The sequence below is a fragment of the Gymnoscopelus microlampas genome (assembly GCF_963454915.1).
Source record: "Gymnoscopelus microlampas genome assembly, chromosome: 11".
Taxonomy (NCBI): domain Eukaryota; kingdom Metazoa; phylum Chordata; class Actinopteri; order Myctophiformes; family Myctophidae; genus Gymnoscopelus; species Gymnoscopelus microlampas.
Window position 1 is genome coordinate 18451978 of NC_139948.1, and position 60980 is coordinate 18512957.

The window sequence follows — 60980 nt, forward strand, 5'->3', positions numbered from 1 at the left end:
TGAGGAGCAGCTGGCTGAAGTTGTGGTTGATCCCAACCCCAACTCTAGAGCTGAAGCTGTGGTAAATAAGCCAATTCTTCTCTTACTCATTAATACTCTTAATGATGTCAATTTTTTTTTTAAATTATTATTAAAAGATAAATTGCACTGTACACAGCTGTTGTACCTCCTTGTAAGATTTCCAGCTTCGCTAGACATGTTGAGGAATGGTCAGACACAAGATCTTAGTTTAGGGTTGTCCGATATTGGCTTTTTTACCGATAACCGATATACCGATATTGTCCAACTCTTAATTACCGATACCGATATCAACCGATACCGATATATGCGGGGATTATTGTGATTAGGGTAAGCTCAAATTTCATATCACACACACCATATACAGTAAGAACTCCTGTAACTTATTTATAAAGCAAATAGCAAGTTTTTCAAAAACCGATACCGATATTTTCCCGATATCAATTTTTATGCTAATATCGGGAGGCCGATAAAATCGGACATCCCTATCTTAGTTTACTGTTGTTTTATTTCGTTCATTTGGCTGCCGGTACATAGCTACCACGATCAAAGCTAGAGTGGAAGAAGCATCTTCAATGTTAGCATGATAAAAAATACAATGTTTTTGTAAAACTGTAATGTCTGTAGATGTCTATCTTACAGGACATATAAAGTTCACACAATTATAATGAGGCGACTCCACAAGTTCTCAATCACACCTATCTGATTGCCTCAATATATGTCGCCTCAATCACATCGGGGTCACTCGTCGGAGGTAGGCATGTCTTTCTGCATAATTACATAGTTATAATCGTTTCCATATTGAAAAAAAAACCATTTTGAAATATTAAAAAAGTAAAAATAGCAAGTTAACAGAGTTAACAGAAGATCAGCTATTTCTGCTATTCTTACATGTATACAATTATTAAATATGTCAATAATGTATTTGTATATCTAAATTATTTTTCATATCTGTGCAATTCTTGATTAAAATTGCAATCTTGACAGCTGCCTTTGGTAAGAGTGGAGCAGGCATAGGAGCACTGGTGGCGTGTGTCGTGCTGACGGCAGGATTTGCTGTTGCTGGGGCAGTTTACCGCCACAGGCAGTTGGTGAGTGAATTCAATAATTTTATTATTGATTATGGCGGAGGAAACCATGCAAGGCACCAACCTGCTCATCGGGAGCAATTAGGGGTTCAGCGTCTTGCTCAAGGACACTTCGACACTAACTCTAGGGGAGCGCCCCAGCCCGGGATCGAACTGGGAACCTTGCGGTTTTCCAGTTCACTCTACCCGGCCACTCTACCCCTGAGCCACTGCCGCCCCGTGAGTTATCCCATTAAGACCGGGAAAGCATCTGTGTCATTTTAGATTTTAGCGTTGGCTATTCAAAATGAGCAGATATACAAGCTCACAGCGCGCCACTTTGTGCCACGCTGCAAGCTTGTACGTCTGCTATTTTTCCAAAAGTAGAATCATTTTGAATTACGAAAACGTATGAGAACTACTGATTTAGAAGGCATTTGTAGAATCTGCCTCAGGTCTTAATGGGTTATTATCAAGAAGGACAATGAGCCCTTCATCACTTCACCGTCCGTAAATCGAGAACGCAGCCGAGGGAATAGTGAACGGCGCCTTAAGTAGGGATGGAGCTCGTTAATTTTTATTGATAATGAGCACCTTATCGAACCTGCTTATCGAACCGAGCTTTTATCGAGCCCACTATCGATCTTTTTCTATTATTAAGAAAAAAGACGTGAGGCGAAAAATTCTGAACAGAACCGGTATCTTTTTTTATTGGCCAGTTGTGACAGTGAGTTTGTGGCTGACCACTATCTAAAATTAAATGAAGATGACAAAAGTAAAAAATATTTTTGCCTATCATTAAAACAACCATTCATATAATGTGCAATAAGTGTTAAATGGCTTTATATTATGAATAGTACTGTAATAATTACTATAAAATCTCCATGTCTCTTCAACTTTTTATAAACAAAAAATGCATAGTTATTTTTTCTATTCTTTTTTCTTTGTTTTAACCAAAATATATCACGTGCACTACATTTTACTAGGGCATTCAAATACAGTACTTTTCTAACAGACAGAAGGCAAGTGACCTTTTTACTTTTGGAAAATAATATTGAAGAAACGGTTAATGTGTGTACTGTCACTTTAAAAGCGCAATGTATACTTCATCGTACGACGGTGTCACGCACCAAACATGGCCGATCTCCAAGCTCACACTGCGTCTGTTCGCACCACGTTGTGAGCTTGTAGATCTGCCATTTTCGGCAACGATAGACTGAGGGACGGACAGCGCTGTTTGGCACAACTTGCAGCTATCAATACACTTTTAGACCAACATGTTTGTGCCAGCGTGGGTGATTAGATTTATTTCTTGATCGCCTCTTGTTTTGATAGTTTAGACATGACGTCATGGGCCGCTACACTCGATAACAGGCTCGACAAGCCTAAAGCTTATCGAAAACCGGGTCTCGATAAATTCATGCCCGGGTATATAATGGACCCGGTTTTCGAGCTCCATCCCTAGCCTTAAGAGACGGGCAACGCTCTCTGTCTGAAATGACAAAAGGGCCGTGGCACATAATGACGGAAAGTCATTAGGTGCGCTACATAAAAGCCTCACCGGCTGCACCCCAGTCATTATTCACAGAAAAGACGCAGCAGTTCAGCATGCTATTTTAACCACATACGCCTTCATTTTATACTTCGGCTATTCAAAATCAGGGTTAATATGGTAAAGGAGGTACTTTTTTAAACTTCTTTTTACAAGAAGTTTAAAAAAAACATGTCTCCAATCAAAAAACACCTCAATAATCATGTCACAACTTCAGAGACTAGCTGACAGAAAGAGGCCTAAACAAATCTGATATGGCATGCAAACATCTATGTAAAAACTATTTGTACAATCATCATGTCATAAAACCATAAACAGCCGACACAGCCAATGCTGTGAAACCCCTCCTTTTTCCCCGTGAACATTAGGACTAGGGCTGGGACTCGATAAAAAAAAATTAATCTAATTAATTAGAGGCTTTGTAATTAATTAATCGCAATTAATCACATTTTAATCGCATATCAATATTTGACCTGAGAACAGTGAAAAGCTATTTTTTCAAATGGATTTTGGCATACGTCTTTAAGTACATGTACTCTAGAACTGTACTTAAGTACAATTTTGAGGTATTTGCACTTGACTCTCGAGTATATCCAATTTCTAATACTTTTACTTCTACTCCAGTAACTCCACTATATCTCAGTGGCAAATATTGTACTTTTACTCCACTACAATTATTTGAAAACTTTAGTTACTAGTTACTTTGTAGATTTCGATTATTATTATAAAACATGTGGTGGTAACCATGTGAAAATAGCCGATCTACAAGCGCAAGGCATTGTGAGCTTGTAGATCTGCTATATTAATACCAACTCACTGAGCAACCAGGATGCCCCCATCCACGCCTGAGTGACTTTAAACATGATGAAAGCCATTGAATAGATGTAAGGCACCGTTTCTCAACGTCAGGTCCGAGGACCACCTGGAGTCCAAATGGACCTTCCGTTTCTGTAACTCTGAGGGTGTACAAATGGAACCAAATGGACCCTTATGGGTCCATTTGGTTCCATTTGTACACCCTCAGTTAAATAAGCACTGAGGATGGTGTACATCGGGGTCCCAGAGATAAAATAAAAATGGTATCAAATGGGTCTCCGTGGCCTAATGCATATCAAACTGGGGTCCCTGAAATTAAAAAAAGTTTGAGAATGACTGATGTTGGGTGTTTAAAAAAGAAAAGGGGGGGAAAAAAAGCAAGTGGCATGCTGTCACACAGCAAGCACTCTTGGATTACATCCATGAGCGGCTCAGTATGAGGTGGAGCCCCCTGCAGGCTTGCTGCTGTATCACAGCTCTGTGCTGGCTCGCTGAACTGCCAAACTCGCAGCAGCAGCCAGAGGATTCCGGTAGAAAGACGGGCCCTGTAATATGACACCCTGGGGGGGAGGGGCTCTGTGGCACTCTGTCAAGGGAGTGGGGGGGCGGGCCCTGGGACATTCTGCTCCTTGATTGGCCAGAGGCCTCGTGACGGGTTTAAATCCCCCACAGAGGCAGCGTGCTCTCTGTCAGCGCACCGGCAGGGAGCTGCGCAGCGATCTCAGCCCCTCACGCACACGCACACGCACGCGCGCGCGCAAGCGAGCAAAATGCAAAAATGGTTGATTGGAAATTATTGGAAGATTTTAGATTGATTAAATGTTTTTTTATATATATTATACATTTATCATGTATTAAATATTTTCTGAGAGATGATTTCTCTGTTGCTGACTTATCCACCTATTTTATACTTGGATAAGTCAGCAACACGAAAATACACCACAAAAATGGCTGATCCACAAGCTTGTAAAGAATCACAAGCTTGTAGACCTGTTTTCTTTTTATATTCTGAAAAGATAAATACATTTTCACCCTATAATGACATGGCCAACGAAGGGACGCCATGGCTAATGATTAATTGACCTACTGTAAAGAACATTCAGGGCATACTTGCCAGCATTAGCCATAGGTGGATACCACCGCAAGGTGGACCATTGCAGGATGCCCAGAAACCTATATAAGGCGATGAATGACCTATTCATCCCGACCCCTAGTGACCCATTCGAATCCCAACCTTCCCAAATCTGGAGATCCCCATAGATGGAGATAATCAACCTCCCCAAGTCTGACATCATAGAATCTCTCCTAGATTTCTATATATGGAGATAACTAACCTACCTAGCTCTGACATCAGAGAACCCCTCCTGGAACCCCATATATGGAGCTAACCGAAACGTCCAGGATTGACATCATAGTCCCATGTTTGGGCATTACTGACATAGCCCACTCCATATATAGATATGACTGACATCACCGTAATGACACCAGGGCTGCAGCCAACGGTATAAAAGGCAACGATTAATTGAGTTCCATCAGCGACCCCGAGCGACATTAACTCCTTCCAGAGAGAAAAGCATCAATACAACTCATCAGTAGTTGTTTTCACAGCCCTAAAACATTACATATCGGTTTAGCTACTTCTTGGATAATCTCATAGCGGCTTTCGGATCTGGATAAACAACCAGCCCATTATCTGTTTAATACCTACTGTCCTTTGTCACTCCAGCCATGCTGGGTTCCTCTGGATCCAGCCTGCAGAATGCCATCAGTACAGTGGGCACGGGCCAGCCCAGCGCCCCAGCCATCAACAGCTCTGCAACCCACATCGACCCCAGCTCCATGCAGAGGGCCTAAGCTGCCCTGGGCCTGCCCTACGGGAACCAGTCTCCCGTCCAGGGGCAGAACCAGGGCCAACAGACTCCCCAGGGGCCTCAGCACCAGCAGCTCCGGAACATCAACTCGCTAGGTAGGACAGCGGTTCTCAAACTTCTTTAACTCTGAGATGGGACCTAACCCATTCAATCCGGGGACGCATCTCTGTCATTTTAGATTTCTTTGGCTATTCAAAAATAGCAGAGAAAAACGAACATTTGTAACTCAAATCATTGCAATTTGCCATTTTTGAATAGCTAAAGACAGAGATGCCTTCCCGGATTGAATGGGCTAATGGATCCAAAATTCCAATTTATGCTTGTCTGCTCTACTTATCTGTGTGTGTGTGTGTGTGTGTGTGTGTGTGTGTGTGTGTGTGTGTGTGTGTGTGTGTGTGTGTGTGTGTCTCAGGCACTAACCAGATGAACCAGATGCCAGGGGGCATGGGTGTCCCCTCATCAGAGCAGCCTGGCATGCACTCTGACTCTCTACCTTCCACACTCAACAAGTGAGTCCACTCGTCCTTCCTGCCTCATATTCTGCCCCTGCGTTTATTTAAATGTTAAAGTCTTACTGTGTCACATCATTTTTAGCAGGCTTTGGCAACACCTCTGCCAGCTTTGCTTTCTGTTAGACCTGCAATTTCCAGAATTCGGTTTGATGTTTTTTTTGGGAAGTACAGCTCAAAAAGTAATGTGTCAAAAAACACATTTACCGTATTTTCCGCACTATAAGGCGCACCGTCAGTGCGCCTTATAGTGTGGCGAGAAAAAAAGGACGCTCTGCTTCTAAATTCCGCCGATTTTCGCCGTTTTTTTTTCCTCACGCTGTTAGATAAAGCCCCCAAGGTTGGTGCCCTGTGCTGCTGCGCTGATTTTATCCGCCAGATTGGGACGTTCACGGCATATTTTGCACCATTACGGTGCGTTCATCATCGGTGACTAGTGCCTCTAACAGCCGCTGCTGGCTGCGTGCACGCTTGCCTCTGCGAGGCGATGCGACGCGAGTCATATCTCTACCCCTGTGCCTAATGGCTGTACATGGGGCCGGCGGGTGCTTTAGAGTGATTGTGTGCGTGTGGCTTCAGGAAGTAAATTCCTAGCCTCGATCTCCAGGCTTTTATTTTTTAGTTTTGCTAAAAAATAAAAGCTTGGAAATTCCTGTCCCAGCTGTTGGTGCGCAAAAGCGCCTCGCGTCGCCTGATGTGGTGCGCATTTTTTATTTTGGGTGCGCATGCGCACCTGCGCACCAGTTATGTGCACCCCTGTGTATATCTATCTGCCTTGTGTTACCTATCTATCGCCTTGCCTAGTTGTACAAACTCTTGTTTTATTGTTTAATTGGATCTTGTTTATTCGATACACTTATTTATTTTTAGCTCTTGCTCATTTGATTTTCCTATTTGTCTCATCTGTTTAAGAAAGTAGGTAGCTGATATATTGCACTTTTAGCGCTAGGTATACTCTTAGTTGCTTGTTTTAGAAGAGAATGCACTTCTTCTGGTGATTAGTAGTTTTGTTCCGTACCTATGTCGAATGCACTTATTGTAAGTCGCTTTGAATAAAGCGTCTGCTAAATGACTGTAATGTAATGTAATATCTGTATATATATATATATATATATATATATATAATGCAACTATGCAAGCTCACAACGCATCTCTTCGCCTGTAAACATTCCCAAAATAGGGATGCCAGGTTGAAAGTGGTTAGCGACAGCATTTTACTTTCCAACCAATAACGTGTGACGTCCTCCTCTTGACCCTGCAGTCAGCTGATGCCAGATGGCTCGGTGGCAGGGGCCATGGGCAACCTGCCTGCGGCCACCCTGCTGTCTGCCACAGGGGTGAGAAAGTCCTGGCACGAGCACGTCACTCACAACAATTTCATGCAAAACTAGTAAATTGGTATTTTTTTTTATTTCTTCGTCTATAATGACATAGGGATTGATTATTAATTGAGGATTTTATTAAATGATTGATTATGGATTATTTATAATCAATCCAATCGATTAGTTCGATTACCTGTTGCAGCTCTACTTGGATCACTCAGGCTTTTTCCGTATATGAAGACAATTTACCTCAGCATGCAAAGTCCTCACTGTGTTCCGTATTTAATCCCCCACTCTGTCTCCTGTCTCAGAGTACAAGCCATATTCCCCACCCCAGACCCTGCAGCACTGAAGGATCGTCGGATGGAGAACCTGGTGGCATACGCCCGCAAGGTGGAGGGGGACATGTATGAGTCTGCTAACAGCAGGGTAATTCATTTGCTAGAGCCTCCGTTTGGACACTTTTATCTGCTCTGTGTTCATGTTTGTTTATTTATGTAGCACAGAAACTGCTATCAGAAAGATATGAGTTAGCACTGATGCTAATAAGGTGTCTGTTTTGCTTGTCTGATATCATTAGAGAACATAATGTTAGCTTCCATAGCATATGCTGATGATAGTCAATGGTACATATCTGTTGAACCAAATGATGCAGATGCCATAAGCTCCATGATCGCCTGACTGCAATCAATAAATGGATGAGTAATAACTTTGTAAAATTAAATGAGGATAACACAGAAATCATTTTATCTCAAGTAGGTTGGACTACTGCAAATGCACTTTTTGCATTGCAGTAGTGTGTCCTAAAAGTCCAGCTTATTCAGAACTGTGCTGCTAGACTGCTAACATAAACAAAAGAGCCGATCACTCCAGACTACACTGGCTCCCTGTGTCTTCCAGAGTCAATGTTAAAGTCCTTCTACTTGTTTATAAAGCCCTCAACGGGTTAGGGCCGGCCTACATCACAGACTGCCTGTTGTTTTATGTTCCTTCAAAGTTTTTCTTTTTTTTTTTTTTTTTTAATGCGAAGCACTTTGTTTGTCTTGTTTGCTTCCTTTTAATCCGTTTCCCGTTGTTTTTTTAATCCTTTTAATGGAACACTTTCAGCTGCAAGTTTTGTATGAAATAAAGTTTTTTTTTAAATGAATATTTAAGCACTGCATGAGCGCAGAGGATATTTCTTAGACCACAAAGCCAACATTGAACATATATTGCCCTGTCCCCCCCTGCCTCTAGGATGAGTACTATCATTTCCTGGCAGAGAAGATCTATAAGATCCAGAAGGAACTGGAAGAAAAGAGACGCTCGCGGCTGCAGAAACAGCCTGGCATGGTGGGCGCATCGGGACCCCAGCCGCCCGGCATGGCCCAGCCCAACGCCATGGGCCCTGGTCAGGCTGTTAGACCTCCCAGTGAGTACTGCCCACCTAGATGCTATTCATACATGTTTGAGAACATTGACTATACGCACTGTGGAGCTCATTTGAGTTACAGAAAGCGTCATTTCCCCCCACCCACCGAGTATGACATAAAAGCAAAATGGCCATGTGAATATGGTCGATGAACACGGTTTTATCTCTCCTCCTTCTCTCAGATGGACCTGTGCCTATGCCCAACGTGCCAAATCAGATCATGAATCGTATGCAGGTGTCCCAAGGTACGTGCGCTCCCTTCTGCATTCATGAACTATCAATTTAGTATTGCAGTCCTCATATAATTGGTTGTCCTTCAGAACTAGCCTAACCTAGTTAAGTCAGAGTTATTTTACAGTCCACTTTATACACAGGCAAAACTCACAGGAGACTTGCACGAGAAAAATAAATAGTAAATTCCCTTTTATAAATGAAAGACTGATTGATTATAAGACAAATATAGTAAGTACAGTAGCTTCACACTTTGCAAGTTAACCCGCGCACCTGTGTGGTTTTGTTTAACCAGAGTCATTATCCTAAATGAACAACATTGTCGGGGCTCTTATGATTAACCAAGCCGATTTCAGTGACTCCGCGAGCTCAGCAGACCATGGAATATTTAATTACAACAGCTCAACAAGCTCTACAAGCTCACAACACCAGCGATGCAACTGTGAGCATGTAGATCTGCTATTTTTCAAACAGTACTTTTACTTTTGGTACTTTAAGTATATTTTGACGCCAATACTTTTGTACTTTTACTCCAGTAACATTTTGAACTTGTAACAGAGTATTTTTACATTGTGGTATTGTGTGCTACACTGCTACTTTTACTTAAGTAACATATCCGAGTACTTATTCCACCATATTAGCCTAATATTAGCCGCTAGCCCTGAAACATGAGCGTCATGTGAACCATGGCTAGCCGCTAATATGCTTGGTATTATCGTGCTTAACAAAAGCGACATGTTTTCATCTTATCCTTATTGTTTTTTTTAGCTTTTAGTTGTTTTAATGAATGCCTGAGGAAGATGTTTAGTGAGCAAAACGTTGCTATAGTTGAGCTCCTCACAGTGTGTGGTTTATTGATCTTATCTTTCCTACGCACCTGTCAGATGCTTTTAATCTAGATGTGCCAAAGCTTTTTAACAGTTGTTATTTGAATGAACACATATATTGAGCAGGATACTGTCACAGAGAAGGCCTACACCATAGAACAGTGGTTCTCAAACTTTTTCATGTCAAGGACCCCCAAATTGACACTTATTAGCCCGCGGACCCCCATTTGAAAAGATAAGTCAGGGACCCCCATAAGAGAAGATTTTTACGGCTCTCTAGCAGTGATTCTCAACCATTTTAACTTCAAGGACATCCATTAGGCTACGGACCCCCATTTAATGGCATTTATATCTCTTGGGACCCCAATTCATATTGTAAAATCAATGTTAATTTAACTCTGAGTGTCCAAATGGAACCAAATGGACCCTACTCCAAACTCCATTTGGACACTCTCAGAGTTACAGACCCATAAGGGTCCATTTGGTTCCTAGCCATCATTTAGCTGGGGACCCCCTGGAACCCCCTCAAGTACCCCTGGGGGTCCCCGGACCCCACTTTGAGAAACAATGCCATAGAAAAACAGGCCTAAGGGTAGCTCTGGTCCATAGTGTTAGAAGTACTCCTCCTTGTAATGCTATGGACCAGAGCTGGCCTAATAGAAAATAATTCAAATACAAACTAAATCAAAGGAAAGCAACATTCTAAGTCAGACAAAGCAAAGGAGCAAACATCAGCCTAAATATCTTTAATGTAGTATTATTTAGGCTGATCCACTTTGTTATTCTAATAACCTCTTTATAGTTTATTTATCAAAGACTGTCAACCTGTACATACTGTATAAGCATTTGAACTATATAATGACATAAATAATATGCAAAGCATCATGGGTTGATGGTTTCATGGTTTCTCGTTTCTCTCCACTTTGAGGAGGCAGAGAGTAAGTAGAGGAAGAGGTCATTGTCACCAACCTCATCCTCTGCCTCAAACTGGGTGGAGGGTCAGTGAAATGTACAGAATGTCATGTGACATCACTTGGGCCATACCTGTGGTCTGGCATCTTTAGCCCACTGACTCCCAGTATGCTTGACATTACTGCTGACCATTTTCCAAAAGCTAGTTTGATTGATTTTAGAGGAAGCCAGTGGATTCCATACATTTCAGTACCATATAGAAATCAACTCACAGAGACTATTAGTTGATAAATAATCCACCACACAAAATATCAATGATGCAGATATTCTTTGTCAAATTGTTATTATAATAGTATTAATACCCTTTAATGCATTTTAAAATGAGGATTAAATTGAAACGCCGAGCTGAAAATAGTCCTTAGAGAAAAGATTGACTTACAAACAAAATTCAAATGTCCATGACTTACTAACTTACTAACAAGGATCTTTAGCAAACTCAGTTATTCAGGTAAGCTCTGTAACGTAATGACTTTTGAAAAATGTAAACAAACGCGATGAGAGTCGATCTACAAGTTCACAACGTGTCGCAAAGTGTTATGAGCTTGTAGGCTATTTTTTATTAAATGGGTTAGGGAAAAATGTGGAAAATGTTTAAACATTTTAACAACACAAATCTTGTACGGGGATCTCTGGCACAAAATATCTTCAGATGAGGGGTATGCGGCCAAATACATATTAATTTGTGGGTCCTTGACATGAAAAGGATTGAGAACAACCGCTTTAACTGAATAACTGTGTAATGTTAACCTGTTTTGTTTGTGTTTTATTTCCCCCATCAGGAGCACGTAGTGAAAGAGGACCTGCTCAACGCTCTGCGCTGTGAATTCATCAACCGGGTCAATGAGGTGGGAGTGGATGTGAACAGAGCCATCACCCATCCTTACACCCAGAGCCTGGTCCAGTTTGTGTGCGGTCTTGGACCCAGGAAGGGCTCTCAGCTCCTCAAGGTGTGTGATCATTGTTCAATTATGTTATGTCAGGAAGAGCGCCTATGGGGAAAAGCCTGGTTCAGATGTAATGGGGTTGTGGAGCAGGTCATGTTATGAGGGAAAGTTTGGTAAATATGCAGTTCAGTTTCTGAATTGACTGCACTGGCTACATGTAAGAGATTTCAGTTTCTGAACTGCATATTACTTTACCTGCCATACTGCTATATTAGTGTGCCTGGTTTTGCAGATCATCCATTTAGTTTTCTTGTGCCTTTTCAGATTCTGAAACAGAAACAGAAGAACACTCGTCTGGAAAACAGGACCCAGCTGGTCACCATGTGCCACATGGGGCCCAACGTCTGCATGTATGACAATCAATGAAACTTTAATAAAACTGTTAATATGGAATCTATACAGTCTTTACATTATTTTTGTTAATATAGACAAATGTTGCATTAGAATAAAAAATAACAATCAGTGTATGGGTGTGGGTAATAAGAATTAAATAGAATCTTTATTCCTATATTAACGACAGGGAACGTGTACAGGTTTTCTTTTCATTCATATAAACACACATGAACATTGATCAAACAACAACAAACAAAACAAGAAACATTATGTAGCCTACTTGAATCCACACTGTCTGTAGTACAGTGGACAGGTTTTAAAATGTTTGTCACTGTAGCCTCTGCCACTAACAACAATATCCAGTTAGACAAGAGGACAAACCAATAACTGTACTTCATTTGAAAGAGACTGACCATGAAACAAAGACATTTCATCCAGGTTAATTGCACTCCTGACAAAATCTTGCATTTCAAACCGGTATGATTTTGCTTGAGCGAGACACACAACCCTCAACATCTTTGGAGATCAATTGGAATTTTTTGTTACAGGAGAGTATTAAAACATGTGACCACGCCACCACAGAGGTTGTGGGTTCAAATCCACGTGGTGCATCCGGCTTTGTCGAGCGTCTACACCAACACATTTGGCCTGTGTTCAGAGGAGGGAAGCCGGGCGGGGAGGGTGATATTTGTCATTGCATGTAATCCCACAGGCTGGGGCAGCACCTGTAAGCAGGGAGTGTTGGGCGGGAGGAGTAGGACAAAGGCTCTACGTCCTCCTGGTGGGGGCCCCTCACTGGTAGGTGAGTCAGTAGGATGCAACAGCAGTGACGACACAGAAATGTGTGTGGGGAGGGATCAATTGGCATAATGACTCAATTGCTCTTGTGGTCATGTAAGTTACAGGAGCTGTAACTTATCTTTTGTCCCACATGTAGTATGTGAAAATATTTCAGTCCAGCTTTAAACAAAAACATTGATAGTAAACAGTGAAATCCTCTGCTCTTCATAGACTGGATGAATGAGGACACCTGGTGGTTGTTTGTAGTTACTGCATTATGTCAAAAGGATGGTTGATTCTATGATGGTAACACTTTACTGACATGACACCTGTCATAAACATTTCACAGAGGAGATTGTGTGCACATCTTGTACCTGTATTTAGGCCAGGTGCTGGACATCAAGGCAAGAATCATGGATAAGAGGGTAAAGCATCCTCACACTGGTTTAAACTGGAGGACTTGATAACACCACCGCAAGGTGGACCATGGCAGGATGCCCAGAAACCTATATAAGGCGATGAATGACCTATTCATCCCGACCCCTAGTGACCCATTCGAATCCCAACCTTCCCATATCTGGAGATCCCCATAGATGGAGATAATCAACCTCCCCAAGTCTGACATCATAGAATATCTCCTAGATTTCTATATATGGAGATAACTAACCTACCTAGCTCTGACATCAGAGAACCCCTCCTGGAACCCCATATATGGAGCTAACCGAAACGTCCAGGATTGACATCATAGTCCCATGTTTGGGCATTACTGACATAGCCCACTCCATATATAGATATGACTGACATCACCGTAATGACACCAGGGCTGCAGCCAGGGGCCATGGGCAACCTGCCTGCGGCCACCCTGCTGTCTGCCACAGGGGTGAGAAAGTCCTGGCACGAGCACGTCACTCACAACAATTTCATGCAAAACTAGTAAATTGGTATTTTTTTTATTTCTTCGTCTACAATGACATAGGGATTGATTATTAATTGAGGATTTTATTAAATGATTGATTATGGATTATTTATAATCAATCCAATCGATTAGTTCGATTACCTGTTGCAGCTCTACTTGGATCACTCAGGCTTTTTCCGTATATGAAGACAATTTACCTCAGCATGCAAAGTCCTCACTGTGTTCCGTATTTAATCCCCCACTCTGTCTCCTGTCTCAGAGTACAAGCCATATTCCCCACCCCAGACCCTGCAGCACTGAAGGATCGTCGGATGGAGAACCTGGTGGCATACGCCCGCAAGGTGGAGGGGGACATGTATGAGTCTGCTAACAGCAGGGTAATTCATTTGCTAGAGCCTCCGTTTGGACACTTTTATCTGCTCTGTGTTCATGTTTGTTTATTTATGTAGCACAGAAACTGCTCTCAGAAAGATATGAGTTAGCACTGATGCTAATAAGGTGTCTGTTTTGCTTGTCTGATATCATTAGAGAACATAATGTTAGCTTCCATAGCATATGCTGATGATAGTCAATGGTACATATCTGTTGAACCAAATGATGCAGATGCCATAAGCTCCATGATCGCCTGACTGTAATCAATAAATGGATGAGTAATAACTTTGTAAAATTAAATGAGGATAACACAGAAATCATTTTATCTCAAGTAGGTTGGACTACTGCAAATGCACTTTTTGCATTGCAGTAGTGTGTCCTAAAAGTCCAGCTTATTCAGAACTGTGCTGCTAGACTGCTAACATAAACAAAAGAGCCGATCACTCCAGACTACACTGGCTCCCTGTGTCTTCCAGAGTCAATGTTAAAGTCCTTCTACTTGTTTATAAAGCCCTCAACGGGTTAGGGCCGGCCTACATCACAGACTGCCTGTTGTTTTATGTTCCTTCAAAGTTTTTCTTTTTTTTTTTTTTTTTAATGCGAAGCACTTTGTTTGTCTTGTTTGCTTCCTTTTAATCCGTTTCCTGTTGTTTTTTTAATCCTTTTAATGGAACACTTTCAGCTGCAAGTTTTGTATGAAATGAAGTTTTTTTTTAAATGAATATTTAAGCACTGCATGAGCGCAGAGGATATTTCTTAGACCACAAAGCCAACATTGAACATATATTGCCCTGTCCCCCCCTGCCTCTAGGATGAGTACTATCATTTCCTGGCAGAGAAGATCTATAAGATCCAGAAGGAACTGGAAGAAAAGAGACGCTCGCGGCTGCAGAAACAGCCTGGCATGGTGGGCGCATCGGGACCCCAGCCGCCCGGCATGGCCCAGCCCAACGCCATGGGCCCTGGTCAGGCTGTTAGACCTCCCAGTGAGTACTGCCCACCTAGATGCTATTCATACATGTTTGAGAACATTGACTATACGCACTGTGGAGCTCATTTGAGTTACAGAAAGCGTCATTTCCCCCCACCCACCGAGTATGACATAAAAGCAAAATGGCCATGTGAATATGGTCGATGAACACGGTTTTATCTCTCCTCCTTCTCTCAGATGGACCTGTGCCTATGCCCAACGTGCCAAATCAGATCATGAATCGTATGCAGGTGTCCCAAGGTATGTGCGCTCCCTTCTGCATTCATGAACTATCAATTTAGTATTGCAGTCCTCGTATAATTGGTTGTCCTTCAGAACTAGCCTAACCTAGTTAAGTCAGTTATTTTACAGTCCTCTTTATACACAGGCAAAACTCACAGTAGACTTGCACGAGAAAAATAAATGGCAAATTCCCTTTTATAAATGAAAGACTGATTGATTATAAGACAAATATAGTAAGTACAGTAGCTTCACACTTTGCAAGTTAACCCGCGCACCTGTGTGGTTTTGTTTAACCAGAGTCATTATCCTAAATGAACAACATTGTCGGGGCTCTTATGATTAACCAAGCCGATTTCAGTGACTCCGCGAGCTCAGCAGACCATGGAATATTTAATTACAACAGCTCAACAAGCTCTACAAGCTCACAACACCAGCGATGCAACTGTGAGCATGTAGATCTGCTATTTTTCAAACAGTACTTTTACTTTTGGTACTTTAAGTATATTTTGACGCCAATACTTTTGTACTTTTACTCCAGTAACATTTTGAACTTGTAACAGAGTATTTTTACATTGTGGTATTGTGTGCTACACTGCTACTTTTACTTAAGTAACATATCCGAGTACTTATTCCACCATATTAGCCTAATATTAGCCGCTAGCCCTGAAACATGAGCGTCATGTGAACCATGGCTAGCCGCTAATATGCTTGGTATTATCGTGCTTAACAAAAGCGACATGTTTTCATCTTATCCTTATTGTTTTTTTTAGCTTTTAGTTGTTTTAATGAATGCCTGAGGAAGATGTTTAGTGAGCAAAACGTTGCTATAGTTGAGCTCCTCACAGTGTGTGGTTTATTGATCTTATCTTTCCTACGCACCTGTCAGATGCTTTTAATCTAGATGTGCCAAAGCTTTTTAACAGTTGTTATTTGAATGAACACATATATTGAGCAGGATACTGTCACAGAGGAGGCCTACACCATAGAACAGTGGTTCTCAAACTTTTTCATGTCAAGGACCCCCAAATTGACACTTATTAGCCCGCGGACCCCCATTTGAAAAGATAAGTCAGGGACCCCCATAAGAGAAGATTTTTACGGCGCTCTAGCAGTGATTCTCAACCATTTTAACTTCAAGGACATCCATTAGGCTACGGACCCCCATTTAATGGCATTTATATCTCTTGGGACCCCAATTCATATTGTAAAATCAATGTTAATTTAACTCTGAGTGTCCAAATGGAACCAAATGGACCCTACTCCAAACTCCATTTGGACACTCAGAGTTACAGACCCATAAGGGTCCATTTGGTTCCTAGCCATCATTTAGCTGGGGACCCCCTGGAACCCCCTCAAGTACCCCTGGGGGTCCCCGGACCCCACTTTGAGAACCAATGCCATAGAAAAACAGGCCTAAGGGTAGCTCTGGTCCATAGTGTTAGAAGTACTCCTCCTTGTAATTCTATGGACCAGAGCTGGCCTAATAGAAAAATAATTAAAATACAAACTAAATCAAATGAAAGCAACATTCTAAGTCAGACAAAGCAAAGGAGCAAACATCAGCCTAAATATCTTTAATGTAGTATTATTTAGGCTGATCCATTTTGTTATTCTAATAACCTCTTTATAGTTTATTTATCAAAGACTGTCAACCTGTACATACTGTATAAGCATTTGAACTATATAATGACATAAATAATATGCAAAGCATCATGGGTTGATGGTTTCATGGTTTCTCGTTTCTCTCCACTTTGAGGAGGCAGAGAGTAAGTAGAGGAAGAGGTCATTGTCACCAACCTCATCCTCTGCCTCAAACTGGGTGGAGGGTCAGTGAAATGTACAGAATGTCATGTGACATCACTTGGGCCATACCTGTGGTCTGGCATCTTTAGCCCACTGACTCCCAGTATGCTTGACATTACTGCTGACCATTTTCCAAAAGCTAGTTTGATTGATTTTAGAGGAAGCCAGTGGATTCCATACATTTCAGTACCATATAGAAATCAACTCACAGAGACTATTAGTTGATAAATAATCCACCACACAAAATATCAATGATGCAGATATTCTTTGTCAAATTGTTATTATAATAGTATTAATACCCTTTAATGCATTTTAAAATGAGGATTAAATTGAAACGCCGAGCTGAAAATAGTCCTTAGAGAAAAGATTGACTTACAAACAAAATTCAAATGTCCATGACTTACTAACTTACTAACAAGGATCTTTAGCAAACTCAGTTATTCAGGTAAGCTCTGTAACGTAATGACTTTTGAAAAATGTAAACAAACGCGATGAGAGTCGATCTACGAGTTCACAACGTGTCGCAAAGTGTTATGAGCTTGTAGGCTATTTTTTATTAAATGGGTTAGGGAAAAATGTGGAAAATGTTTAAACATTTTAACAACACAAATCTTATACGGGGATCTCTGGCACAAAATATCTTCAGATGAGGGTTCTCCGGCCAAATACATATTAATTTGTGGGTCCTTGACATGAAAAGGATTGAGAACAACCGCTTTAACTGAATAACTGTGTAATGTTAACCTGTTTGGTTTGTGTTGTTTTATTTCCCCCATCAGGAGCACGTAGTGAAAGAAGACCTGCTCAACGCTCTGCGCTGTGAATTCATCAACCGGGTCAATGAGGTGGGAGTGGATGTGAACAGAGCCATCGCCCATCCTTACACCCAGAGCCTGGTCCAGTTTGTGTGCGGTCTTGGACCCAGGAAGGGCTCTCAGCTCCTCAAGGTGTGTGATCATTGTTCATTCATGTTATGTCAGGAAGAGCGCCTATGGGGAAAAGCCTGGTTCAGATGTAATGGGGTTGTGGAGCAGGTCATGTTATGAGGGAAAGTTTGGTAAATATGCAGTTCAGTTTCTGAATTGACTGCACTGGCTACATGTAAGAGATTTCAGTTTCTGAACTGCATATTACTTTACCTGCTATACTGCTATATTAGTGTGCCTGGTTCTGCAGATCATCCATTTAGTTTTCTTGTGCCTTTTCAGATTCTGAAACAGAAACAGAAGAACACTCGTCTGGAAAACAGGACCCAGCTGGTCACCATGTGCCACATGGGGCCCAACGTCTGCATGTATGACAATCAATGAAACTTTAATAAAACTGTTAATATGGAATCTATACAGTCTTTAAATTATTTTTGTTAATATAGACAAATGTTGCATTAGAATAAAAAATAACAATCAGTGTATGGGTATGGGTAATAAGAATTAAATAGAATCTTTATTCCTATATTAACGACAGGGAACGTGTACAGGTTTTCTTTTCATTCATATAAACACACATGAACATTGATCAAACAACAACAAACAAAACAAGAAACATTATGTAGCCTACTTGAATCCACACTGTCTGTAGTACAGTGGACAGGTTTTAAAATGTTTGTCACTGTAGCCTCTGCCACTAACAACAATATCCAGTTAGACAAGAGGACAAACCAATAACTGTACTTCATTTGAAAGAGACTGACCATGAAACAAAGACATTTCATCCAGGTTAATTGCACTCCTGACAAAATCTTGCATTTCAAACCGGTATGATTTTGCTTGAGCGAGACACACACAACCCTCAACATCTTTGGAGATCAATTGGAATTTTTTGTTACAGGAGAGTATTAAAACATGTGACCACGCCACCACAGAGGTTGTGGGTTCAAATCCACGTGGTGCATCCGGCTTTGTCGAGCGTCTACACCAACACATTTGGCCTGTGTTCAGAGGAGGGAAGCCGGGCGGGGAGGGTGATATTTGTCATTGCATGTAATCCCACAGGCTGGGGCAGCACCTGTAAGCAGGGAGTGTTGGGCGGGAGGAGTAGGACAAAGGCTCTACGTCCTCCTGGTGGGGGCCCCTCACTGGTAGGTGAGTCAGTAGGATGCAACAGCAGTGACGACACAGAAATGTGTGTGGGGAGGGATCAATTGGCATAATGACTCAATTGCTCTTGTGGTCATGTAAGTTACAGGAGCTGTAACTTATCTTTTGTCCCACATGTAGTATGTGAAAATATTTCAGTCCAGCTTTAAACAAAAACATTGATAGTAAACAGTGAAATCCTCTGCTCTTCATAGACTGGATGAATGAGGACACCTGGTGGTTGTTTGTAGTTACTGCATTATGTCAAAAGGATGGTTGATTCTATGATGGTAACACTTTACTGACATGACACCTGTCATAAACATTTCACAGAGGAGATTGTGTGCACATCTTGTACCTGTATTTAGGCCAGGTGCTGGACATCAAGGCAAGAATCATGGATAAGAGGGTAAAGCATCCTCACACTGGTTTAAACTGGAGGACTTGATAACACTTGTTGTAGTGGTGGTGGATACAGACACATCAGTGGGCTCAACAGAGATGGTGCTGGTAGACTAAATCATGTACCTAAGAAACTGCCCTGGTAGTTGGACATCTCAAGATAGTTATGTGGAAATATTGTATTAACAATCATACCTTCAGGATTTCTAAACATTTGTCCTAAATATTCATAGCGCCACTTTTGGCAGTGAATTGGGTAATTAATATTGCATAGTAATATTGCATAGATATTTCTGTATTTGTTAACAATTTCTTATAGACGTTAAACCACCATCAAGGGTTTCACGAATGCTTTACTCAATAAAGAAATCTGTGTAATCTATACTGGTATTAAGTTAAAGTTACAAAGAACTAATTATGAATCCTTTTGGATGAATTCATTTATTTGAACACTGACCTAACATCAGGTATGAAATGATTCACACCGTTTATTATACCTAATCTCAAAATAGATTGTCTAGATTTAATCAAATATCAAAATAAGTGACACACTGTAAAAGAAAAAAGGAAAGACAATGGGTAACAACATGGATAAATAAAGACAGAGGGACAAAGAGAGTAACAGTTTTTCCTCAACTGTTGGTACAGAAGGCTTGTATTTGTAATAGAATGGAGTCCAACTTTGTCAGCCGTCTGTTACGACTGCTTTCAAACCATAAGCCACATGACAGAAGAAACCTTGCGCGTCTTCATGGCACCATCTTCGAATACCATCATCACCAGCGGTGCAAACAACATCCTTATGAAATAGCTCTGAACAGAAAACATAAATAATACGATACAGAAATATTACCACAAGTGCTCTATAGAAATAGTCCTTCTTCATTCCACCCACGCTCTGGCCGGTATGTCCTCTGTCTTCAACTGTTTGAATGGGAGGGCTAGATGAAGTGATTGCATGGCTTAAGAGGGGCATTTAGTGCTGTTTGGAAGCTATGAAAAGCTCTTCATTCTAATCACTGAGGATTGACAATATCAAGTGTTGAAAAATGTCAGTAAACAAAAATTGCATGTGAAGGAATGATGCAAATTCAAGTTGCCAAAATGTCTGCCATACATCTCTTGTGATTTCAGTTCATGCTCATTTGCCAAATAAGAGATATCTACCACATTGACATAGTATGACATTTTATTATGATAGGTAGGTGAGGCCAATATCTAAAATAAATAACACATTGAATGTGATGGTATGATCTCTATTAATCACGTAAACCCCAAATGGGAAACCTGAGTCCCTCAGGGCTCAATATGTCATCACTTCCAAATTCACTTGTTTATATACTATCAGAATTTAAAATGTGCATTGTCCTTGTTTCAGAGGCTGTTATCCTAAGCACCGGTTAGCTCCTGTCTCTGGTATAAAATGCTGCAATGTTGCAACAGTCATATTGGAAAATTGTTAATCAGTTCGAGTGAGATCAATAATTGATTCATTGGTATTGCCACAATGTTGCAAATGTTTGGTGCATGTCTGCCTTTAAATGACAGTATATGCCTTTTGGCCAGGGAGTGAAATTTGGGTACATCTGTGAAGGACAAGTCATCAACGCACATCCTGTGTCGAGCTGCTGTAGCGTAATATATAGCCTGTATCTAATTTCTGATGCAAGACATGCCTAAAATACATTATACAAAACTACTGGAGCATTTCCAATTTTTGATACTTTATACTTCTATTCCACTACATCTCAGAGGTAAATATTGTACTTTTACTCCACTACAATTATTTGAAAACTTTAGTTACTAGTTACTTTGCAGATATAAATGATTATAACATACAACATACCGATGTACAAGCTCACAACGCGTCGCGACGCGTTGTGAGCTTGTAGACCTGCTATTTTCAGACATTTTAGTACTTTTACTTTTGGTACTTTAAATATATTTTGATGCGAATACTTTTGTACTTTTACTCAAGTAACCTTTTGAAAACAGGCCTTTTACTTGTAACAGAGTATTTTTATATTGTTATATTGCTACGATATTGCTACTTTTACGTAAAATATCTGAGCACTTCTTCCACCACTGCATTGGAAGGGCGTCTATAGTCCTCCTCACACATCCACATTCATTATCATTCAGACACGGTGCATGACAGATGGTATCTTCTAGCCTCAGCTGTACCTTTCAGTGACTTTGAGCTGATGGCGCTCAGCTGACCCTCATGCTACCTTTCTTTCACTCTGCATGTGGTTCATTTATCATCTCGGAGCAGCATGTGTCATGTGTATTTTAAGATTCTCTATCAGAAGGGTCCTTATGAAATATGAACCGAAGCACATCTTTGATAGGCATGTTCTCTAATCTGCCGTGGTGTGCTTTTAACAGTGGTTCCTAAAGAACAAATCCCAGAATTCATAAACGTAACATTAAGATATATTTGTGAATTATTTTGTCATTACTTGATCAAATGCACGTTTATACATATCAAATACAGTAGATCTCTAAACTAGTGGCAATAAATATGAATGCCAAGATGTACAGTTTGCCAAGTTAATGTTCTTTTTAAGTCATTGCTGCTTTCCATACCATAAATGTTTAATGGTTACGTTGTACAAATCCTTCTCTAGTCTACAACACCATTCAGTAGCAGACTTGACTAATAGATTGAACAAAAGGTAGGACATTTGGTTTGGTTTATTCATTATTCACAGAGAGAGAGCATAGTCACTGTAGGATTACTATTGCACATTTCATGACATTAATACTACGTTCTTTCAAATGTATGAAAATACATTATTTGAGCAAAGAGTAGCGCGATAGCTCTAGTGAGGAGGAGACAGGAACAATCACATCGTATAGTAGCAGCATTTATGGTGGTCACATAGAATAGCTATTCAATAGAGTTATGATGGTCATTTATAGGTAGGGGTCTTTCATTACTCCCAGTGACTACATTAATTCACGTTCCTATATAGTATATATACGGTATATCGATGTCTAGTGGAGTAGTGAAGGAGAGAGATCACTAGGGAAGGAATTGAGAGGAACTCAAGCCCAAAGGCAGACCGTGGGGCAGAGGCAATGAGTCTGCGACGCCGGTGACTTGATGACCAGATCGTTGATGATCTCCACGGTGCCAAACAGGGGGAACAGCTTCTCGTCGAAGCTCTCGTTGTAGGTGTAGATGTGGGCGCGGCTGTCCACGTCGTAGAAGGACAGCTGGTTGTGCTCGCGGTCGAGGAAGACGCCCACCTTGCGGGGGATGAGGCCCGGGGGCAGCGCGGTGAAGGGCACCGTCAGGGCTTTGAGCTCGGTGCCCCTCTCCAGGCGCAGCGTCAGGTAACCCGTGTCGGTGTTCAGCGACTTGAAGCCCTTCCTCAGGGCCGACTCTTTGGCCACGCCCAGCCGCCAGTCCCTCTCCCCGACCTCCACCTCCCAGTACTGGCGGCCGGAGCTGAAGCCCTCCTGCCCCACGGCGCACCACCACCCGTCGAAGCGCTGGTGGAAGTTGGGCACCTCCTTCCTCTCGAAGCCACAGCGCATCTTCTTGTCGCCGGAGATCAGCAGGTCAGGGTTGGCCGTGTCCAGATCCAGAGTCACGTCCACTGAGGGTGAGAGCAGGGTTAGTTAAGGGCATGGTCTTATTCAAATGGCAGCATTAAGAAGAGTTACAGCAGGGGTCTTCAACAGGGGATCCGGGACCCCTAGGGGGTCCTCAGAGTTACTACAGGGGGTCCGCCAAATCTTTGTGTGATAGGATTTTTTCGGCACAACGCCTCGCGCTGCGAGGCGTTGTGAGCTTGTAGATCGGCTATTTTTGGCAAAGAGGGATAGGTGTAGAGGGAAAAAAGAACAGTAAACGTAAACAAAAAAAAGTTGAATCTAAAAGAACATTTTATACAAAATAGAGGGGGTCCCTGCTTCATCTCTCTCTCAGCTAGGGGGTCCTTGGGCTGAAAACGTTGAAGACCCCTGAGTTACAGTGTAACATTTTGGCAAAACTAAATGGTTTACCTGTAGCATCTGCAATCCACTCCCATACTGTGAAATCAATAAAAGCCATTTAATAACGCGTTTTGATCCAAGAGGATCAACAGTCAAATAAATGGATCAAACACCAAATGGGGCTCAACTGTACATATTTACCTGCGTGAGGAATGTAGCGGGTTGCACCTGAGAGGAGACGGTAACATTTCATTCACTTCATTTCAGATTTCACATTTTCAACATGCCAACTAACAGAATCAACGTGGTTCAGAGAAGCATGAATTGGAATCTTAGTTCACGCACCAATTTTATGAGACTTCTGTTTCCAGATGAGCCACTGCAGGGGTATGTTCTCCTGCAAGAGAGTGAAGGAACATGAACAGTACAACTTTGATCAATCTTAGATTAGGATTCGGTTTTACGCAGTGGTGAAAAAGTGCTCAAATGTTTTGATGTAAAAGTATCAATACTGCAATATAGAGATGCTCTGTTACAAGTAAAGGTCCGTAATTCAAAATGTACTTGAGTAAAAGTACATTATTTGCATCAAAATGTAGTATTGGCATCAAAATGTACTTAAAGTACCAAAAGTAAAAGTACTCATTATGCAGAATGTCTCATTTCAAGTTTTCAAATGTATGAAAATGTTTTGAAAATAGAGGATCTACAAGCTCACAATGTGTCGCAGCACAACGCATTGTGAGCTTGTAGATCGGCAATTTTCAAATGGCCGAAATGTACGTATATAGGGCTGAAGTGGTTAATGTATGTTTTGTAATAATAATCAAAATCTACAAAGTAACTAGTAACTAAAGTATTCAAATAATTGTAGTGGAGTAAAAGTATAAAATTTGCCTCTGAGATGTAGTGAAGTAGAAGTAAAAGTACAGAAAATTGGAAATACTCCAGTAAAGTAAAAAAAAATACCTCAAAATTGTACTTAAGAGTCAGTACTTAGTTACTAGTCACTAATGTGACACAACTTACCTTATCTAGGGTCTGTGACATCAAGGTCCACATGACGAGCTCCATGGCGGTCAGCAGGTTGGGCATGCGTCCCCATCGCCAAGCAGACTCCAGATCATTCAGAGCTTTTGACACAGACTCCCCAGGCCAGACGCTTTTCTAGAAGGTTTGATCAACATTACGTAACCACTTAAACCCTATACTTAATAGTAAAACAGACCTGAGGTGCGCTGTACTCTGTGCGCTCTTTCTTTTTTTTTTACCTCTACACCAAATCTTTTTGCCGAAACAGTGCTCACACTGTGAGCTTGTAGAGCTGCTATTTTTGAACAAAATTGCACACATTTTCAACTCAAATCTTTGCTTCTGGGGGTCCCTGGAACAACATATTTTGAGATGGGGGTCCGAGGCCAAATACATCAAATGTTTAGGGTCCTTGAAATGGAAAAAGTTTACGTTTTTCAGAAAACTGTTAGTATTCAGAAGACATTTGTAGAATCGGCCTCAGGTCTTAATGGGTTCATGGAGCAACGTTGAAAGGCAAACAACTTCCTACCTCAGGCTGGGCTCTCAGGTCTTTGATCCAGGTGAAGATGACCATCTTGGCCAGCTCCACATCTTGCTCGGTAGCTTGATCAAGTTTGCTGCAATCAATCTCTGGCCAGCCATCCGTCTGCATTGGCCTCCTCTACAGACAAAAAGAGAAGGCGTCTCCAAACTCAAACATGCAGGGGTCTATTAATAATCTATGTTTGTATTTAGATTTATCTACAGCAAGTGGTTCTCAGAGTGGGGTCTGAGGACCCCCAGGGGTCCTTCGGGGGGGGGGGGTTCCAGTGGGTCCCCAGCTAAAGTAGTTAATATAACGTCACAATCATTTGAACCTTTTATACGTTAGCTATTCAAAAATAGCAGATATACAAGCTCATAGCACGGCACAGAGTGCTGCGCTATGAGCTTGTAGATCTGCTATTTTTCAAAACATTAGTGAACATTTTTAACACATATCTTTGGGGGGGGGGGGGGGGTCTTCACAAATCTTCTCTTATGGGGGTCCCTGGCACAATATGGTTTCTGGGGGTCCGCAGCCAAATACATATTAATTTGGGGGTCCTTAACATGAAAACGTTTGAGAACCCACTGATGTACAACAGCACAAACTATAGAACGCCGGTAGCACTTCTATCAAAGTCGATACGGTCATGAATGGAGGCCTATAGTTCAAAGTGTAAGAGAAGTGGATGATCTCAGACCAGTACCTTGCTCTCCAGCATGGAGGCCCACTCTAGGATGAATGCCCTGCAGACAGGGGTGGGCCAGATGTCCTCGATGTTCCAGATGTGCTCCAGCACCTCTGACTTCTGTAATGACAGGGAGGAGAAATAAAGAGTGGCTCTTCTACGTTTTTGGCAGATAGAGGATAGATAAGAAGATAACAGACAAGGAAGTCGTGGTTCAGCTGGGACACTGGTTGTCAACATGAGGGTACGGGGACCCCCAGGTGTCCTTGAGGAGGGGTTCCAGCCAGGGTATCCCCAGCTAAATGCTTGAAAGTGAGGAACCAAATGGACCATTATGTGGCCGTAATTCCGAGAGTGTGCAAATGGAACCAAATGAACTCATTTGTACAAACTAAGACTTTACAGATTTTATAGTGTGTAGATTGCAGTCCCAGATATAATGATCGTATGAAATGGGGGTCCGTGGCCTAATGCATAATCAAACAAAGGGTCTTTTAAATGAAAAGGGTTGAGAAAAACTGAGGGAGACTCTTAGCCCACTGGATGACGTGTGCTGATGCTGCCACCTAGAGGCGTGGGACGTGCATAATAATATTTTCTGTGCCTGCAACACTTTTCTGTGCCTGCAATTTCAGAGGCGTTTTAACCGATCATCTCATCGTCTGTAATGACCATATTCACACAGCAGCCAATTAGCTCTTTCTTCATACTGTCTATCGTCTCTGTCGGGTGGAAACCTCATACGTCCAAAACTGTTACTTTTCAGGATTCAAAAGCAGCAAAGGTAGCAGATCCACAAGCTCAAAAGGCGTTTCGAGCTTGTAGATCTGCTACTTTTGATGCTTTTGTGTGACGTTGTAGTGTGATCAAGTAGGGCATTAAAGGAGTAGTTCACCCAAAAAATGACTATTAAGCCAATAATTTGATTACCGGCGGAAAGATGCTAATGTATCCGGTAGGAGACTCAAAAGAGAGTCTTTGAATCTCCTACCGGAGAGACTGCCGGTAATCAAATTATTGGCTTAGGAATGCAACAAAAACAGAAAAATCTCCATGAATTCAATACTTCATGGGGTGTGTAATTGATAGAAAATAACTAATTTTTTGGGTGAACTATTCCTTTAATTTATGACAAAACACAAGAAGTTAGAATATGGAGTTTCTGCCCGACAGCAGCGCTATGTAGGTGTGTAACGTGCACACAGAGGTGTGTTAGCTTATTGCAGTGCAGTGTAGTCAGTGTGTACCTGGCACTAGGCATGTCACAATTATTACATAATCGCCTGATCACATTTATTTCAGATAGATAACCACATAAAACATTGTTTTCATAATTGGCAGAATCGTTTCCATTCATCTGTATAAATTCATCTGTTGAAAAGTTTTCATACATTTTCAAACATTTTCGAAAATAACAGAAATAGCAGGCTCACAACGCGTTGCAACGTGCTGTGAGCTTGTAGATCGGCTATTTCCATTTTTTTTGCATAAAAGTATAACATTGTTAAATATGGCTTTAGTACATCATTTATTTTGATTATTGGTATTGTCAGCCATTTCTTTGTATATTTAAGTTACGTATTTCCTTGCCTAAAAGCCAAACAGAAATGCAATGTTAATAGACATGTTTCAATATCAATGCCACACAACTCAAACTTTAATCGCAATTATTTGTTTGACAATCGTCAAGTAAAGTGTCATGATGGTGACTGCCCTACCTGGCACACTCGGCTCAGGTCTCTAGCCAGTTCCACCACAAACAGCTGGTTCTCTTCAAGGGGCTCCCTTTTCGCATCAATTGCATTCTTGCGAGATTCCTGTGGGAGAATTGAGAAAAAGGTTTCTTCGGGGTGAAGATAAAGCAGAGCTAGGAGAGAGCAGTCAGCAGAAAGAGACAGAGATTTAAAGGATGATAAAAGTGCTGGGGCTTGCAAGAGCTTCCAATCCGATGGTAAAGCTTGATTCTGTGCACGCCGGTGCTGCGCCCCGGATACAGCCGAAGTACAAGCTCACGACACGTCACATCACGACACGGTGTGAGCTTGTCTAGATTGGCTATTTTTAAGCATACGGTCAAACCCGAAAGGAGAGTCACTTGACCTGATCAGAATGCACATCATGCCCTTTTGCAGTCTGAGTTTTCTCTCCGAAAATGGCCTGACTCACCACCTTTATTCATGTCCCCAATGACACTCTGCTGAGCTAAAGCAAGAGGGGAGTACAGAGCTAGTAGTCAAATGGTCAGATTCATACAAATAGAAATACTGCATCACGGCTATAAGCACTCCGCCAACCAGTTAACATTTACATCAGTGTCTGTCCAGAGACTCATATATATAGACATATATAGTAAATGTAGTGAGCAGTGGTGGACTTATTTTCAAAAGACTGAAATGTATATAGGGCTGAAGTGGTTAATGTATGTTTTGTAATAAAAATCTAAATCTACAAAGTAACTACTAACTACAGTTTTCAAATATGTAGTGGTGTTAAAGTACAATATTTGGATCTGAGATGTAGTGGAGTAGAAGTGAAACTATTGGAAATTGGAAATACTCAAGTAAAGTACAAATACCTCAAGATTGTACTTAAGTACAGTACTTAAGTAAATGTACTTCCACCACTGGTAGTGAGTGAAGACTATGAAGGAGTTTAACCATTTACCTCTTCTAGACTTAGTAAACTGGACCTGAGTTGACTCTGTGCATGGACCGCTTTTTTCCTTCTACACCAAATCAATTCGACAAAAATAGCCTCATCTACAAGCCTACGCGTCGCGTTGTAGGCTTGCAGATCGGCTATTTTTGGCTAATGTTCCCCCCAGAATATGGATGCTCATGCTGGGGTTCAAGTGGTTAATGAACAACCGTTTTGTGAGGGCCCACAGTGACCTTGTCCTTTGATCACCTTACTTCTAAATCAGTTCCTCCATCCTTGAGTCCAAGTGGACGTTTGTGCCAAATGTCATGGAATTCCCTCTCAAGGCGCTTCATGCAGGCTAAACCCTATGAGATTGTACCATGTCGTTCTCGAAGGGGTTCCTGAGATATCGCGTTCACAAGGTTGGGACGGACGTATGGATGGATGTTAGAATGTAGGCACATACGTGTATTGTACAGTATTGGTTCTCAAAGTGGGGTCCGGGGACCCCCAGGGGTCCTTGGGGGGGTTCCAGTGGGTCCCCATGCTAAAGTAGTTAATATAAGATCACAATCATTTTAACCACTTTAACCTTTTATACGTTAGCTATTCAAAAACAGCAGATATACAAGCTCCTAGCACGGCTATGAGCTTGTAGATCTGCTATTTTTCAAAACTCTTGAACATTAGTGAACATTTTTAACACATCTTTGCTTCTGGGGGTCCCTGGCGCAACATATTTTCAGATGGGGGGGGTCCGCGGCCAAATATTTATACATTTGGGGGTCCTTGGCTTAAAAATGTTTGAGAACCACTGCTGTACAGTACTGTACAGTACTGTAGTGTACAGTACTGTACTACGGACAGACGGACAACACAAAGACATAATAATGCCTCCGGCATAGGCTGCCCACCGGCGGAGGCATTAACCCATTGATACCTGGAACGCATCTGTGTCACTTTAGATGTCTTTGGCTATTCAAAAATAGCAGATATACAAGCTCATAGCGCGGCACCGAGTGCCGCGCTACGAGCTTGTATATCTGCTATTTTTGAAAAATCGTGAAAACTTTTTTTTTTTTTTTTTTTTTTTTCTTAAAACTGTTACGATTTAGATTTTTTTTAAGAATCGCCTCAGGTCTTAATGGGTTAAAATGCTGTAATGGCAACGCTCTCAAGGTGTCCCTCTGCTTTCATGGAACCTTTCTAGCAGCAGCAAAAGCACGACAGCGGGTCGGTGTTGGACAGGATTTGGGATGTGGGACAGGGGGACTGCTGGTACCTTAAGCTTGACCGTTATGTTCTTGGCCGGCTCCACCATGAAGTGAAAACACTGCATCATCTTGGCTGGTCTGCTGTAGTCTTAGTCTTAGAGGGGAAAACACACACACACACACACACACACACACACACACACAAAACCGCAGTAGAAATTGTGTTTAATTGTATTTTGCATTCCATAATCACTTAAAACCCTATATACTTCGCTGACCGGAATCCACCAGGGATCTATAGTTGTGAGTTGGTAGATCGCCTGTTCTCACTGAAGGTTCGCCCCCAGAATAGGGACGCTATAGGGATCAAGTGGTTAGGGTGCGGTCACACCGAACTTTGATTCTGCCAATGCAGCGGATTCTGCCAATGCTTTTCAATGGGAACGGAGCGTGTGTTTTTTTTTTGCGTAAATCTGCAAATTACAACAAACCGCCCCGTTCCCATTGAAAAGCATTGGCAGACTTCCGCCCTCATAGGCAGAATCAAAGTTCGGTGTGACCGCACCCTTATTGTTCAACTCATTCAATCCGGGAACGCATCTGTGTCATTTTAAGATTTCTTTGGCTATTCAAAAATAGCAGATAATCAAGCTCTATGAGCTTGTAGATAGAAATCTTTGAATATATATATTTTTAAAGCAAACATTTTTAACTCAAATCTTTGCTTCTGGGGGTGGTCTACTCCCTGGATCAAAATATTTTCAGATGGGGGTAGGCGGCCAAATACATATAATTTTGGAGGTCCTTGACATTTAAGTTTTTCAGAAAACTGGAGGAGTTCACCCAAAAAATGTACTTACTGTATTTTCTATCAATTGCACACCCCATGAAGCCTTGAATTCATGGAGATTTTTTTGTTTTTGACGCATTCCTAAGCCAATAATGTGATTACCGGCGGAAAAATGCTAATGTATCCGGTAGGAGACTCAAAGGAGACTCTTTGAGTCTCCTACCGGAAATACACCCGGTCATCAAATTATTGTCTCAGGAATGCGTCAAAAACAAAAAAGAAATCGCCACGAATTCAAAGTGTAATCGATAGAAAATAAAGTAATTTTTTGGGTGAACTACTCCTTTAATGTGTTAAACACCTTTGTCATCACAACACGAGCGATGGAAAATACACGTGGGCGTGGCCACCGTGGCCTAAACCCGTCTCCCGTCATGTATGAAAACACAACAGCGACCTGTGTGGGGTCACACAACACAAAGCAGACGGTGGCTGGAGCAGGACTTTGAATTCTAAACGTTAGTCATCATTGCCTGGCCTATAAATGATGCACTGACCCAGTTATTCAGGTTACAAGGTGTATAGGGACTAGGGAGATCATATTGGGGGACCAAAGGAAAGCACATGGTCCATTATTAACTGGGGCACAATCATTAATAAAAAAAAAGCTTGAACTGCTGGTTCTCAACGTGGGGTCCGCGGACCGCCATGGGGTCCAAATGGACCTGTTCGGGTCAGTAACTCTGAGAGTGTACAAATGGAACCAAATCGACCCTTATGGGTCTGTAACTCTGAGAGTGTACAAATGGAACCAAATCGACCCTTATGGGTCTGTAACTCTGAGAGTGTACAAATGGATCCATTTGTACACTCTCAGAGTTACATGAACACTGAGGATTTCACAGTGTACTGTAGATTGGGGTCCCGGAGGAAAATATTGTATATCAAATGGGGGTCCGTGGCGTAAATGCATATCAAACTGTGGGTCCTCGAAATTAAAAAGAATCACACAACCCTATTCAGACATTTTCACCCCATAGTGACGCCCAAAATAGGGCACCTGGTAACATGAGTCATGGCAGGCCCTGCGTGGTGCCACAAGGCCGCAGTGTAACGTCTCATGTATCGCTAGACAACCAGTGTGTCAGGGATTCAGATCTCCGTCTTTTTTTTTGTGTCTCTTCTTCCTCCCCTTATTATCTACATCCAGTTTTTGCTGCCAGCAGTAAATATTACTGTAAGCAGCACGTGCGGGGGAATGGATGGCAGTGATGCGATTAGTGGATTATAAGGAAGAGCTTTTAATGTCTTCCCACAGCTATGTCTGTAGGCAGCCAGAGATGGATGGGGGATTGTATAATAGGCAAACAACAGTCAGGATATAGGAGTGAATGCTCAATGCAAACTCAATGGCAAAATGTTGCTGAGCTGCGTGGCTTTGTGGTGCCTTTTTTTTTCTATGAATAACAGTGATGAACAAGAACCAAAATAAAATAGACAATAGAATTTAAAAAAAAAAGATATAGATATAAAATAAAATAAAATAAAAAGTAATATTTTCCCCACAGTTATATAGACCAAAAAAAGCCTTTAAATAGAATGCCTAGTTGTTTTTTTCATGTGTTTTTGTTGTTATATATATGGTGTTTTGTCTTATATTTAAGTTTTTTTGTTGTTGTTGTATGTACTGTCTGTAGGCTACTGTCTGTGTGGTTGTATGTTATAAAAACAACTTGGAAAATCTGAATAAAAATAATAAATACATTTTTAAAAATGTGAATGCCTAGAATTCACGTAAGTAAAATAAATCTTGCCTCTTCTATCGAAATGATGTTTCTGTTGGTCTAGTTTATTAATGTTGTATGGTGGGAAAGCATGACTCTGCAGCCTGACAGTGACAATGACCCAGATGGACCGTTATACTGCAGCACCAGGTAAACACATCCTGGCTGCCTGTGACTTTGCGGCATTAGCTGATGCAGACAGTGTTGCCATGTTTTGTGAGAGAAACAAGCAACCAGGTCTAGGAGAACAAGCCCAAAAAGAAGCAACTTTAGGCCACTTAGACCTATTATGCATCGTTTATTTGAAAATAGCCAATCTACAAGCTGACATAGATCTGGTATTTTCAAAAACTCTTGCAATGAATTGTGGAATATTTTGTTTTTTGTTTTTTTACATTTTAACACAAATGCTCCTTGGCACAAAACATTTTCATGAAAATATTTTAGACCCACTGGTTTAAATAATGATTTAAAAAAGTGTAAAGCAAGCCCAAATAAGCAACTACACTTTAGAAACAAACCCCAAAACCCGCAACCCTACCAATTTTTACAAGCAACTTTACAGAAAAACAAGCCCAAAGTCACTTATAATAAGCGGACATGGCAACCCTGGATGCAGCAGCATTTCACCTGCATGACAGTGCAACATGAGCACTTTAAACATTATTATGCATATGCTATTCTATTCTATGAACACATATAATGATTATACATGATATATAATTCATGCACTCATTTATATCAATATGATAATTATGAATATCCTACGCAAACAAATCAGACGATCAGTATACTATAACGATCATGTGAGTCGCCACCTACCTTTTATTAGAAAGACTGTAAAGATCCAATGATGTCCTTTTCGTCCAGTAGTCCAGTAAAAAGTCTGGAGTGGACTGCAGTGTCTGACCTTGTTTACATACAGGACTTGTTTCGTGCGGTCGGGATCATTCGGGACTAGTGTTGCCAGGTTCTGTGAGAGAAACAAGCAACCAGGTCTAGGAAAACAAGCCCAAAAGAAGCAACTAGGGCCCGGCCATTATGAGCACTTTAAACTTATATACAGTATATTATTGCCTCATAATGGCCTATAGTGCCCTAGTGCCCTAGAGCTTGTAGATCTGCTATTTTCAAAACATCTTGAAACAAAATGTGGAATATTTGGAATATTTTTGAAACATTCTACACAAATCTGGGGGGCTCCCTGGCACAAAACAATACATATTAATTTGGAGGTTCATGACATGAAAATATTTGAGAAGCACTGGTTGAAATAAAAAAAATAAAAAAGTCCAAGTAAGCAACGACACTTTAGAAACAAGCACTTTAGAAACAAAAAACGCAACTTGCAAACGACCAATATTTACAAGCAACTTCACAGAAAAACAAACCCAACGTAGCTTATAATAAGCGGACATGGCAACGCTGATCGGGACTGCTCGTTTATCTCCGCTGTTGGTGTGTTCTGTGGACGAACAGCGCGGCCATGTTTGTGAGGTAACAATGACCTTACTTGCGCTCATAGCCTGTGGTGGGAAAAGTACTCGCATTCTTGATCTACCACTGTCTGTCACCTGTTATTTTGAAGGAAAAGTTTCCTCAACTTCCTACTAAAATGTTGAAATATTTACCCTGAAGGACAAAGGGTAAGCAGCATAGATATCGTTCTCATACCCGGTATACACAGTATAACACAATGAGGCAACTGGATAAAGTCCATGTGTCTTTAAACCCGTGAACATTGTACTGACGGCTCATCTGGTCTCCTGTCTTAAGGAAGACCTTCAGTAATTACTGTGACAGGTAAGCCTGTTGTTGTTGTCATGCTCTGTGGCTGGTCAGTGGCACAGCTGGAGAAATCACTAAAACATTAGCATAATGAGAAGGACTTGGTGCATTTACCTGTATAACAAATCAAAGAGGTTAGAATTCTGCTTTTGTGCTGCTGTCAGATTAGATTCGAGATAGTCAATGGCCCTGCAATGATCATTTTTGAACAGTACATACATATAGGCATGGAAAGGTTGGTAGAAGATGATGAGGAACACCTGAAAATAGTGGTTTTATCCTGGATCATCTGTGTGCATATGAATTATTTTCTTTCTCTTTCTTTTTCCTTATATCCACATATAGGCCTAGTGTGTGTGTGTGTGTGTGTGTGTGTGTGTGTGTGTGTGTGCACGCGCGCAGTAAGAGCATACATCAGTCCAGAGAGTGACACAGATTCTGATTTATTTTTATTTTTTTCACCTGAAGATGGAGTGCCTCAGTATTTGTTCCCTACAGTCTGCCTCACTACAAGCAGAACTTCTGACACAGATTCCCTTTTGTCCTTATTATGTAGATATCCCTTTCTTTCCTTTAAATGTTTGATCTTGGGAAATGGTGCCCCCTTGTGCTGTAACTGTACCCATGCACAGATTGCAGCATGTACTGTCTCATACGTCTATTCAAATAAGAATACTAAAACACTGATTAATTTGAAAATAATTGGTTGTATAAAAGCATTTATTTATTTTTAGTTCAATTCAGGGAACATTTGTCTTTGGATATTTTGATAAAATTATGTATTTTTTACAAATTTTGTCCCATTTCAAAAGTTTTATTAAGAGGTCTTGAACAACAATCTTTAACATAGCGTTGATTGTCCTTCAAGATCATTTTGATACTGTAGCTCCGGCTAATCTTTTAAAAGGAATTATTCAGGTCCAGACAAAAAAAAAGGTTCAGTTGCTCTTTATTCAACCAGGCTGATGGAGGCATAAGGTGTCCCCTACTTCCCCCGTCCCTCCCTTAAAGTCTGGACTCTAATCAATGCTAGCCGAACTTAGCCCCAAACTATTCCAGCACACCTCCCCTTCAATCAAATCAAGGGAAAATAATACATGGAATGTTCTCACTGTGTTGCAATATTATGATTGTTATTTATATATTAGCTTGTAGATCAGCTATTTTCAGCGAAGAGATTTGGTGTAAAGGGGAAAAAAGAGGGGGCCGCCTAATAGACCCCTGGGGGACTCTAGGCAATAAGATATAGTTACAATTATGTGACAACTACACCTGTAATATAACACACAGGGAACTCAAATCATTGATTTCACAAACACGTGAGCTCATCAGCTCTATGGCCAAGGTACTGTACTGTGCAACTAGCCCATCAACTGTCCAGAGTAGGTGGTCAGAAACAGCATGAAAGCCAAGCCTGACAGCAGGATGGCGTTTAGGATGATAGTCGTCTTGCTGACCTCATTCATCTCTGGGGACATGGATGCCAATGCGATGTAGAGGTATATGCCTCCTGTCATGGCAGCTATTTGACAGGATAAGATGTCCTTGATGATCTCCACGCCCAAGTAGCAGAAGCAGGCTGACATGAAGTTCAAGTGCAGAGCCTCCTTGATGCTCATGCCAGTGTTCGGCAAGATAGCAAAGTCACTCAGCTTCAACAACAGCATGGCCACAGAGCTACTGATTCCAAAATGGACGGAGACAGTGAAGGAGGCGTAGATGGCTAGGCTTTCAATGACGTTCATCAGGCGATCACTCTGCGTAATCGTCAAGGCCAGCCTGCTGATGTGCATCAGCCAGCAGAAGCCAGCAGCCAAGGCCCTGATTAAGAAGAACTGGTACATTCCTTCACAGACAAAGATGGACGTGGCCTTGAGGTCAAAAGCAGAGGCCATTGAAATGAGTTGCCACATGGTGCTTGAGCTGCCAAAGGCCAGGCCCAAGTGAAACACCTGCAGTCGCTTGTACCAGGCTCTCCTCCTGAACGGCACCATAAGGGCACCCATATTCGAACACACTGCGATGAGGATCACAGAGCGGACCTCATTACGCCACGCTTCAGCGTCCGTGGGCCTGGGAGATCCATCAGAGCCGCTGGCGGTTGCAAGACCAAACTGATGAATCATGGCTTGTCTAGGGTTTGGTGAGCGCTGAAAAAAAGAGAGGTCTGGAGAGAGCTGCAGCGTCTTCGGAGATTAGGTCTGAACAACTCCACTGACCGAATGCCCCGAGATCTTAAATAGGAGGAAGGCGTAAGGGGAGGGCAAGACAGCTTGAGATAACAGAATACAATAGTTTAATTCTAAGCCTAGTGTATAACACAGGTTTAGTGGAAACATTTCTGTCCTTTAGCTGTGTACTTCTCAGAGCGTGGGCAGAAAATATGCTGTGTCACAGTCACGAGAAGCAGAGCTATCAACTAAGATTATAATTTTTTAAAGATTTATTTTAGCAGTTAAGTGAGAGACAGTACGTGGACAGAGAGCAGGAGAGTGACATGCGGGAAATGGTCCGCCAGGCCACGAATTGGACCAGGGACTCGCTGTCAGTTGTTAGAGCCCATGTGGAACACATCCTAACCTCTTAGCTATCAGGTCGCCCCCATCAGCAACAATTTCTAGGTCTGGTCACGTATGTCAGGTCTAGAAGTGGCTTCCTGCACAGCTACTAAACAGTCATGTGTTTCGGGATCCTCCTCTGTAGCCACAAAATGAGCAGGATGAAAAACAGAACACCTGCTGACAGTAACATGGGGAAATGATAGTATGTATGCCAGCACAAGTGCAAAGAATATAACGTAGCTTGTGCTGAAAGATGACATTCTTCAGCTGTATTGAGGTAGATTGTTGTACAGCGGCTTTCAGGTAACGAGGTAGGTAAGGAAGGCAGCTGTGTTATGCTTTTCAAAGCTTGAGGAGCACATCATGTAATTATATAATGCTCGTAGAAGAGAAATGAGAACCAGTAGTGGACAAGAAGTCCCTAATGCTGATGCAGCAGTATCAGCCAGAGAGGCTGCTAGAGCTACTCTTTCTAGACACAGCAGTAAACCATTGATGTTGCAGTTGCGTTTATATCTTCCATTCCATTTCTTTTGATTAACTGTAAACATTTATTCTGCTTTTGCGCAACCCAAAAACAATTAGAAAAGTTATTTTTTAGAATGAGTTTGCCTAATGTTGTACCCTTTCTGAGATTCATGTACAAATTCCTCTTCACTTTGCTAGCTACAACCTCTGCAGGGTGGCTTTAGTGTCAGACGTGCTCATCGGGAGCACAGATAACCAAGTGGTTAAGATGCGTACCACATTGGATCTGAAGATGCCTGACAGCCATTCCCCGGTTCGATCTCCACTGTACCGTCAATAAGGGCAGAAAAGACCAAAAATGTAAAATTAAAACACCCTCAAAAAGACGTGTCATCGTCTGAAGAGCAAACCATTTTTTAAAACTATTATCATTACCTATGCTGCTACATCTGAGGGATGCCAAACAAAAATTGTGTTACTCTTATGTACCTGTGCACAAGATGTACAACAATAAAGAACAGCCTTGAACTTTGAACAGGTCAGATAATCACACACACGCATAAAATAATACAAGGAAATGACTGAATGTCCTAAAGTTGAAGTTAAGGTTGCTACACAGAGCGCTATGGCCTTGGGAAGCAAACAAAAAGTATCTCTTCCACCTGTTTGGTATGGGCTGTGAACCAGACTGAACCACATCATGTGCAGTGACTCATCTGGGGAGGAAAGTAACAGGACCTCTCTCTCTCTCTCTCTCTCACACACATACTGTACACACACACACACACACACACACACACACACACACACACACACACACACACACACACACACACACACACACACACACACACACACACACACACACACACAGCACAGTTGTGAAACACATTAAATAGTACTGGCACTAATTTCGCTCAATAACTCTATGCAATAATGTTTACAGTATATTATAATTGTGGGGATGACGACACAAGAAAAAAAGACAAGGACAAATGTTTATTTGAGAGACATGTAGAAGTGAAATTGGTTTAAAGAAAACAACAGTGCAGGTTTATGGAAGGGAATTAGCCTTCTCTCTGTAGACTGTGCTCTGGCAGAGCTATGATTCTTACAGCATGGCACTGCAAAAGTCTAGCAGTCTGAGAGTTTATTTAAATTGATTGATGTGAAATGCCGATAACCTTTTGGATTGTTTATTCATCACGTTCCCGGTGTGTACGTTAAGAGCGGTAGGGGTTCTTATGAACTGTGTGTGTGTGTGTGTGTGTGTGTGTGTGTGTGTGTGTGTGTGTGTGTGTGTGTGGCAGGCTGCTATAGTTTAACCTCAGTGTGTGATTCAACATCTGGAGTGAACATAGCTCCTGGCTGCTGGGTAGTGAGTATAGCATATTTCTTATCTAGCAAGTTACTAGCAGTGTAGTTTAAGTGCTTTGTTACTGGTGCTGTATTCTCAGCTTGTGTTAGTCTGTAGTTTCTATTTTTGTATTTGTGCTATAAGCTGTAGGCCATTGATACTCTGTGTGTGTCACACAGAGCACTTGAGGCAATTTCAGGTAGAACAGGCCACTTAATAGCCCTGTGCTAAGTGGCTGTGTGGGGCAGCACAGCTCCAAGGATTTAAAAGGCAGGCTGCTATAGTTTAACCTCAGTGTGTGATTCAACATCTGGAGTGAACATAGCTCCTGGCTGCTGGGTAGTGAGTATAGCATATTTCTTATCTAGCAAGTTACTAGCAGTGTAGTTTAAGTGCTTTGTTACTGGTGCTGTATTCTCAGCTTGTGTTAGTCTGTAGTTTCTATTTTTGTATTTGTGCTATAAGCTGTAGGCCATTGATACTCTGTGTGTGTCACACAGAGCACTTGAGGCAATTTCAGGTAGAACAGGCCACTTAATAGCCCTGTGCTAAGTGGCTGTGTGGGGCAGCACAGCTCCAAGGATTTAAAAGGCAGGCTGCTATAGTTTAACCTCAGTGTGTGATTCAACATCTGGAGTGAACATAGCTCCTGGCTGCTGGGTAGTGAGTATAGCATATTTCTTATCTAGCAAGTTACTAGCAGTGTAGTTTAAGTGCTTTGTTACTGGTGCTGTATTCTCAGCTTGTGTTAGTCTGTAGTTTCTATTTTTGTATTTGTGCTATAAGCTGTAGGCCATTGATACTCTGTGTGTGTCACACAGAGCACTTGAGGCAATTTCAGGTAGAACAGGCCACTTAATAGCCCTGTGCTAAGTGGCTGTGTGGGGCAGCACAGCTCCAAGGATTTAAAAGGCAGGCTGCTATAGTTTAACCTCAGTGTGTGATTCAACATCTGGAGTGAACATAGCTCCTGGCTGCTGGGTAGTGAGTATAGCATATTTCTTATCTAGCAAGTTACTAGCAGTGTAGTTTAAGTGCTTTGTTACTGGTGCTGTATTCTCAGCTTGTGTTAGTCTGTAGTTTCTATTTTTGTATTTGTGCTATAAGCTGTAGGCCATTGATACTCTGTGTGTGTCACACAGAGCACTTGAGGCAATTTCAGGTAGAACAGGCCACTTAATAGCCCTGTGCTAAGTGGCTGGGTGGGGCAGCACTCCCCGGCAGACAATTAGCAATCAAGCTAAGTGGTTTTAAACCAGCGCTGAAAGCGGCAGCTTGCAAAGCGGCCAGCCGAACGAAGGCTAGACGAACAAAGGCAGCTGCAGGCGACTTTGTCAAAGCGCGAACAAAGGCAGCTGCAGGCGACTTTGTCAAAGCGCGAACAAAGGCAGCTGCAGGCGACTTTGTCAAAGCGCGAACAAAGGCAGCTGCAGGCGACTTTGTCAAAGCGCGAACAAAGGCAGCTGCAGGCGACTTTGTCAAAGCGCGAACAAAGGCAGCTGCAGGCGACTTTGTCAAAGCGCGAACAAAGGCAGCTGCAGGCGACTTTGTCAAAGCGCGAACAAAGGCAGCTGCAGGCGACTTTGTCAAAGCGCGAACAAAGGCAGCTGCAGGCGACTTTGTCAAAGCGCGAACAAAGGCAGCTGCAGGCGACTTTGTCAAAGCGCGACTTAGTCAATGTAAGACCTGGACCATTGAGTGCTTCTTCTATATATAGGGGTGTGATAGATATAGTAGTGTGTTTATGTTTAGTGATCTACAATGTGCTTTCTCCCTATTCCTGTCCTCTCCTCTTCCTGGCGGTCGCAAAAACACTGGGTTACACCCAGATGTCGCGAGACCGCTAATCTAATATATCCTACTATTTCAACTCACGTCGAGCAAGTGGTAACAGGGGGGCTCTGGAATTGCCGCTCGGCTGTGGTGGAAGGCAAAGCTGCTTTCATCACAGGCTACGCATCCGGGCTCTCCCTTAACTTCCTTGCCCTGACTGAGACTTGGATCCCACCAGAAAACACTGCTACACCCGCGGCTCTGTCAGATGTGTTCTCTTTCTCTCACACTCCCAGAGGCGTGCGGATAGGTGGTGGTGCTGGTCTGCTAATTTCCAGAAAATGGAAATACTCTCCTGTCTCACTGTCACAATTCTCTCCTAACTCTTTTGAATATCACATGGTCACGGTTTCTCATCCAGTCAAGCTCACCATTGCAGTTGTTTATCGCCCACCGGGCTCTGCTGGTGGCTTCCTGGAGGAACTCGACCATCTAGTCTCTCACTTCCCGGTCGACGGCTCTGGAATCATCCTTCTGGGTGACTTCAACCTCCCGACCGAGAAGCAGCTAGACCCACTACTGTCGTTTCTCGCCGCCTTCGACCTAGTCCTTTCCCCATCTCCCCCTACCCACGAGAAGGGCAACCAACTGGACCTGATCTTCACCAGAGGCTGCTCTACTGCTAACCTGTCCGTCACTCCTCCTCCCAGTGAAAAGGGTAAGAAACTCTCTGATCACTACCTCATGTCTTACTCTCTCTCTCTCTCCTCCCCCCCCCCCACAGCCCCTCCCTACCCACATGATTTCCTCACGTCGCAACCTTCGCTCACTATCCTCCTCTGATCTTTCCTCCTCTGTCCTCTCTGCTCTCCCTGCCCCCGAATCCTTTGCTCTACTATCCCCCGATACTGCCACTGATCTTCTTTTCTCTACTCTATCCTCTTCCCTGGACCATCTCTGTCCCCTCACCACCAGGCCTGCACGCCAAACTCCACCTGCACCCTGGTTGTCGGACTCAGTGCGTACTGAGAGACGGAGCCTAAGAGCAGCTGAGCGTAAATGGAGAAATGGCAACCTCCCGGAGGACCTTCTTACCTTCCAATCTCTCCTTTCTACCTTTTCCTCCTCTCTATCAGCTGCTAAAGCTGCTTTCTTCTGCACTAAAATTCAGGCTTCTGCTTCTAACCCTAAAAAACTCTTTGAAACTTTCTCCTCTCTCCTGCAACCACCTCCCCCTCCTCCCTCCTCCCTCCTCGTCCCTGACGATTTCGCCAACTTCTTTGACAAGAAGGTGAACGATATCCGATCCTCATTCCCTCCTCCCCCAGCTGGTGCCCTGCGCACTACCCACACCCGTCCCTCTTCCACCCTCCCCTCTCTAGCTTCATCTACTCCTCTCTCCCCCCCCTCCACCTCTCTATCCCACTTTTCTCCCCTTTCTCCTAACGAGGTCCTTCTCCTTGTTACCTCTAGCCGCCCCACCTCATGCTCTTTGGACCCTGTCCCATCCCCTCTGCTGCAGTCCACTGCACCTGAACTTCTTCCCTTCTTAACCCACCTTATTAACACCTCTCTGACATCTGGTTACTTTCCCTCTACTTTCAAGACTGCCAGAGTCACCCCCCTCCTCAAGAAACCGACACTTGACCCCTCTGAAGTCAAGAACTACAGGCCGGTTTCCCTTCTATCCTTCCTATCTAAAACTCTCGAACGTGCTGTGTTCAAACAACTGTCCTCGTATCTCCACCAGAACAACCTCCTGGACTCCAACCAGTCTGGGTTCAAAGTGGGTCACTCGACAGAGACTGCCCTCCTGGCAGTGGCGGAGTCGCTCCATGCCGCTAGAGCGAACTCTCTCTCCTCTGTCCTGATACTCCTGGACCTGTCTGCAGCGTTCGACACAGTGAACCATCAGATCCTCCTCTCCACCCTCGAGGGGATGGGTGTCTCAGGCTCTGCACTCTCCCTGTTTGCATCCTACCTGACGGGTCGCTCCTACCAGGTGATGCTGGGAGGGTCTGTGTCAGAACCACACAGGCTCACTACTGGGGTTCCCCAAGGCTCGGTTCTGGGTCCTCTTCTCTTCTCTCTCTACACTACATCTCTTGGTGCTGTCATCCGCTCCCATGGCTTTTCCTACCACTGCTATGCCGATGACACCCAGCTGATCCTCTCATTCCCCCCCTCTGACACACAAGTGGAGGCACGCATTGCTGCTTGTCTGGCTGACATCTCGGAGTGGATGTCGACGAACCACCTGAAGCTCAACCTGGACAAGACCGAGCTGATGTTCATCCCGGGGAAGGGCTGTCCTCACCGAGACATGGCCATCACCATTGAGAACGCTGTGGTGACGTCAACTCGGACTGCGAAGAATCTGGGTGTGACCCTGGACGATCAACTGTCGTTCTCGGCTAACATCGCATCAGTGACACGGTCCTGCAGATTCCTCCTCTACAACATCAGGAGAATTCGGCCCTTCCTCACGGAGAAGGCAGCCCAGGTGCTCATCCAGGCTCTTGTCATCTCCCGCCTGGACTACTGCAACTCCCTCCTGGCTGGCGCTCCGGCATCTGCCATCAGACCCCTGGAGCTTGTTCAGAAAGCTGCGGCTCGTCTGGTGTTCAACCGCCCCAAGTTCTCTCACACAACTATCCTTCTCCGTTCCCTGCACTGGCTCCCCGTAGCGGCTCGCATTCAGTTTAAAACCCTGGTGCTAGCCTATAGGGCAGTGAAAGGAACAGCTCCCTCTTACCTCCGGGTATTGGTCAATGCCCACAACCCTACCCGACCACTCCGGTCTGCCACCAAGGGGCGACTGACTCCCCCGCCACTCAATGGTCCTTCTGGTCGATCGACACGGTCACGACTTTTTTCTGTTCTGGCCCCACAGTGGTGGAATGTACTTCCCACTGATGTCAGGACAGCAGAGTCACTGCCCATCTTTCGCCGCAGGCTGAAAACCCACCTCTTCAGGAAACACTACCCTTCCTCTTTGCCTGGCCTACTTGTTGTTAACTAGTTGTACGAATGCTTGTTTTATTGTTGAATTGTTTATTGGATCTTGTTTAGTCAATACAATTATTTGTTTTTAGCTCCTGCTCATTTGACTTAGCTATTTTGTCTCATCTGTTTAAGGAAATAGGTAGCTGATATATTGCACTTTTACCTTAGCGCTAGGTATGCTCTTGGTTGCTTGTTATTGCAGAAAATGCACTTATAACCTCTGGTGATTAGTAGCTTTCGTTCCCTACCTTTGTTGATTGCACTTATTGTAAGTCGCTTTGGATAAAAGCGTCTGCTAAATGACTGTAATGTAATGTAATGTAAATGACTGTAATGTGTGTGTGTGTGTGTGTGTGTGTGTGTGTGTGTGTGTGTGTGTGTGTGTGTGTGTGTGTGTGTGTGTGTGTGTGTGTGTGTGTGTGTGTGTGTGTGTGTGTGTGTGTGTGTGAGTATATACACACATACACCATTTTTCTTTGACAATATCAACAATTTAGATGAGACACATTTGAAAATACTATGTTCAACTGCAGTTTAAAGAATGTGTGCTTGTATGTAAACTTATTCCAGGAGCTTACAGAACAGAACCAGTCGAGTACAATACTCTAGTACTCTAGTACCTCAAAAGTAACTGTACTTAAGTACAGGACTTAAGTAAATGTACTTACTGTAGTAGTTACTTTACACCACTGCTCATAGCCTGCCTTGCACAGGCTTATTGTACATCGACTATTTTTGTGAGTGAGTGAGTGAGTGAGTGAGTGAGTGATTGTGTGAGTGTGGAGGGGGGGGGGGGGGGGGGGTGGTGGGTGGGTTATATAATAATTATATAATAATTAAGATACAGGGACTGCTGCTGCAACCGCATGTATCAATTGCATGTATTAAACCTGTCACCTTTCCGTTCCAGATGGTTTCTCTTTCAGTTCCTCCTAATAATGGGAGATATAAATGCAGTGGTGGAAGAAGTAGGCTACTCACATTTTTGACTTGCATAAAAGTATCAGTAGTAGTAGTAGTAGTAGTAGTTTATTTTGGTCTTTAAAAAGCATAAAGCCTTCATTTGTTGTCGTCATCGAAAACATAAACCAAAAAGGTCCAGGCTGAAGCCTTAGCTTATTGTCCCTACCCTTTTAAACTTTGAATAACTATCAAGAACTATGTAAGAAAATACCACATTGCAGAAATACTCTGTTACAAGTAAAAGTCTGGTATTCAGAATTTGCAGAATGTCCTATACCAAAATAGAAATCTTTTGAAAATAGCAGATCTACAAGCTAACAAGTTGTGAGCTTGTAGATTGGCTATTTTCAAATAGAACTTAAGTGGTTAATGTATGTTTAGTAATACAAATCTAAATCTAAAAAGTAACTGGTAACTAAAGTTTTCAAATAATTGTAGTGGAGTAAAAGTACAATATTTGCCTATATGAGATGTAGTGGAGTAGAAGTAAAAGTATTGAAAATTGGAAATACTCCACTAAAGTAAAAAAAAAAAGATCTCAAGATTGTACTTACAGTACTTGAGTACATGTACTCAGTTACTTTACACCCCTGTATAAATGCCAGTCTCTCTATCTCAGGATGTGAAGACACTTCATATTGATTTTGGCCACAAGATATTCAGTGAAAACATTCTTGAGAAGTTTGTTTTCAGACAGGGCTGTTTGATGTGGCAACATGTGGCAACCCAATTAGACAGTGATGTTTGACATTATGAAAAGACCTGACCATGCCCCCCCCCCCCTTTCACTGTTTCTATTTCAATAGAATAAATGGCCCATGTCCTAATCAGGCAGTCTTTTACTTGCTCAATGGATTAGCAAAGAGTTGGCATTTCTATCTGTCAGCCAGACCAATTGGTTCTCAAAGTGGGGACGCCCAGGGGTCCTTGAGGGGGTTCCAGGGAGTCCCCAGCTAAATTTGTTAATAGAACATCACAATCATTTTAATCCCTTTATTTATATTTTATATGTTGGCTGTTAGAAAATAGCAGATATACTTGTACTTCTGCTATTTTAAAACATTTTTGAAAAATCTTGAAAGAGTTGATTTTGTTGAATTATTTGAACACAAATCTTCTCTTCTGGCGGTCCCTGGCACAAAATAATTGTCCGCAGGGTCCGCGGCCAAATATATATCAATTTGGGGGTCCTTGACATGAAAAAGTTTGAGAACCACTGAGCTAGACAATGTTGACACTGCAGGAAGAACATTGATATAAAGGAGGAAAAGAAGAAGTGGACAAAGGATAAAACCTTGTGGCACACAACATGGTACTACTGGTACTAAAACAAAAAGCCTACTCTTTTTGTTTTCACATCATTGTGAATATTTATAGCGTGAATATTTTTCACATCTTCGGAATTCGTAATATCAGATCCACTGTTGCACCATTGCTCCATATTTGGGTAAGACTTATAATATGATCCTATTGGACCTGTGTTGTTTAAAAGCCAGACCGCACCAATGCAACTAGTCGCAACTCCTTGCAACAGAACCGTTTTAAGGCCAGTCCACACCAATGCAACTTCTTGCAACTGCCATTGGAGATAATGGTTGCAAGTAGTTGCAAGTGGTTGCATGTTGCAAGGAGTTAGGCCTGTCACAATTATTACATAATCGTGTAATCGCAATTATAGGTAGGTTTAGTGGAATGTTTCCAATTACCTCTACTCCACTACATCTCAGAGGCAAATATTGTACCTTTTACTCCACTACAATTATTCGACAACTTAGTAACTAGTTACTAGTTACTTTGCAGATTTTGATTATTATTACAAAACATGCATTAACCACTTCAGCCATATTTAAACTTATGCTCACAATGCATCGCAAAGCTTGTAGATCTGCTATTTTCAAAGCATTTCTATACATTTGGAAACTTGTGAAATGGGACGTTCTGCAAAATGAGTATACTTTTACTTTCAGTACTTATATAAAAATATATTTTTATGTGAATACTTTTGTACTTTTACTCAAGTACATTTTGAATACCAGAATTTCATTTGTAACAGGCTATTTCTACTTTGTGGTATGGGTAATTTTACTTAAGTACAAAAATGTGAGTACTTCTTCCACCACTGCCAAGACACATGTGTTAGCGTGCACAATGAGATTTAATGCTCTTATACTGTACAGAGCAGGAGTGATTGAATCATATTCCATCCAGATTGGTGCTGGTGGTGTGTGAAATGTTCCGTAGGACGGTGCATCTCAAAGGCATCATGACGCTGCTGTGGCAGTATAGGACACAGGGTGTACTGCTGTAGTATGTCATACATGATTAACCACTTTCAGCCCTATATTTCAGCTATATGAAAATAGCCGATCTACAAGCTCACAACGTGTCTGCACTGTGAGCTTGTAGTAATCAACTGGTCGATAGAATAGATAGAACACAGTGTCCTCACTGTTGCAATTTAGCTGACATTGCTTTTCATAATTGCTCTTGTACTAGAACTAACATATTAGCTAAACAAAAATATACAGCAGTGTGTGTGTGTGTGTGGTTTGCATATATGTAAAGTCTTTACAAGCAGAATGATTTCTTCACACTGAGGTGACTTGGCTCGTTCAGTGTGAAGAAATCACTGCCACTCTCTCTCTCTCTCTCGCACGCACGCACGCACGCACGCACGCACGCACGCACGCACACACACACACACACACACACCACTCTCTGTCTCTTCTTCCTCTCTCTCTCCTTCTCTCTCTTCCAAGTGCAGCACAAACAAATGTATTCATTAATTTATTTTTCTGTAAAGAAATGATGAACTGTGACTCATATTATATGCACATAAATACATGATACATCAGAAGACAATCAGCGTATGTGCATAGGTCACAAAATATAACTCTGTGGGCTTTGTGACAGGAAACAGGTCTTGACAAATATCTTGGCATTTCACAAGTGGTTTCATTCCCCTTTCACTTCATTAAATGCTCTTTCAAGCTTTTACTGTTATTGCTCTACGGGAGAATTAAACGTTCATTTATTTACTTCTTCGATTGGGCAAGGCCAAGCCATTCTGACAGCAAACATTTTAGGGAGCAGTGGTGGAAAGTAAGTACATTTACTCAAGTATTGTAGTAAAGCATTGTTTCCCAAACAGAGGGTAATTTCTTCGTTTACCCCAACGAAAAAAAATCAAGATAAAATGTAAAAAAAACTATCTGTGCTCCATACCATGTAAACTTGAGTTAAGTAAATGATTAATTTAAAACCAATGAAAAAAAAAAAAAAAAAAAAACTTTTAAGAAGTAGTAAAAATTGACGATCTACAATCTGCTATTTTCACTAGTTTGGGTCCTGGAGAGACATCAATTTTCTCTTTTGGGTCTTGAGCAAAAAGGTTTGGGAACCACTGTACTAAAGTACAATTTTGAGGAAAAGTTGAGCAGTCGGAAGCTTGAGTCACGATGACCTTGACACCTTTGTGAACAGAATGAAAGGCATGCTCAGCACCACCTCGGTAATTATGTTTCTGGAGTTCATGCCCAAAGGGCTGAAACCCTATTGTTTTTGTGCTTATTTTTCAAATTCCTGTGAGATGAAAATTGGTAGAGACATGACATTTTCCAGCAATGATTGGACAATGGACATGTATTCATTACAAATATGACCCAATCGGCCTATTTGGGATGCTATAATGAAAGGTCATAATTCAGACCTTTTTTTGAATAGTCGTAACTCCTATGCTGTGAGTCTGATGTAGGCTACATGAATCCAACTACAGATATCCAGCTATCCTCACTTTACAAGTTTCCCACAAGAACCATTTTGAATGACATTTTGTATATCTCCCCCTAATCGTAGGTCTGATTTCTACCAAATGTTCTGTAGAGTAGATCATTATTCAATCAAGCTTATCAAAACTGACTACAGCTTGTTGAAATCTAATTAGTTTTGAAGATATTGACAAATTAACTTTAAAAGGGCTTTGCTCAGTACATGAGCAGACCAAAGTTAACAACCACAATCACGATTGGCCCAATGGTTGGGTTCGATTGAATCACCACAAAAGTTACCTGAGTTTACTGCTACAAATGCAAAACAAAATGGGGTTGGCATAATATAGACCAGTGGTTCTCAAACTTTTTCATGTCAAGGACCGCTAAATGTATATGCAATTGCCCGCGGATCCCCATCTGAAAACATTTTGTGCCAGGGACTCCCATACAAGATTTAAGTTGTTAAAATGTTTCCAAAATGTTGAAAACAGATAGCAGATCTACAAGCTCACAACACATTGCAATGCGATGCACTACGAGTAAAGTAGTTAAACTGATGTTGATGCTATATCAAATAGTTTTTGCTGGGGACCCCCTGGACCCCCCCAAGGACCTCTGGGGGGGTCCCACTTTCAGAGCCGTACAATATAAATGTAACAAAACAATTACAAAACTTGCGGTATATGTTTCATAACACTGTTGAACCATGTGTGTAAAATAATTTTGAAATCACCCAATAAGGGGTCAGTTCCAAACACATGCATGGGCTTGGCGCAAATGTGCACATAAATCAGTCAGTTTGTCCAAACATCACCAAACTAGGTGGATATGTTTAATTAAGCTGCCAAAACATGTCCCCAATTTGTTTTGAAATTGAACAGTAGGGCATGACAGCAGCATTGCATGGCCCGGCACAGATTTGGCCGTAAATTAATGAACGTCTGTTCGATCGTCATAGCACATAACATTGTAGTTATTTGTAATACAGGTGTCGAAACTGTCAAAGTCAAAAGTCTAGAGATCCTTCCCAGCTTTCAACTTCTAACAGTCGGTTGCCTTGAACTCCCGAATCGCCACTTTGTGGCTATATTTGTCGCTAGTTCTAACAAGCTGAACCGCATGCAGCAGCTTTCCAGTCACAGCCAGTGACTCATCAACACAATTCTTTATTAAATAAATTACAGGTGCCTCCACGAACACGATTGGCCGTGTTCGTGGCCGAGGGTATGAAGCCAGCAGGGGAGGGTGTCCTCTGTCGTTGCAATAGCGACTCCCACAGGTTGGTCGGGGCACCTGTTCAGCCGGGAGCTGAATTTTGAGGGATAACATGTTCCTCCGCACACGTTTTGCCCTCCCAGTGAAACTCCTCACTGTCAGGTGAAAAGAAGCGGTTGAGCCCATGTGTATCAGAGGAGACACGTGGTTAACAAAGTCCTTCCCAGACCAACAGCAGCAGCGGTTAGCAATGACAGTGACTGACAATACACATGCGTGTGAATTGGCATAACGACTAAAACAACAAAAACAGTTACTGGTGGCGTCAGATGATGTCACAACTTAATCACAGTATAAACCCCTTGCAAAGTTCAATTTCTGGCTCAGAGGTAACAGAGGCAAGACATTGTTGCCATAACACAGTATAATCCACATAACATGACTTTTACCAGTCACTTAAAGTGAACAGAAATCACTTAATTTATTATGTTTCCTATAACATACAATCCTTGTCATTACCATCTTGTTTTTCGCCCCCTACATGTTGATGACAAATGTACCAGCCAGCTCAGATAGGGTGATGGTCAAGTGTGAATAGATTCCCTTTTAAGTGGCAAAAGAAAAGTGTTAAACTCCTCCGTAGCATAGGAAGAGTTGTTTGAACATTCAAAGTTGTCAACTATGATTCATCGAACGTTGATAGGTGTGCAACACATCTTTGGCAACACTTTTGGACAATCCTGCCGACGAGAGGTCTCTAGATCAGCGTGTATTGAAGTTAAGAAGGATCCCATCTCCAATCAGTCTGTAATCTCTTATTCATATGGTAACTTCACCTAAATGAAGCTACGCAGCGTTTGGCAGATTCTACCGCACAAATATGTGTCGAGTCATGGTTGGATCACACGGGGAGAACAGTGCTGTGGGCATCGTGGTTGGTGGTGTATTGAAAAGGCGAGTCTGTGTGCGTGCAGGGCTCCGTGTCAGGTGGCGTTGGATAGCTGTACTGGTCATAGGAGATATCCAGATGGCCCAGATCCAGATCAAGGATGTCGTATGGAACCGCCACAGACAGCCGCATACTTTCCTCATACGTTGGTGGTGGCTGTGAGAAGGGCAGAAAGAGACAGGGAGATATTGTAAAGATTGAATAGGGACGAGGCTAAAATCGGATTTATATTTTGCCAAAAAATAGCTGCTCTACATGCTCACATCACAGCACGTTGTGAGCTTGTAGATCTATTGCATGATGGAGTGTTAACTATTAATTAAGAATAAAGGGTTCAGTGAAGGCTTTTGACTGGATGGTTTTAGGGGAGAAACAATGATGATAATAATAATAGTTGATCAACCGATTGTCAGAACATTAATCATCAAAATCTAGTAATAATCAATTTAGTGATGGTTCGTGTAAAAAGGTCTAATATGTGCTGTTTAAAACTTGGTCAAAATGTGCATGCTTGTCTTTGCTCCAACTTCCTCACTACTGTAGAGAATAATAAGGTATGTTTTTGACTGCTGGGTAAACAAACAAGTTCAAGACATCTAATTGGGTTCAGATAACTTTTAATGAGCATTTTCCACCATTTTCTATTTTATTACCATATTTCCCCACCATAGAATGGTCTAAATTTATCCCAGATGAATTGAATAATTGAAGCCTATTGTGCTTCTACATGAGACTACTACATATTAAGAGAGTGAAGCTCTGAGGTATCTATTGAAGGTAACTTTGACCGTCAGCAGATTTATCCAGCACAATAATCAGCAACTAGTATTTGGAAAACAAAGCAGACTATAGCTCACATTCATTTTATGCAGCTTAATCAGCTTAATAGGCTACAATATACTCACTGACTCACTTTGAGTCACCCACACCCTAAGTAACCACTTTACGTGATGGGAATAGAACTGTTCCTGCAAAGCTTCAGGACGGTGAATAGTTTTGTACGGGGTGGCAAGAAAATAAAACAGCATATAGCCTGCTAAATAGATAATGTGCTCACTGAGATTAGCTCTGCCCTGGATGAATATGTTGCACAGAGAACGCCGTGGCTGATACACGATATCTAAAGTGGAATATAATTGGAACATGTTTGTATTTACATTACTGATTAATCTGTCTTCAAACTGGCTCCCTGGAACATGTGCTTCTAGGCTGCATTAATCCATATCTTCCTGATCCCATCAGGCAGATGCACACTCTCTGACTGAGTCCCCTTATCTTTTAATTGCTCGGGGGCCCTCGGGCAACAGATCCTCCCCTTGTCCGATATGAAAGCCACACACGTACTGGGCCACAAAGTTTTACAACTGTCCTGCTTCAGGTCACAGAACACACAGGGGGCAATTAAGGGTAGACTCCCACCACAGTCTGGGGGAGGTAGGATGCTGACAGAATGAGTGGGATGTGTGTGCGTGCGTGCGTGCGTGCGTGCGTGCGTATGCGGGCGCGCGTGAAAGAAATGGTCACTCATGCTACTGGCTGTTTAATTAAGGAAAGGGTGCACAAAGCTGCATTCTAAAGGCTCTGTTTGCAGTCAGGATGCAGACTTTAATTATGTTTGATGTGCCTTTTTCTCATTACCTTGTTTGCTCGAGCGTTGCGCAAGTCAAAAGCTCAGCGAAATATCAACACGGTAAAAAAAAGAAGCGCCTTGAAAAGCGCCCAGCAGCCCAAGTGGACAGATGATGAGCAGATAGTGCATCCTGTTTACAATGCCCTGAAAGCAGCCTAATCTTTGAATAAGCTCTTGTAACAATATTGTGCCACAGCATGGTCATTATAGAGACGACCTAACTTGAACGATCTCCCATTATTACTACAGATGAGGGGCCTCCATAATAAGGTGAGATTATGCTGTAGGTTATAGGGTTGCTTTGAAGTTTTAACCACTTAAGCCTGATTTGTTCTTTGTCGTATAACAGTGTGGTGTGGCAAAAATAACCAATCTACAAGCTCACAACGCGTCATGGTGCGTTGTAGATTAGCTATTTTCAAAGCGCTTCGAAAATGCTTGACTTTTGTTTTGTTGCGCAAAATAGGGACGCCAGGTTGAACGTGGCCGTTGGGAGTACAGCTTCTCCTCCATGTTTCTCCCCATAACACTGAAGACCATAGAAAAACCAGCTGAAACGCCACATTGTCTTGTCAGTTATGAGCTCGGACCACATAGGGCACACAAATTGCCATGACAAGGTCGTAGTCCCCATAATATACCCTACCTCCATCATAAGGGGTCCATTGAGACCAAAGCGGTCCGCAATCATCGTGTGGATCTGCCTCTGGCGGTCTTTCTTCCTGACGCTCTCGTAAGAGGGCAGCCTCGGCAGGGGCCCCTCCATGGAAGGCAGGCTGTAGCTGGAGGGCCCGCCGACGTAGAACAGCTGACCTGCCTGCGAGAAAGGACACACACCAAGGGAAATGGCGGGATTTGTGAGCGAGGCGGAACACAATTTGACTTTTTGTGATTTCTCTTAAATGTGAATGCCCTACTTGATCACACTACAGCGTCACACAAAAGTATCTAAAGTAGCAGATCTGCAAGCTCGAAATGTGGCGCGAAGCGACGCGTTTTGAGCTTGTAGATCTTCTACTTTTGCTATTTTTGGATTTGAATCCTGAAAATGAATGGTTTTGGACATATGAGGTTTCTACCCGACAGTGACAATTTGCTTGTTATACTTGCAGATATTGGTTATTTGTTCACATAAGTTATTTAGATAGACATTGTGTTTGCTTGACCGCAAATGCTAAGGATGTTATTTAGATTGCATGTTGTTTAGACAGATGCTATAGGTTTGATGTTTACTTGGTGTCCTAGTTACTTTGAAGCCCTCAATTGTTTTTCTTTGCACTCTAATTATGTACCATTCACTCTAATTACAGCTACCATTTCTCCTGTCGTTTGTCGATTAGGGTTCATGTCATTTACTCAGATCTCGCTCTTGTAAGTCGCTCCCGTTTAAGAGCGTCTGATAAATGTGGTAAATTGTAAAATGTTGAGTGCTTGTCATGGATAGTCACTTTAAACTGTTGGCTCTGAAACCACTAGCCTTCCCATACAGGGGAAGCCTGTGTTCGTATGTATCTTTACATCACTCAATGGTTTAAGGCCAAATACACCTCTGATTTGTTTTTACACTATGAGCCCCTGAGACGGTATCCCGGGACAGGTCTATTGTTCCCAGAGTTTAACCACTTAAGCCCTATATACTTCGTTGTATGACAAGTAACATAAATAGCAGATCTACAAGCGACACCTTGTGAGCTTGTAGATCTGATAATTTCACTATTTTGAACATTTTGAAGATGTGGCCAAAAAGGATGCCAGGGTTAATGTGGTGAAACAAAACATGGTGAGGCAGCATTTAGTTATGCCACACATACAGTAGCTTCCACAGGATCTCAGGCTTGCATCAACTGTGACTACATTTAAATCCAGGCTAAACACTTTGATGTTCTCCACTGCCTTTCATCAAAAGATTTCAGCTTACATCTGTTTCTTTAATTGATTCATAGGTCTAGGTCTCTTTCTTTCTTTTTTTTTTACAACTCTTCATGCCTTATTATGTAATTGTGTAAAACTTTGAATCGCCTTTGTGTATGAAATATGCCTTACGGTACAAATAAATGTGCCATTGTTAACTGTGTTTGCCTATTGCAGTGCTGTACAAGGCGGCGGGGGCCGTATCGGGCTCAGTGTATGTATAGGGAAAGCTTGTTGTTGCTGTGGCTGATAGCAGGTACGGCTGCTGTTAGCTAGGTGAGGTAAGCTACACAACCCGGGGCTCTCTCACCTGAGTGTTGTTGTCATTGATGGTGTGAGTTGAGTCCAGACAAGGTGAGCTCACCAGTGTCTGTCTACTGCTGTAGTACTGAGGACGAGCCTCCTGGATGAACAAACACATGACAACAATGAGGATATCTGCTTCAGTTCAAAGGATGTCACTTCAACTATAAAATATAACAGCACTGTATTATATACAAACAGATAGCGGGGAAAGGCTGATGTCAAGGCTCCCTTTCCCTCAGTTTTCTTTTTTACTTTCAAGGGCAAAATAGATCCCAGGAATGCGAAGAAAACAAACTTATCTACCTGCCACTTCCACCATTTTAAAACTGCAATTAGTCAGAAAATCCACTAATTTCAGCTTAAGTGGCCAATTTTCATGCCCTATTTGACCACTATGGACACTAACTTGTTTAGCAATACCATAAATTATCCAGCCAGTGAGACGGCCACCCTCCGATTTCCATGCCTCCCCCCCAGACCAACCCCTTCTTAAACAAGGCCCACACCAGGGTCCCACTGTAAAGGGTACTAGATCCTTTAAATAAAAATAAAAAGAGTCTTGCCGGAAAACTAGGTGATTGCGTTGGCTTAAATGAGTATCCTTTGTATGGAGAACAATGTAGTGTCCCACTGTGACTTCAGGATCCCTAGGCAACCAAACACACAGCAAGCTCTTTTCAACATCTCTCTTCCTCTTGTAACTACAGCGGGTTCCTCTTAACGAGCGCGCTCCACTACACATTATGGCCTCATACGTCACTTGCGGCGGTGTTACAACAAAGTCAATTTGTCATCAGACTAAGAGCCGGACCACCATGATGTAATGGGGCGTCACGTCAGGACCACAGTCTGTGATTTACCAAGGAGAGATGGCTTGAGCAAGAATCACCGATGGCAACAGCAAACATTTATCACCATCAAAGATATCGGGCATATCACTTTCCCAGGCCGGAGTAAACAATGACATCACTCAAAACGCGGAGTGACGCACTCTATTGACCTTTGCCTTAACCCTTACGTCATGTGACCGAGAGAGACGGGACAGAAAAGGTGATGTCAAAGGTCACCTTCCCCTTGCCGGTTTGCACTTTTAAGGGAGCAAAGACGTCCTCAGGAATGAAAGAAAAAAAAGGAGAAGAAGAGAGAGACGTCCTTTTGTCTCCTGCCACTGATTCAACCAGTGTGAAAAAGCACAACCGTGTAAAATCAGAGTTGCAGTCGGGGGAGGACCCCGTCGCCGCTGGGCCTTTTTTTTTCACAGCCGCAGCCTAAAGGAGAACCATTGTCCCTTGTGTCCCCTGTGTCCCCTACACCCACAGTGGGGTCTGGGCCACTATTCATGGTGCAAACTGAAGCAGGGAGAGCTATGTGGTTACAAAGTCGTCAGAAGACACGTTAACGTTCCCTATGGGGACACGATGAAAGACACTCTCTTTCATGTGGATTCACGTGCTCATTCCCTCGCACCCCTTCACCCTCTGGCCTAACCTTTCCCTGCCCAACCACGCACCCAAATCAATGACGACATTCACTTTCAGGCAGCAAAGGTTCTACTACATCTGAAATAAATGAATTACTGTGCAACAAATGACAACAAGCTGAGGCTGTGTGACCCAATACCTTCTCACCTTGAGGGCTCCCTAAGGCCATTCAGCCTATACAACGGTGGTTCTCAAACTTTGAAATGGCAAGGACCCCCAGTTTAGTCCAGGGACCCCCACAAGTCTGAGAGTGTACAAATGGAACCAAATGGACCCGCACAGTCCCGTAAGGGTCCATTTGGTTCCTAACTATCAATCACTTAGCTTGGGACCCCCTGGAACCCCTGGGGGTCCCCAGACCCCACTTTGAGAACCACTGGCCAACAGTACCCGGTCTCACAACCCGACAGTAGGTTCAGACATGGCTTGTTGGGATTCTGTTATTTGCCACCATGCCACGTACAGTATGGGTGAAAGTCAAATTAAACAGGTCAATATGTAGCAGTTAAACAAGGTTCCTGTTCCTGGAGTGAGACGACAGAACCTTTCCAACAACAAGACCCTGACCAAACGTAACTTCCTGTCCACGAGGGAGGGGGGAGGCGGGGGGTGTATGACGCCATGTCCCTGCACTCCGAAGATAACACTAAACTTCCCCCCAGGCTCCAGTGGAGGTGGGACATAAGCCAGGAAGAGGAAGTACAGAGGACGGGTAGCAAGTCAAGAGGTACCCCCCATGTGGAGAGTTTACATTTCCTCTGAACGGTTTCCTGCACCTCTATATGTCACCATAATAACAGAAAACTGTTATGTTGTTCCTCCTTCAGAAAAGAAACTTCTAATGATCTGTTGCTCAATCCGCCAGTGCCAAACGTTTCAAATATGATGGTGTTGATGATGTGTGTATTTATGTTGGTGCTGAATCCATAACTATGTCTGTTCCAAGTGCTAATTTTGTCCACATCCATTAGAGTTAGTGCTGCACTATGGGATATTTCTGGAGGCCAGATAAACAGCTTAATTCAATTGAGGCAAATCCATGCCCTGACAATGATCATATCAAGTTTATTCTGGTCCTCACGTTGCAATGCAAATTAAATCTGACACTTCTTGACCACTTAAGCCCTATTTGACAATTTGTGGCACAATGGTGTCACGGTGCGACACCCTGTGAGCTTGTAGATCTGCTATTTTCAATTTTTTTTGGAAAGATTTGGGAAATGTTTGCCTAAATATCAGTGGCGTCCCCAGGAATTACATTTAGAGCAGGCGAGATTATTTTTTTTGCACCCCCACTATTACCCCCAAAAAAGAAATTTAAACTCAATCGAAAGTTGACGATCGAAAACCGGCGAAAGTGGCCGTTTTCAAGATGTTTTGGCCATTATCTCTGGAACGGAAGGTCCAATCTGCTCAGTTCAAAGCTTGTTGGATGCGTGACTTTGAGGACACTAAGCATGCATGACACCTTTTCGGGTTATTTGGGTTTTCTAGGGGAGGCGAGATCTTAGTTGGGCAGGCGACCGCCTGCCCTGCCTGTACAGTGGGTAAGCCACTGCTATATAATGACAATTATACGCCAGGTTGAAAGTGGTTAATCATGTTAGGTCATGTTAGGTCACGTTAATAATGTTACGGTTTTGTTGGTTCCCAATCCCATGGTCCACTCAGTAATCGGTCCTCCTGATATCAAACCAAAACTCAGGGGTTTGAAACACTTTCTCATGTTAGCTTCACTGAGGTATGGATTGGAAGCATATTTGTCCTTAAAATAGAGTGTTTACTCACCATATCTCCATGTGACTCCTGATAGAAGCGGACTTTGCAGCACTGAGGATCTTTACGGTAGATAATGGACAGCAGTGTCACAATCACCGCAAAAAAGATCAGAGAAGAGACTGAAAGAAAGTGAGGAGATAATGTGTTAATCACTTTTAATCCGGCATCAAGTCTTTCGCCAGTTTGTTTGTTGAAGTACTATGACATAAAATACAGTGTAGATAAAGCATTGATTTTATTTAGAATACTAAAGGTTAAGGTGCAAATAGGCCATGACACAGATACAGTATTCACTGTGAGATGGTGATTTATTCCTTTTTTTGTCTGTCCAGCACTTTAAGCAATCTCAAGTACTCTACTTAAGTACAATTTTGAGGTATTTTTTACTTTACTGGAGTATTTGCATTTTTCAGTACTTTTACTTCTACTCCACTACATCTCAGAGGCAAATATTGTACTTTTACTCCACTACAATTATTTGGAAACTTTAGTTACTAGTTACTTTTCAGATATAAATTATGATATTATGAAACATTTACCATTTTAGCCCTATTTTATACCTAGGGCTAGGCTATTTGAAAATAGCAGATCTACAAGCTCAGAACACGTCGCATCTGAGCTTGTAGATCTGCTATTTTCAAACATGTTAATACTTTTACTTTTGGTACTTTAAGTACATTTTGATGCCAATACTTTTGTACTTTCACTCAAGTAAATTTTGAATTCTGGACTTTCACTTTTACAACAGAGTATTTCTACATTGCAGTATTGATACTTTTACTTCAGTAAAACACCCGAGTACTTTTTCCACCACCGCTTAAATGTGAAATGTAATTGCTCTCCTGATTCAGAGAGCTCTGCTTGGAACTCAGAAATAGTTTTTTTTTAAAAGCATTTTTAATACACAGTTGACAGTTCATTTAACTAGTCTCACTCTAGCGTAAAAAAAAAAGTCACAAATGGACCATTTGTCACCTTGTGTCCGTTTTGACACCCTTTAAATGAACGCTGAGGATTTGACTGTGTGAAGTGTCACTGTAAACGGGCTACCAGATATTTGGTCTCGTTTCCCAAGCAGCTCACGTTTTACAACTTTGGTTGGATAGGATAATAACCTAGTAACAAACTAACTATTAAAGTAGCCTATATCCTACTGATAGATCTGGGGAAAAAAGAAGGAAAAAAAGATGCTTCTGTAGAGAATATTTTTGACCATCGTACTGTCTAACTCATCTGTTTCTCTCAATAATAATAATTATTCAACCATGGCTGTCTCTGAGTTTGTATTTCAAAATGGATAGAGCCTCATAGACGTATCCATCACCTACTTTTCAGATATTTCTCACCTTTTCACTCTCTAACTTCGATTCGCAGAAGCAGCTGCTCATATATGGGCTAAAGCAATAACACGCAGCAGGGTTGATACCATATGCCCGTGTAATCTCAGTTTAATAATATGGCTCTTTCGTGGAAAATGTCATATTTTTGAGAGCTTATATAAAGGCTTAAACTTACATGATGCCACGATGACAGTGAGTTGATCCGATGTGAGCAGTGAGGAGGGGATGGCTGGACTGGCTGTGGTAGACATCTCTGTAAAAGACAGTGATTCCCTTGGATCCTCCTGAACTCTGCAGCCAAAAAGCTTCTCATCATCAGCTCGTGTTAATAGTGATGAGGAACGGAGACCATCTTCCACAAACAGTGTGACACACTTTTCAGCCACAGCAGCCTGCCTGCCCTGCAGATGTGTGCGCTCTGCTCTCCTAGTGGACTCTTCTTCTTCAGCCAAACTCACCACAACGCAACATGCAGCGTTGCCAGGTTGTGTGAGAGAAATAAGCAGCCAGGTCTAGGAAAACAAGCCCTAAAGAAGTCAGATGAGCGATTTCAATCTATATTCATCAGCTATGTGAAAATAGCCGGTCTAGAAGCTCACACTTGCGACATGTTGTGAGTTTATAGATCTGCTATTTTCAAAAAAGATCTAAAAAAAAATCAGATGGGGGTCCGCAGACAAATACATATTAATGGGGGTCCTTGACTTGAAAATGTTTGAGAACCACTGGTTTAAATAATTATACATTTAAAAATAAATGTAAACAAAAAAGGTTGCCCAAATAAGTAACTTTATTTAGACACAAAGCCCCCCCAAAAAAACGCAACCCGCAACTACCAATATTTAGAAGCAACTTTACAGAAAAACAAGCCCAAAGTCGCTTATAGTAAGCGGACATGGCAACACTGACAACAACACAACGTGCTGCTGTAGGAGGACTGTCTCTCTAACCCCCGTGACGTCACGTCGCCCGGCGCAGGACCTAGAGATCTGCAGAGTCCTCATGATGATGACTGACTGCTGCTTACTTAGGCTAATTGACTTAGATTGTTTTTCCCACTGGTGGAAAAAAAAGTACTCACATTGTACGTAATATAAGTATAGGTACCAAAAGTAGAAAGTAGCCTACTCATTATGCAGAATGTGACATTTCACAAGTTTTCAAATAAATGAAAATCTTTTGAAAATAGCAGATCTACAAGTTGCAATGCGTTGTGAGCTTGTAGATCTGCTATTTTCAAATAGCCAATTTGTTTATAGGGCTTAAGTGGTTAATGTATGTTTTGTAATAATAATCCAAATCTACAAAGTAAGTTAGTAACAAGTAACCAAAGTCTTCTAATAATTGTAGTGGAGTAAAAAAGTACAATATTTGCCTCTGATGTGTAGTGGAGTAAAAAACTAAAGTACAGAAAATTGGAAATATTACAGTACTTGAGTAAATGTAGGCTACTTACTTTGGCCGCCTCGGGTAGAGATCTGTAGCCTCCACATGAAGCTGAGCTTGCAGATCTGCTATTTTCAAAAGATTCTTATACTTTTGAAAACATGTGAAATGGGACATTCTGCGCAATGAGTACTTTCTACTTTTGGTACTTTAAGTACATTTTGATACCAATACTTTTGTACTTTTACTCAAGTAGGCCTACATTTTTAATACGGGACTATGCATGTAACAGAGTATTTCTACGTTGCAGTATTGATACTTTTACTTAAGTAAAATATGTGAGTATTTTGCACCACTGATGAGGTGACATTGATGTCGCAGCCCTGGAACCTTGGAGATGGCAGATGGAGATCTAATCTGTCTGGATTTGAATCAGTAAACTTGACAATTTATTTACCTCAGTAATTTGAGGCTTGGGTGTCAACTTCAGACACATTTAGCTTAATATAGGCAACGTATTAATCGTATTGCATAGCCTATAGGCAACTAAGTTTTATTATTAATTGTGGGACATTGCTATCAACTGGGTGAAGCTGAAACTGAATTTCCCCTGTGGGGAATCCCAAAAATCCCAAATCACTTTATACTCCAAATTAAAGTGTGTGATGTGACTGGTGTCAATATTTAACTTGTTTACTCATCTATTTGTAATAATTTACGATTTAATATATCATTGCTATTCATCTGATTTAGTATTTTATCGTTGCCAACTTCTATTCTTTGTTTACCCCCCTTTTTCCCCAATTTACTCGCCAATTAATTAATTCCTCCCCACACACATGTGTGTGCGTGTGTTGTCACATATGTTGGGGAGCCCCCACCAGGAGGACATAGACATATAGCCTCAAAGTATAGGCTGTCTTTTTAGATGGAATACAAAAACACGATTATTGGCTAATAAACCAAATATGCCTTAATGCATTATAATTATCCTCTATAACTAAAATGTAAAATTAAATATTTTATTTATTTTAGAAATAGTTCATCTTTCACTCAATAGGGGCAATGCCCACCCAGTTGATGATGTCATTTGTCCATGTGTGGTCTAGCCCTATGGAATTTATGGAATGCATGTGTAAATAGAAACCAACTTAATACTTCCTAAGGTTAATATGAGCATCAAATCAATATTTTAAATATGTTTTCTTTGCACATGAATTCCATAAATTCCATAGGGC

At 42.1% G+C, this 60980-nt stretch overlaps 3 protein-coding genes across 3 annotated transcripts; 1 reads left to right on the top strand and 2 right to left on the bottom strand.

The window, feature by feature from the left end:
* Positions 1 to 5747: 5747 nt before the first annotated feature.
* Positions 5748 to 18263, top strand: LOC311054638 (uncharacterized protein; the record flags this gene model as incomplete). The annotated part of the gene is made up of 13 exons (XM_084070644.1): positions 5748 to 5833; positions 7095 to 7178; positions 7467 to 7584; positions 8392 to 8566; positions 8749 to 8811; positions 11037 to 11044; positions 11376 to 11543; positions 11805 to 11890; positions 13829 to 13946; positions 14753 to 14927; positions 15110 to 15172; positions 17737 to 17904; positions 18166 to 18263. The coding sequence occupies 12 exons, from the start codon at positions 5748 to 5750 to the stop codon at positions 17778 to 17780; spliced, it is 1188 nt and encodes a 395-aa protein (XP_083926770.1). The 3' UTR covers positions 17781 to 17904; positions 18166 to 18263.
* Positions 18264 to 22116: 3853 nt separating this feature from the next.
* LOC311056409 (butyrophilin subfamily 3 member A1) lies at positions 22117 to 33005 on the bottom strand. The gene is made up of 10 exons (XM_084072992.1): positions 32882 to 33005; positions 29554 to 29639; positions 27350 to 27448; positions 25650 to 25751; positions 24947 to 25078; positions 24412 to 24549; positions 23728 to 23779; positions 23584 to 23610; positions 23452 to 23478; positions 22117 to 23042 (listed from the first exon to the last, which is right to left on the bottom strand). Exons 2-10 carry the CDS (start codon positions 29611 to 29613, stop codon positions 22486 to 22488), a joined length of 1194 nt encoding a protein of 397 aa, XP_083929118.1. The 5' UTR covers positions 29614 to 29639; positions 32882 to 33005; the 3' UTR covers positions 22117 to 22485.
* Positions 33006 to 49861: 16856 nt separating this feature from the next.
* Positions 49862 to 58653, bottom strand: LOC311054640 (uncharacterized protein; the record flags this gene model as incomplete). Its single annotated transcript, XM_084070646.1, has 5 exons — positions 58532 to 58653; positions 57026 to 57135; positions 53761 to 53853; positions 52186 to 52356; positions 49862 to 50065 (listed from the first exon to the last, which is right to left on the bottom strand). Exons 1-5 carry the CDS (start codon positions 58605 to 58607, stop codon positions 49862 to 49864), a joined length of 654 nt encoding a protein of 217 aa, XP_083926772.1. The 5' UTR covers positions 58608 to 58653.
* Between the last annotated feature and the right edge of the window lie 2327 nt (positions 58654 to 60980).

Coding starts and splice junctions, on each gene's coding strand:
- LOC311056409 (XM_084072992.1), bottom strand. CDS start 29,613: ATGATGCAGTGTTTTCACTTCATGGTGGAGCCGGCCAAGAACATAACG. Junction 23,611..23,727: donor ACAGAAGTCTCATAAAATTG/GTGCGTGAACTA, acceptor GTCTCCTCTCAG/GTGCAACCCGCTACATTCCT. Junction 23,479..23,583: donor CCGCTACATTCCTCACGCAG/GTAAATATGTAC, acceptor TTGATTTCACAG/TATGGGAGTGGATTGCAGAT.